Below are 67868 nucleotides of genomic sequence, written 5' to 3' on the forward strand. Positions count from 1 at the left end.
AAGGGAACCCTAGTACAACGAAAAAGACCAAAACGGGAGAAATCATAAAACAAAAGCCAATAGGCACCAAAGTAAAGACAAAAAGAGAGGTCACCGGTGTAGACAAGAGTGTTGAACTCAACCCTGGTGGTCCTGATTAGGCCATTGCCTCCAAAGACGTGATGTGAGCTAGCCACGCTGGACCTTTTGCAGCGACAAATTGTGCTCCATATCTATTGAGCAAAGAATATATAATAAGTCAATATTCTGAACTTGGATTCTAGAACGAAAACTAATTGAATCTCGTGATCTTAAAATCTTGAATACATCGTTTGCTCCAATTCAGAAAAGTCATGAATAGTTGACCTTAGAGAAATGCAATGAATACACAATCTTTTTGTTTTGTGGATAAACTAGTAACCCTTAATAAAGAAACACATGATATATAATTGAGCTGATTTTTCTTGGTTTTTAGCTGAGAAAATTATCAACAGTTTTAAACAAAGACTTTCCTCCAATCAAATCTCATGAGTCATTTAGAAAAATATTTCACCAGTTGACCAAAAAAAGAATCAAACAAATTAACAAAACAAAAAGAATATAAAAAGCGCGTTCGTGTGATGGGAAAGGAACATGAACACGACGGAATGGGTAAATTACAGTTAAAACTTGTTCGAGAAGCAAAACAGGACTTGTTCAATGGTCTGACATGTGTACTGACGTGGAAGGTGGCTTGAGGTTCACGTGTTGACCTTGCAGATAAAGGATTTCCTCGAGAAGCTCACTTGGCTTCCTTGTGTTGAGAAGTTGAACCACCGATCTGGTTCACATCTGACTAACGTATTAACAATTTAGCATTCCCGTAAGGCATGGTCTGATCATGGACACATGCGAACTAAAGTTTTATAATATGTTTTTGTTTGATAACAAAGCTTTATAACTCCAAACTTTAGCCAAACTTTAGCCAAAAAAGCTTTATAACTTTCTCTATGGTTCTACTTTCTCAAGTTGGTTTAGATATATATTTAATTTCTGTCGATATTTTTGTGATATATTCATATCCTTTGGAATTTCGGTCGATCTACGGTTTTGTCGGTTCAAACAAAGAGTGGTGAGTGTATGTGGTAGATTTAATGATTGCAGTCAGAAAACTATAAATTAACTACTTTTTTTTTTTTTTTGCCATCTGAAATATTAATAAAGAAACCATAATACAAAAGACCCAAAAGTCGGCCCATACAAAACACCCAAACTGGGTATACTAAGCCCACTAAAACAACAAACTCCAAACCCAAAAGTAAAACCCGAGGCCCAACTACGCCATCGATCGCTGCACCAACGCATCTTCCACGTGTTGGAACTGCAACAACCAAGAGACGTGTGTCAGAGAAAGAGGCTTCGTCATCTCGAAGGTTGGAGATCGTCGCCGGGACCGTTAACCGGACACATCGCCGGAATCGTGATTCACCAACTCCTTTCCCAGATGAAAGTCGACGCTGCTAGAACCCAAGCACAGAACCACCGGAAACTCCCGGTACAAATCACGACGACCACCGAAATCCACCCCCAACAACAGTATTAGGGGTATAGGATTCGGAGTCAAAACATCATCGGCCCGAGCCTAAGATAGTTTCAATCGAAGAGATCGAGACCTACTCTTATCCCAGCCGCCACCACAGAAAGGGGAACCCCTTTTCACACAGCTCGATACACTTTCCCGAGACGCAGAAGCCGGCGACCACCACCGACGAAGATACGGCGCGGCCCCAGAGTCAAAACGCCGACGAGGATAGGCCGATAGACGCCTCGTCCTCCCGGAGCCGAAATAAAACGAAAGAGAAAGGGATCCTAGAGATCTTCCCTCGCCGATAACGACATGCATAGAAAAAAACATAAACAAAGAGCCGGACCGACGGTGGCTAAGAGAGCCAACCCGCCGGCCGGAAGCACACGCAGACGGTGGTGTTTTCTAGAGATGGAACAGAGCAATTTCTTTATCTCTCTAGCTTTTTTATATGTCTTAACTACTTTTATCTTAAAAAGATGATTACTCTTTTTTTGCCAAAAAATAACTACTTTTTCTTTTTAGAAAATCATTACTTTTGTCTTATAACTTTTACAAAACATAAAACTAATTATTTTCTTTGTCGTATACACTATGTAAGTACAGTAAAACTTTTTTTTTCCGTCTATTAGTATATTTTATTAAAAAAACAAGGCCCAAAAGTGGACCAAGCCCAAAAACACCCAACAAAGGACCATCAAGACCCGATTACAACTTAACCATTAGCCCAACAAAATGGGACTAAAAAACGGTGTAAAGCCCACAACCGCTACCACGCGTCACTCACAACACCACGCGTCCACTAGGCTCTCCAAACCGACCACGCGCTCCAATCCACCGATCGCATGAGACACGCGTCATCTATCCATCCCTTCACGAACCAACGGCCGGGATTTTCGCCGGAGAAGACGAAACGAAACTTGTTTCGCCGAGACTCGCCATCGACAAACCACCGCGCCCATCGTCGTCACCAATACTTGCCCCTCCGGACAGCTTCATCAAACCTGCCTTGAGATCTCATCCGGAGCCGAAACGTACCACCACCTCAAATCCAACCATCGGAACCATTTGCAATCGGGAACCCTGAGCTCCAAACAAACCAGACAGCTCGTCTTCAAAGAGAAGAAGACGACAGCGCTAAAGATAAAGCCGGCAGTACAGAGTTGAACGAACCTCCATCTCCGGAAAACATAAGCCGGCGCCGACGGATTGAAAGAAGACCCGTCACCCGGAACCAAAAACTGAGAAAATTACCGTCGGGGAACCACCACAACACTCACTTTCTCTCTCAAGAAAAAGAGAGAAGACGGAGCGTCTACCATTCCCCAATTTTTTTTAAGATCAAGTTTCTATATTCTTGTCTTGTAAGTACAGTAAAACTTAAATATGGTTTAGATATATTTTTACTAAACTTTATCAAAATATTAGATGTTAAGAAAATATAAAAATAGTTTCATTGTGAATATACAATAAACAATATAGTGATTGATTCATATTTATATAAAATGTATATACATGTAATTATTAATTTATAGTTTTAATGAGACTATATATTTATATTTGATTTTTTTTTAAAATATTATTTTATTATTTTTAACGATTTGTATCATATTTTAAACCGGTCCAATTTGAGATTGGAAAAATTTATTAATTTATTAGTATTAATTTACAGAGTTTCTACTATATATATATATAAAACTGATCATGATGTGACTTTTAAAAGTTGTGATTTAATTGTGTTTAATTTTTTATAGGCTGAAACATATTTATTTCGTTCATGATGAAAATTTCAAAATAAAATATAGTTAAAATAAATTTAAAGCTGAGAAATTTATTTAATCAAAAGCAACTGATTCAACTGAGTCTTATTGATCATATGGTTAAGACGGGTTCTTGGCAGATTTTTGTTCTGTATAATAGCTTTTAACCCTTATATTATAACCCTACTTTGCCACCATCCGATTTATGGTTGAATTCAGTTTGGCTGCCTGGTCGGTTCGAGTTTTAAAACACTTTTCAAACATTATCCTCTGAGCAAGTGCGTCACGTGTTGGATCACGAATAATCCACATGTGAACAAACCAAGAGTTACGAGAACGTAGTGGCAGGTGTTAGGCTGTGAATTGTTCAATTTATTGTGTGGTATAAATGAAATTTGGTCGCTGTTGGTTCGTAGGTGGCTTGGCTCACCAAAACACACTCAATCATGCACTATAACCGGCACTGAAATTAAATTAAAACAGTAACAAAGTATTACAATAATGTATAAATGTTAACTAATACTTCCTCTTTAGTATCATTTTTGGTGTTTAGAAAAAAAATTGTATATCAAAATAATTGATATTTTCATTATTCTAAATAAAATTTAATATTATCCAAATTTTATATCAATTAAAAAATACTCTATTCCTATTAGTTGAATTAATTTTATTTAATGATATTTCAATGTAACGAAAATAAGTTATATAGAAATCTGTATTTTTAATTTCTGTACAAAAACTTTAAGAACCAATTATATTAATACATTGAGTATATTACTATTCATAGAAAATGGCACGCATTATTGCCTGAGAAACGTTTCGAAATCCAGAAAGAAGAACATTTTGAGGGAAATAAAATCTGGCCCATTCATTAGCCATTTCAACAAAAAGTATACTACTTCGGTTTTAGTTTTGACAAAAAATTGTTTAAAATATAAATAATTTTAAATTTTTTCGATACAATTTTTTTATTTATTGAATATAGTGCGACCAATTATATGTAAGTTTTTATACAATTGGTTAAAATTATATATTAATTCAAATATATAATTTGGTTTAAAATATTTAAACTAAAGTGAAGAGTAAAACTTTAGTATATAGAACATTTACCGAAAACTCATTATTTTAGAAGGGATTAACCCACAGATTTTGGAAATTTTTTAAAAATATGGATGGTTTTTTGTAATAGTTTCATCGAACACCAACATAAAATGATGGTCAAAGATTTTAGAACCTCTGTCGTATCCGTTTTTCTAGATACTGAAAATTTTATAATGCTAATTCCACTAATATATGCAGTATATAAAATTTTAGTAAATTAAATATTAAAAAATTAGAATGATTCCTATATACCATGAAATATAGTTTAGAATACATTAATGCAAATGAATAATGTGGTTTGAAATTTTTAAACTAAAGTAAAGAGCATAAACTTCAGTATATAAAACATTTACCGAAAACTCATTATTTTAGAAAGGGTTGTTAACCCACATATTTTAGAAATTTTACAAAAATATGAAAATCTTAGTTTTATTGTATTGTTTCATCGAACACCAACATAATATGATGGTCAAAGAGTTTAGAAACTCTGTTGTCTCCGTTTCTCTAGATAATGAAGATTTTATAATGATAATTCCACTAATCTAGGTAGTATATGAAATTTTAATAAACTAAATATTAAAAATTATAATGATTCCTATATACCATGAAAGATAGTTTAGAATATATTAATCCAAATGTATAATGTGGTATTGAAAATTTTAAACTAAAGTGAAGAGTATAAACTCCAGAATATAGAGCATTTACCGAAAATTCATTATTTTAGAAGAGGTTAACGCACGGATTTTGGAAAATTTTCAAAAATATGAAAATTTGGTTTTGTTGTATTGTTTCATCGAGCCCTAACATAAGATGATTGTCAAAAATTTTAGAACTTCTATTTTCTCCATTTCTCTAGATAATGAAGATTTTATAATGCTAGTTTCATTGATCTAGGCAGTATACGAAATTTTACTAAAACTAAATATTAAAAAAATTAGAATGATTTCTATATACTATGAAAGATATTTAGAATACATCAATGCAAATGTCGAATGTGGTTTGAAACTTTTAAACAAAAGTGAAGATTATAAACTTCAGTATATAGAGCATTTACCGAAAACACATTATTTTAGAAGGGGTTACCTCCACAGATTTTGGAAAAACTTCAAAATATGAAAATCTGGTTTTACTGTATTGTTTAATCGAGAACTAACATAAGTTGATGATCAAAGATTTTAGAACTTTCTGTTGTCTCCGTTTCTCTAGATATGTAGATTTTATAATGCTAATTTCATTGATCTAGGTAGTACTTGAAATTTTACTAAACTAAATATTAAAAAAATTATAATAATTCATATATAGGATGTGGTTTGAAATTTTTAAAACAAAAGTAGAATGTGGTAAAAGAGTTTAGAACTTCTGTCGTATCCGTTTCTCTAGATACAAAAAATTTTATAATGCTAATTCCACTAATATATGCAATATATAAAATTTTAGTAAAAAACTAATATTAAAAAATTAGAATGATTCCTATATACCATAAATATAGTTTAGAATACATTAATGCAAATGAATAATGTAGTTTGAAATTTTTAAACTAAAGTAAAGAGTATAAACTTCAGTATATAAAACATTTACCGAAAACTCATTATTTTAGAAGGGGTTACCCCAGATTTTAGAAAATTTTCAAAAATATGAAAATCTTGTTTTATTGTATTGTTTCATCAAGCACCAACATAATATGATGGTCAAAGAGTTTAGAACCTCTGTTGTCTCCGTTTTTCTAGATAATGAAGATTTTATAATGCTAATTTCATTGATCTGGGCAGTATATGAAATTTTACTAAACTAAATATTAAAAGATTAGATGATTCCTATATACCATGAAAGATAATTTAGAATAGATTAATTCAAATGTATAATGTGGTATTGAAGTTTTTAAACTAAAGTGAAGAGTATAAACTTCAGAATATAGAGCATTTACCGAAAGTTCATTATTTTAGAAGAGGTTAACGCACAGATTTTGGAAATTTTTTAAAAATATGAAAATCTGGTTTTGTTGTATTGTTTCATCGAACACCAACATAAGTTGATTGTCAAAGATTTTTGAAACTCTGTTCTCTCCGTTTCTCTAGATAATTAAGATTTTATAATGATAATTCCACTAATCTAGGCAGTATATGAAATTTTAATAAACTAAATATTAAAAAATTATAATGATTCCTATATACCATGAAAGATAGTTTAAAATAGATTAATTCAAATGTATAATGTGGTATTAAAAATTTTAAACTAAAGTGAAGAGTATAAACTTCAGAATATAGAGCATTTACCGAAAATTCATTATTTTAGAAGAGGTTAACGCACGGATTTTGGAAAATTTTCAAAAAATGAAAATCTGGTTTTGTTGTATTGTTTCATCGAGCCCCAATATAAAATGATTGTCAAAGATTTAGAACCTCTATTTTCTCCATTTCTCTAGATAATGAAGATTTTATAATGCTAATTTCATTGATCTAGGCAGTATATGAAATTTTACTAAACTAAATATTAAAAATTAGAATGATTCCTATATACTATGAAAGATATATTAGAATACATCAATGCAAATGTCGAATGTGGTTTGAAAACTTTAAACAAAAGTGAAGAGTATAAACTTAAGTATATAGAGCATTTACGGAAAACACATTATTTTAGAAAGGGTTACCTCCATAGATTTTGGAAAAACTTCAAAAATATGAAAATCTGGTTTTACTGTATTGTTTCATCGAGCACTAACATAAGTTGATGGTCAAAGATTTTAGAACTTTTGTTGTCTCTGTTTCTCTAGATATGAAGATTTTATAATGCTAATTTCATTGATCTAGGGAGTACTTGAAATTTTACTAAACTAAATATTAAAAAATTATAATAATTCATATATACCATAAAAGATAGTTTAGAATACATTAATTCAAATGTAGGATGTAGTTTGAAAATTTTAAAACAAAAGTGAAGAGTATAGACTTTAGTATAAAAAAAAAATTTACCAAAAACTCATTATTTTAGAAGGGGTTGTTAATCCACGGATTTTGGAAAAAATTTCAAAAATATGAAAATCTGGTTCTAGTGTATAGTTTCATCGAACACCAACATAAGATGATGGTCAAAGAGTTTAGAACCTGTGTTGTCTTTGTTTCTCTAGATAATGAAGATTTTATAATGCTAATTCCACTAATCTAGGCAGTATAAGAAATTTTAGTAAACTAAATATTAAAAAATTAGAATGATTCCTATATACCATGAGAGATAGTTTAAAATACATTAATGCAAATGAATAATGTGGTTTGAAATTTTTAAACTAAAGTGAAGAGTATAAACTTCAGTATTTAACGCATTTACCGAAAACTCATTATTTTAGAAGGGTTAACCCACGGATTTTGAAATTTTTTCTAAAATATGAAAATCTAGTTTTATTGTATTGTTTCATCGAGCACCAACATAATATGATGGTCAAAGAGTTTAGAACCTCTGTTGTCTCTGTTTCTCTAGATAATGACGATTTTATAATGCTAATTCCACTAATATAGGCAGTATATGAAATTTTAGTAAACTAAATATTAAAAATTAGAATGATTCCTATATACCATGAAAAATAGTTTAGAATACATTAATTCAAATGTCGAATGTGTTTTGAAAATTTTAAACAAAAAAGAAGAGTATAAATTCAGTATATAAATCATTTACCGAAAACACATTTTTTAGAAGAGGTTAACCCACGGATTTTGGAAAAACTTCAAAAATATGAAAATATGGTTTTAATGTATTGTTTCTTCGAGCACTAACATAAGATGGTAAAATAGTTTAGAACATCTGTTGTCTCCGTTTCTTTAGATAATGAAGATTTTATAATGCTAATTTCATTAATCTAAGCAGTATATGAAATTTTACTACACTAAATAAAAAAAAATAGAATGATTCCTATATACCATGAAAGATAGTTTAGAATACATTAATTAAAATGTCGGATGTGGTTTAAAAATTTTAAAACAAAAGTGAAGAGTATAGACTTCAGTATATAGAGGATTTGCCGAAACTCATTATTTTAGAAAGGGTTAACCCACAGATTTTGGAAAAATTTCAAAAATATGTAAATCTGGTTTTAGTGTATAGTTTCATCGAACACCAACATAAGATAATGGTCAAAGAGTTTAAAACCTCTGTTGTCTCCGTTTCTCTAGATAATGAAGATTTTATAATGCTAATTTAATTGATATGTGCAGTATATGAAATTTTACTAAACTAAATATTAAAAGATTAGATGATTCCTATATACCATGAAAGATAGTTTAGAATACATTAATTCAAATGTAGGATGTGGTTTAAAATTTTTAAAACAAAAGTGAAGATTATAGATTTCAGTATATAGAGGATTTACCGAAAACTCATTATTTTAGAAGGGGTTAACCCACGAATTTTGGAAAATTTTCAAAATATGTAAATCTGTTTTTAGTGTATAGTTTCATCGAGCACCAACATAAGATAATGGTCAAAGAGTTTAGAACCTCTGTTGTCTCCTTTGTTTAGAAAATGAAGATTTTATAATGCTAATTTCATTGATCTCGGCAGTATATGAAATTTTACTAAACTAAATATTAAAAAATTAGAATGATTCCTATATACCATGAAAGATAGTTTAGAATACATTAATACAAATGTATAAACGTGGTTTGAAATTTTTAAACTAAAGTGAAGAATATAAACTTCAGTATATTACGCATTTACCGAAAACTCATTATTTTAGAAGGGGTTAACGCATGTATTTTGGAAAAAATTTAAAAATATGAAAATCTAGAATCTAGTTTTACTGTATTGTTTCATCGAGCACCAACATAATATGATGGTCAAAGAGTTTAGAACCTCTGTTGTCTCCGTTTTTCTAGATAATGAAGATTTTATAATGTTAATTCCACTAATATACGCAGTATATGAAATTTTGGTAAACTAAATATTAAAAATTAGAATGATTCATATATACCATGAAAAATAGTTTAGAATGCATTAATTCAAATGTCGAATGTGGTTGAAATTTGTAAACAAAAGTGAAGAGTATAAACTTCAATATATAGAGCATTTACAAAAACTCATTATTTTAGAAGGAGTTAGCCACACGGATTTTGTAAAAATTTCAAAAATATGAAAATCTAGTTTTATTGTATTATTTCATCGAGCACTAACATAAGATAATGGTCAAATAGTTTAGAACCTCTGTTGTCTCCGTTTCTCTAGATAATGAAGATTTTATAATGCTAATTCCATTAATTTAGACAGTATACGAAATTTTAGAAAACTAAATATTAAAAAATTAAATGATTCGTATATAATGAAAGATAAGTTAGAGTTTATTAATTCAAATGTAGGATGTGGTTTTAAAATTTTAAAACAAAAGTGAAGAGTTAAAACTTCAGTATATAGAGGATTTACCCGAAAACTCATTATTTTTAAATGGCTTAACCCACAAATTTTGGAAAATTTTCAAAAATATGAAAATCTGTTTTATTGTATTGTTTCATCGAGCACCAACATAATATGATGGTCAAAGAGTTTAGAACCTCTGTTGTCTCTGTTTCTCTAATAATGAAGATTTTATAATGCTAATTCCATTAATCTAGGCAGTATACGAAATTTTAGTAAACTAAATATTAAAAAATTATAATGATTCCTATATACCATGAAAGATAGTTTAGAATAGATTAATCCAAATGTATAATGTGGTTTGAAATTTTTAAACTAAAGTGAAGAGTATAAACTTCAGTATATAGAGCATTTACCGAAAACTCGTTATTTTAGAAGGAGTTACCCACAGATTTTGGAAAATTTTCAAAAATATCAAAATCTGGTTTTATTGTATTGTTTCATCGAGCACCAACATAAGATGATGGTCAGAGAGTTTGGAACCTCTGTTGTTTCCGTTTCTCTAGATAATGAAGATTTTATAATGCTAATTCCATTGATTTAGACTGTATATGAAATTTTAGGAAACTAAATATTAAAAAATTAGAATGATTCCTATATAATGAAAGACTAGGTGATCACCCGCACCCTGTGCGGGGCGAACGGACCAAAAGAAATTATAAATTTTAATTATAGATATTGAGAACATAAAAATGACATATTATATTTGGTATAATTAGCATAAGTAATGTTGATATACAGATTAATGTAAGAAAAACCAATTTGGAATTAGAAGTTTATTGAATTTTTCAATCAACAAAAAATTTATTGAAGTATCCGGATAATGATAATTTTATTATGGTTGACAAACGTAATTGTCTTATTATCGAAGTTAAATCATTATATTTCATTAAAATCATATTGATTTTGAAGTACATAAAAGTTGTAAGAAGAATATAAATAAATTGAAGTAAATTTAGTGGGTTTATTAGAACTCAAAATTGTAAAAGAGACCCTTTATCGAACCTTAATATCCATTATGACTCAAAATACGTATGAGTTTCTTTTGATTTATCTTTTATTTATAAAGAGTGTTTTTACTAAAAATCTTGATGAGACATGAGATCATGGGCTACGGTTCGGATGTTGGATTCGATCTCTTTTCTCATCAGCTGATATATTTAGATATTGCCACAAAGTAATGTTGTAAATCCCTAATTGTTCGTCGATTTCTAGACAGTTATATAAAGTATGAACAAAACTTAGCTTCACCCCCTAAGGTGAACCTCTACATTCACCCACCAATAGGAATGAGTTAATTGAGATTTGATATCTCTTAAAAAAGGAAACCAAGTAATAATAATTTAATGAAATAAAATTATGTTTTTAGATAAATAAAATTAGTAGCAATTATCAAAAAAAAATATTTTTAATATTGATAAATCCGTCAGAAAATACTAAACCCTAAACCCTAAATTTTAAACCTTAAACCTTAAATTCTAAATACTAAACCCTAAACCCTAGGGAAAAGCCTGAACCCTTGGGCAAATCCTATACCCTAACCTTTAAATTTAAACCAAACCTTAAATCATAAACTAAATCCTAATCCCTAAACCCTAAATTATAACCCCTAATACTAAACCCTAAATCCTAAATTCCAAAATGGTTTATGATTTAGGATTAAGGGTTTATGATTTAATATTTGTCAAAGAGTTTAGGGTTTAGGGGTTCGTATTTAGAATTTAGGGTTTATATTATTGTTTATGATTAAGGGTTTAGGGTTTAGGTTTTAAGATTAACGATTTAGGATATAGGATTTGTCCAAGGGTTCAGGCTTTCTCCAAGGGTTTAGGGTTTAGTATTTAGAATTTAGGATTTAGGGTTTAGTATTTTCTGACGGATTTATCAATATTAAAAAATATATTTTTTTTATTATTGCTACAATTTTTTATTTATCTAAAAACATAATTTTATTTCATTAAATTCTTATTATTTGGTTTCCCTTTTTAAGAGATATCAAATCTTAATTAACTAATTCCTATTGGTGGGTGAATGTAGAGATTCACCTTAGGGGGTGAAGCTAAGTTTTGTTCATAAGTATTATATGTATAGAGCGAAAATTAAGGAAGTCCACATTAAAAATGATGTTTTTCTTAAATTTAATCGGAAATAATTATATGAATTTCCAAATTTAATGTCTGTCACCATTTATGATAATTTAGTAAAACAATTTATTGCACAAAACTAAGAGATTGGAAAAAATTTAATACGAAATTCTTTTTTGAAATGTATTTTATAATATTTCAAGACTGCTCAAAAATTTTTATATACAACATTTTGATTTTACAATATAAAACAGTTTATATTATCTCAAAATAAATGTCATGTATCCCATAAAATACAAAAATATTAATAAAAATAAAAGTCACATACCAAAGTTTTATAATCATAGTTTCCAGTCCCTAAAGAATGTTATGAATCATAAAGAAATTAAATATTATAAAAATATGAATCGTATATATATAGTCAAAACTCTATCAGTTGTGACTAATATATAAGACTATCCTATTAATTTCGTTTAGGATTATAATTTTAGATTTCAAGATAATAATAGAAAGTATTATAAACATATGGCGAAAATTAAGGAATTACACATTAAAAATGGTTTGTTCTTTAAATTTAGTCGAAAAGAATTATATAAATTTCCAAATTAAATGTCTATCACCATTTATGATAATTTTGTAATCAACAGTATTATTGCAAAATTTAAGGGAATGCAAAAAAATTAATATGGAATTCCTTTTTGAATGTAAGCTCATAATGTTTTATATACGACTTTGATTTTACAATATAAAGCAGTTTGTATTGTCCAATCCCAAAATAAATATCATGTATCTCATAAACTAAAAAATATTATTCAAAATAAATGTCATGTACTAAATATTTATAGAAGAACATAATTATGATTCTTGTATATTTTCTAATCTCTTAAAAAATGTCATGTATCATTTATTAATCGTAAAGAAGTTAAATATTATAATAATATGAATTGTATATATAGTCAAAACTCTATCAGTTGTGACTATATATATTAGACTATCCTATTAATTTTGTATATGATTATAATCAGAGATTTTCAGATAATCATAGAAAGTATTATATGCATATAGCATAAATTAAGGAAGTCCACATTAAAGATTGATATTTGCCTTAAATTTAATCGAAAAGAATTATATAAATTTCCATTTTCAATATATATGTCATCATTTATGATAATTTTGTAATCAAAAAGTATTTTTGCAAAAAATTAGGGATTGCAATAAATTTAATATGGAATTCCTTTTTGAATGTATTTTATAATTTTCAAGATTGCTCATAAATTTTTATATACGACATTTTGATATTATAATATATAACAATTTATATTGTCTATCTCAAAATAAATGTCATGTATCCCATAAAATACAAAAAAATATTCATCAAAATAAATGTCATGTACTAAAGTTTTATAGAAAAACAAAATTATGAATTATTTATATTTTCCAGTCCCTAAAAAATATCATTTATAATTTAGAGTCGTAAAGATATAATATTATAAAATATAAATCATATATATAGTCAAAACCCTATTAATTGTGACTATAGATATCATTTACTATCATATTAGTTTCGTATAACATTATAAAAACCCTACCGGATTTGATATTATCGTCCATATCAATGCACATAACCAATTAATATCAATTAATATGACTAAAACATTATGTTAAGCTACTATTAATTCACAATGGCAAAAAATTTAATAAGTCTAGTAAGAAGAGGATTTTTACACAAAGAGGTTGAGAATGAATATGGTGTTGCCACATAGGAAATGACATTCTTGTTAATAACACATGAACATAAGGCTAGTCTCTAAAAGTGCTTCTATTTTAATATATAAGGGATTAAAATAGAGAATCCAATTATTGCTGCCATAAAAAAACAAAACGTAGACATTATAATAATAAATTAAGAAAGGTAGAACTTAAAAAAAAAAGTTTCGCAGAAAATCAATCAATAACAACAACTGATGTGGAAAGTATCTTCAAAACTCTCCGTTTACAATCCTATAAAGAACATAACAAAGAATATAAACTTATCAAATTACAAAGAATTATAAATGGGAAGTAATTAAGTGAAATATATTACCTCTTTCTGAAAGCATCAATTTCTAGAACATCATTAGGCTCAAATGTTAGTCAAATTCTTGAATCGACTTTATCATGATAAAAAAAATTAAAAAAATATACAGATAATATTATCTCAACCGGTTTAAAAATATATATAATAAATTAACTTTTCCCCAATTAATTTGCCAAAACTGTAAAACAAAAAGTACGTTAACATTTGTCGAATTCCATAAATTTTAGAAAACATGAGTAAGTGTTCCATAAGCAACACACTTAATGACGACATTACTGTAAGTTTTGAAAAAAATGAATTAAATCAGTAATCAATCGCATATTTTTTTTTTAATTTTGAAAATTTATTAGGTTACCATCATGTATCACAATCAATCCTTATATTTTCATCTAAAATTGGTAAGAATATAATAGACTACCATAATTGAAATACCGAATATAATTGATTGATAAAAATTACTTTACTGTGAAAGCTTGTCATAATGTTGCTGTTGTTATTGTGATCATTTTCAGCATGTGATTTACGTTTCTACATCAGTCTAGCTCTAAAATAGGAAATAATACAATATAGACTAAACATAATTGAAATCTCATATATGATTGATTGACTCAAATTTTATGACTAATATTTGACTTGACACCAAGATTTACTTCATTAAGTTTATTTTTGATTCACGTAAATATAATTCATTGACTCAAACATAATTGAAATCCCGAAAATGGCTGACGATTATAAATGTTAATAATTTACGAATATTATTTTAGTTTTGAAGTTATCTTTGTAATCATGGTTCTGAAAACATTATACGTTGACTTAACATTTTATAAAAGAGTGTAAACTCAAACTCTCAACGATTAGAGTACTCAAAATATTGTATATAATATAAACAATAAATTTCACGTTTCGGAAATCGATCCAAAGTTTCCATTGTTTTAAAACATTTTTTGAAAGAAACAGAAAAGACACCCACAACTAATTCATTTTGTTTTATTGATCTCGAGTATCCAATTTTTTTAAAAAATGGTTAAATAATAACCGAAGAATATAATTAGTGACAATATTGATATTTTCCTTATTTAGCAACTCATTAAATTTCATTGTTTTTCTTTAGTGAATATGCATAAAATGAAACATATACTATATATTAATTGTAATGGCATGATATGTAATTAGCCTAGATTGAAGAGGGTTTTTTCAAAAAAGTTGTGAGGTGAATTGTGGTTGTGACACCTAAGAAATGACACACTTGTAAATCCCACATGAGATAAAGGTTTATTGTCAAATGGTTTCCTCAAATAATAAGAACGGGATTTGATACTTCATGAACAGAAAAAATTGAATTACCAATCAGAATATGAGGATTACGCGATCCATCTAGAATATTTTTGAAAGGCACAAAACAAAAGACAGCCATTTTTGTTGGGTATGAACGAAATGTGAGAAAGAATATTTATAAGAAAACATAAGACATAATTTACTCACCTGGCTTTCCTTTTATAACAAATTTGACAAAGAATTTTTTTAATTATGGTAACATCAAATAATTTTTAATGACGAAATGATGGATGTTAAATTTTTTTTATAAATGTGGTAACCTCAAAAATGAAACATTAAAAGAAATATCGCTAATCATATCAATCATGCTTTGCGAGATTTCATATTCAGGAAAATCAAGAAACATAAATCAATAATAATGTACGATCTGATTATGGACTTAACATAAACCAATCATAACCGAGATTTCATATCCAAAAATGACATTTATTGTATCATTTAATCCCTCTAAATTATGCCTTCATTGTATTATAACAAAATACAAAAGTAAAAAAAATTAATTTTCACGAAATGATGGATGAGTATGAAAATATGAGCATTATATTAACAATATATATATTCTAGGATCAAAAATATATATATATATATGTATGTAATATAAATATATATGTTCTAGGATCAAATATATATATATATATATATATATATATATATATATATATATGTTCTTGGATCGAATATTTTATAAACATACAAAAGTTTAATATATATATGTTCTTGGATGGAAGTTATAATGCTGATACTAACATAAAAAAAATATATATATACATAAAAAATGATGGATGTTACATTATTTTTATAAATATGGTAACCTCAAATATGAAACATTAAAATTAAAATCGCTAATCATATCAATCATGTTTTATCATATCAATCAAGAAACATAAATCAATAATAATGTACGATCTGATTACGGACTTAACATAAATCAATCATAACCAAAACGTTCATATTCAATAATGACATTTATTGTATCATTTAATCCCTCTACATTATGCCTTCATTGTATTATAACAATACAAAAGTATAAAAATTAGTTTTTTTCACGAAATGATGGATGTGTATGAAAATATGAGCATTATATTTTATATATATATATGTTCTTGGATCAAAAATATAAATATATATATGTTCTAGGATCATATATATATATATATATATATATATATATATATATTATATATATATATATGTTCTTGGATCGAATATTTTATAAACATACAAAAGTTTAATATATATATGTTCTTGGATAGAAGTTATAATGCTGATACTAACATAAAATTTATATATATATATAAAAAGCATTGGGTATAATATATATATACATAAAAAAGCATTGGGTATAATATAAAAGTTATAATACGTAGAACATTTCATGCGAGCAAGAATTTATAAACATAAAAAAGTTTAATATAAGAGAAAATCTGTTCGACATTAACTATATAGCATTGGACATTAACTATATGCACATCACGTATAGCACATCAAAAGCATTGATTATAACATATGTGCACTACAATGGCATGAGATGTAAATGTTCTAGGCAAGAATGGGCTTTTGAAAAATTGGTGTGAGATGAAATGTGGAGATGCCACATAGGAAATGACACACATGTAATAAACACATGGGCAAAAGGTTATTTTCATAAGTGGTCTCCTCAAATAATAGTAAGGGGATAAGTTAGAATTCATTAATTCAAATGTAGGATGTGGTGAATGGAGAATTCAAAGGCGGATCGTTTAGCACGCAGTGCCAGACAGCAATCGTCTTTCGTCGTTCACATGGATGCAGAGCTCCCAGTTTGGTTCGCAGAGTCTATATGAGTCTGTTTTTTTGATGACAAAAAAAATGTAGGATGTGGTTTTAACATTTTAAAACAAAAGTGAAGAGTAAAAACTTCAGTATATAGAAGATTTACCGAAAACTCATTATTTTAAAAGGGGTTTAGAACCCACAAATTTTGGAAAAATTTCAAAAATATGATAATCTGTTTTTATTGTATTGTTTCATCGAGCACCAACATAATATGATGGTCAAAGAGTTTAGAACCTCTGTTTTCTCCGTTTCTCTAGATAATGAAGATTTTATAATGCTAATTCCACTAATATATGCAGTATATGAAATTTTGGTAAACTAAATATTAAAAATTAGAATGATTCATATATACCATGAAAAATAGTTTAGAATGCATTAATTCAAATGTCGAATGTGGTTTGAAATTTTTAAACAAAAGTGAAGAGTATAAACTTCAATATATAGAGCATTTACCAAAAGCTCATTATTTTAGAAGGGGTTAGCCCACGGATTTTGTAAAAATTTCAAAAATATAAAAATCTAGTTTTATTGTATTATTTCATCGAGCACTAACATAAGATGATGGTCAAAGAGTTTAGAACCTCTGTTGTCTCTGTTTCTCTAGATAATGAAGATTTTATAATGCTAATATCATTGATTTAGACAGTATATGAAATTTTAGGAAACTAAATATTAAAAAAATAGAATGATTCCTATATAATGAAAGATAAGTTAGAATTCATTAATTCAAATGTAGGATGTGGTTTTAAAATTTTAAAACAAAAGTGAATAGTAAAAACTTCAGTATATAGAGGATTTACCGAAAACTCATTATTTTAAAAGGGATTAACCCACAAATTTTGGAAAATTTTCAAAAATATGAAAATCTGTTTTTATTGTATTGTTTCATCGAGCACCAACATAATATGCTGGTCAAAGAGTTTAGAACCTTTGTTGTCTCTGTTTCTCTAATAATGAAGATTTTATAATGCTAATTCCATTAATCTAGGCAATATATAAAATTTTAGTAAACTAAATATTAAAAAATTATAATGATTACTATATACCATGAAAGATAGTTTAGAATAGATTAATTCAAATGTATAATGTGGTTTGAAAATTTTTAACTAAAGTGAAAAGTATAAACTTCAGTATATAGAGCATTTACCGAAAACTCGTTATTTTAGAAGGGTTAACCCACAGATTTTGGAAAATTTTTAAAAATATAGAAATCTGGTTTTATTGTATTGTTTCATCGAGCACCAACATAAGATGATGGTCAAAGAGTTTGGAACCTCTGTTGTTTCCGTTTCTCTAGATAATGAAGATTTTATAATGTTAATTCCATTGAAATTTTAGGAAACTAAATATTAAAAAATTAGAATGATTCCTATATAATGAAAGATAAGTTAGAATTCATTAATTCAAATGTAGGATGTGGTTTTAAAATTTTAAAACAAAAGTGAAGAGTAAAAACTTTAGTATATAGAGGATTTACCGAAAACTCATTATTTTTAAAAGGTTAACCCACAAATTTTGGAAAATTTTCAAAAATATGAAAATCTGTTTTTATTGTATTGTTTCATCGAGCACCAACATAATATGATGGTCAAAGAGTTTAAAACCTCTGTTGTCTCCGTTTTTCTATATATTGAAGATTTTATAATGCTAATTCCACTAATATAGGCAGTATATGAAATTTCGGTAAACTAAATATTAAAAATTAGAATGATTCCTATATACCATGAAAAATAATTTAGAATGCATTAATTCAAATGTCGAATGTGGTTTGAAATTTTTAAACAAAAGTGAAGAGTATAAACTTCAATTTATAGAGCATTTACCAAAAACTCGTTATTTTAGAAGGGGTTAACCCACAGATTTTGGAAAATTTTCAAAAATATCAAAATCTGGTTTTATTGTATTGTTTCATCGAGCACCAACATAAGATGATGATCAAAGAGTTTGGAACATCTGTTGTCTCCGTTTCTCTGGATAATGAAGATTTTATAATGCTAATTCCATTGATTTAGACAGTATATGAAATTTTAGGAAACTAAATATTAAAAAATTAGAATGATTCCTATATAATGAAAGATAAGTTAGAATTCATTAATTCAAATGTAGGATGTGGTTTTAAAATTTTAAAACAAAAGTGAAGAGTAAAAACTTCAGTATATAGAGGATTTACCGAAAACTCATTATTTTAAAAGGGGTTAACCCACAAATTTTAGAAAATTTTCAAAAATATGAAAATCTGTTTTTATTGTATTGTTTCATTGAGCACCAACATAATATGATGGTCAAAGAGTTTAGAACCTCTGTTGTCTCTATTTCTCTAATAATGAAGATTTTATAATGCTAATTCCATTAATCTACGCAGTATATAAAATTTTAGTAAATTAAATATTAAAAAATTATAATGATTCATATATACTTTATCATTGTGCTAAAGCAAACCTACGTTCCTAAACAATTTGAAATACGTATCTGAAGGACAATGTTAATGGCTAATTCATGTTTTAATCTAAAGGGTATTTAAATCTCGGTTAACAGATCTGAATCAGCTGGTGAGTCATCACCATTCTGTCCAAAAATGAAACAGGGTTAAAGAATCCAACGTCGTTCGCTTCTTTTTCTCTGAATAGGTCTCATATCTTAATTAAATGGTAGTTTAATACTTTTTTTTTAATGGTAGTTTAATACATCAAATTACGAATTTGAAAGCTAATGTTATCCGATATTAGAATGTCTAATCGAGGAAGGCTGTCCCGCACATGTGCCTTTGATGGATACTAGAACCCGACAGATGGTGCACAACAAGTTGTTTTGTTTTGATTTGGTTGGAATGAAACTAGTGACACTTTGGTACCCAAAGCCCCCGCAAATGCTAACATGTTTTGGGGCAGTTTTTAATGATCTTTGGATTTTTTTTTTCTACCGTTCACGCTTTTGTTATGTCCATTCTCTTCCAGAGAGAGATCACGACATCTTTTTTCTTTTATCTAACTGGAGATTACTACATCTTCTACCCAGTAATCTTCTTATTATCTTGTTTTTTTTAATGTACCGCTGATTCGAACTTTTCCTCTTTTCTTTTTAGACTTTGACCGTTAATAATTTACTCGTAGTAGCTCAAAAGAGATCTAAGAGATCATTGACCTTGTTTCTGTCAACGGAATTGATTGACTTTATATGTACACCATCATTGGGATGCTAATGCACTAGCCTAATGAGTAATATACGAGTTATAATCTTTTTTTTTTTTACTTTTACTTTCACTTCGAGGCAGTTGGACATTTTACCTATGTCTGAGATGAAAAGCTTGTTGACCTTAACTTCACGCTGCATAACCATAACCGGTTTTGAGCATTGAAGTGAAACATCCCTCAAATAAATAAATAATGTACATAAACATAAACCTTCAAATTTGTAAAAAGAAAATATTTTAAAACTTTTACTAAATTGCATATAGCCCTAAAATCTCCCCCAACCCAGTTTCTTAAGAATTTCCTTATTGATTTAATCTTGAATTAACAATGATCATTCTTAGATTTACAATCCCCAAATTATACCACAGTCAAACTTCTCTAAATTAATAATGCTAAGACTACATCAAAACTATAACTTTTTATTAATTTATAGAAATTATTATTTTATTGATATATTAATTGAATCAAAAAACTCAATTTAGAATTATAAAATTATATTAATTTATTTAGATTTTTAGTGTATATTAATTTATCGAGTATTAATTTAAAGAGGTTATACTGTATTTGTAAAGTACAAGAGAGTATGCTCTCTTATACAAGCTTCGACCTAGTTATCTATAAGCCAACAAAATTCTTCCATGTGAAAGCTGGTGAAAAGAAAAACATATACATGTGTAGGTTTCTGCATTTATATACAGCAAACATTGTTTTAAACAGAAGTTGTAAGAAAAATACTATTCCTTTTTTTTGTAACTGAAGAATATTATTCCTTTTATTTTGACAACAGAAATAAAGTTATATAAAACAAATGGGTATTTTTATATAATAATTTCCTGAAAAGGAATAAAATAAACACGAGAGAGGACGAAAGAGAGGATCCAATTGAAAATCGGATTGGATTACTAACTAAATCAAGGCTGGTGTTGTTTGTTTGTCTCTGGTCCAAAAAAAAAAAGAAAAAGAAAAAACTTTTGGATCCTTCAAGAACTTCATTTACATTTTGCACTCCCCCCTTACCTTCTTTTTTCTTCTCTCATTTTAGATTCAAATCTTTACTTTCACATGATCATCATCATCACGGGATCCCCTCCTCTCCATCTTCTACCTGTTTCCCCTCCGATATGGGTTTAACACCAAACCAAACCCTTCATCTGTAAACTCAACTTCTTGTCCGAACAAGAACAACCAACAGGTTCTTTAAAAGTTTTGTCCCCTTTCCCGCTACATTTCGTTGTTTCTGTTAATTCTTGTTAGACAATGGCTGGTACATCAACCAAGAGGTTCCCTCTCTACGCCAAAGACTACGAGCTATTCGAAGAGGTAGGGGAAGGTGTCAGCGCCACGGTGTACAGAGCCAGGTGCATCGCTCTTAACGAGAACGTGGCCATCAAGGTCATGGATCTCGAGAGATGCAGAAACGACCTGGACACCATACGAAAGGAAGTCCACATTATGAGTTTGATCGACCACCCGAACCTGCTGAAAGCGCATTGCTCCTTCATCGACCGCAACAGCCTGTGGATCGTGATGCCTTACATGTCTGGAGGGTCTTGCTTCCACCTCATGAAGTCTGTTTACCCGGAAGGTCTTGAGCAGCCCGTCATCGCTACTCTGCTGAGGGAAGTGCTCAAGGCTCTTGTTTATCTCCATAGACAAGGACACATCCACAGAGATGTTAAGGTAATAAAAGTCAGTCCAGTCACCGTGCTTGTTGTCTTGTTTTGATTTTTTTTGAGATTATTAAATCAAATATGATTCTCTTTCTAAGGCTGGGAACATATTGGTTCACTCGAGAGGTGTGGTTAAGCTTGGAGACTTTGGTGTTTCGGCGTGCATGTTTGATAGCGGTGAAAGGATGCGTACAAGAAACACATTCGTTGGAACTCCTTGCTGGTGTGTGCTCTTAAACTCTCTTACAATAAGTTTTTTTTTTTGGTTAAAGCTAATGGAATCTTTTTGGGTTCTCAAAGGATGGCACCTGAGGTTATGCAGCAAGTAGACGGATATGATTTCAAGTATGTTTTTTCTTGCAACTTTTTTATTTATTTATAATCTATCTTAACTAATCATCACAAGCGTGAAGTAGCATTAACTTAAATTCATTTTCTGTTAACTAGAGCGGACATATGGTCTTTTGGTATAACTGCACTAGAGCTTGCTCATGGTCATGCCCCATTTTCTAAATATCCACCTATGAAAGTGAGTCCCTTGCTCTGTCTTTATTCTTGTGTCCGTTGTGTTGTTTGGTTTTCTCTCAACTCTCAGTTATATCTCAGGTGCTGCTAATGACCTTGCAAAACGCTCCTCCTCGTCTTGACTATGAGAGAGACAAGAAGTTCTCAAAGGTAATAAGTGAGATTTTAAATGAGTTTTGATTCCATTTTTTTTTATATACTGAGAAAAGGAAAGGAAACTCATGCTCTCCACAACAGTCGTTTAGAGAGCTAATCGCAGCATGTTTAGTAAAAGACCCCAAAAAGCGTCCAACCTCAGCAAAGCTTCTGAAACACCCCTTCTTCAAACATGCTCGGTCTACAGATTATCTATCCCGTAAGATTCTCCATGGTCTTTCTCCACTTGGTGATCGTTTCAAAAAGCTCAAGGTGACTTGAAGCACTTCCTTTAATAAATATATATTAGCAGCTGTTTTTTAATATCTTATATCTCTTTTTTGTTGTCTCTATAGGAAGCAGAGGCTGAGTTATTTAAAGGCATAAATGGTGACAAAGAACAGTTATCTCAGGTACAAAGATAAAATCCATTAATACAATTTATCTTTTACGGCCTACCTGATTTAGAATCCCTATGTTTTACTTTCTTGCAGCACGAGTATATGCGAGGCATTAGTGCTTGGAACTTTGATCTTGAAGACTTGAGGAAGCAGGCATCACTTGTAAGTAAAGGTCGTGAGTCTTAATAAGAGTTACTAGTTTTCCTCGCGCACACAGACTCTCAATGCTTTCTTTCAATGTTTCTTGCTACCTACCAGAATCCAGATAGTGAAATGTGCAGTTCAGAGGTTGGGGATGATGATGTACCAAAAAGAAAGCCAATGGTACAAAGGTCAAAGACTATGTCTTTGGACATGTTCAAGATCTCTGATAAGGCAAGTGTTCTTTTGTTCCTCCCTACCAAGGCTTTGTCTATATATCTCTTGACGTAATCAAAACTTTTCAGGATCTGCTGATGAGTTCGAGTAATAGTCTAACGTACGGTGCAGTCCTTCCTTCATTTCGTCGCAAGTTCCTCCCTGCTATAGGGTACTCTCTCTATACAACATTCATTATACTGCAAGAGTTACATACTTTTAAAATGAATACATTGGACGCAGATATCAAGTTGGTTCATTTTCTGAGGAAAGAAATGCACGTCGTGAGAGAACTGCAGAGTCCCTCGCTCTTGAAGAGCCACATCAACCAAAAGAACCATTAGAGGTGGATACCAAGACGATACTCTCTATTGACGAGCCGCATCAATTAGAATCATTAGGGGATATGAAGCAGACAAATGGCTTCACAGTTAGTGCTGTGAACCGCGCGTCAGCTACTGAAATTCTCCCACTGTTACAGAGTCTCTTGGTTCAGAATGATATTCAGAGGGTGTGTGTGTGTGCCCTATATATATCCAAATACTTTATTTATTTATAGAAGTACTCTCCTAAGTTCTGAGCGTTCACACTATATTTTTTGTTTATATTTTTGCAGGAGAAAGTCATTAGATTAATTAGATTTTTTGATCCAAATGCCGGTAATGTCTCTCATTTGTAGCATGGTCTGCTCTGTTTCAGTCTTTCTTACAATAAGTTTTGATGACCTTTTGTGTCTTTACTTGTACAGAAACTGAAAATCCAATCTCAAAAACAATCCAAGGAGTGCAGGTATGTTCTGTTTCTCATTGTGTCTTTGTGTATATATCTTATGTATATACTTAGAAACAACAAAACTAAGAGCATTGATACTTACAGATATATACATCATCAAGGGAGAGAGAATTACAATCTCAGGTTGATTTCTTGGAGAAAAGGTAATGAATGAACTTAACTTCTTTCCTTATTTTTTTTAATTAAGGAGATGATTAGTAAAGTTGAGATAAGGTGTTTTTTTGAGTTTTCAGTGTTGAGATTCTTGTAGAGGAAGTGAAGAGAAGAAAAGAAATAAATGATCAGGTACAAAAAAAATTTTAAAAAGGAACTGATATTAGAGACCATATAATATATAAAGTAAAAACTGTTTTGTCCTTCTGCAGCTAGAAGGACAGATCAGATCTCTAACCAGTAGCACCAGCAACAGCCTTCCTTGAGCTTTTTTGTCTCTTCCAACTTGAGGATAATAATTATTATTTTTGTCTGTATTCATTATTTATTGTTATTGTATATCATAATTGCGTAGAATCACAGTTGCTGTGAATCCCATATTCATTCTTCTAAAAGTAAATCAGAGATCCACAAAGCAAGAGGAGGTAATCGGATTGGACTACTTAACAAAAGTCTATTTAATGCGTTTTTGTACGTAAAATCTGATTTGATTAAACCACCCATACACACTCTAACTACTATATATCATATGTTCTATATACTATAGTGTAAAACCTGCTTTATTTTCAACCTACTCCAATTATGCATCATCGTCAAGTCCTGCCTTGCTTTAACTTTGGCCTAATCGGGTAAATCTTCGACGTCAGTTTCTCTGCCAAGAAAAAAAGGGTCATTGTTTTTCTATGGAATTAATGAAAATAATAGAATCCTTTAGCAATCTTGTAGACTTTTAATCTTACACGTATTCCCCAAGAAAAGTAAAAGACCTTGGTCCATAAGCAAACATTTTCATATTTAACAAGAAAATAAAATGTGTAATATTATCATTGGTCGTCTGATTATGAGACTTACATTGCTCAAAATACTAGTCTGAATTTCTATGATTCTTGATTATATCCAAAAGAAGTTCGTCCCCAATCACTTCCCTGATCTTCCTAACGAGCTGCTCTCTCCTCACCTTCCCTTTCTGACAAAACAAAAAAAAACAAGAAAGATCAAAACCACAGTCCATATATAGTCCAAAAGTGATATATCACTCATCATCATCATACCCGAAAATCATCATAACTTGTCATGAGCACATTCATTCTTGGATGGTCGAGCGACTTTGAAAGTACGGACATGAGTACAGGGAAGCTAACACATGGTGACCTCGCCCTTCCCAAACCACCAACACCTCTACTAAGACCTGAAAGATTACAAAACATTTCACTCTTAAGAAAATATCATCTATAAGTTCATCACAAAATAAATTAAGTTTTGTAATGTATTATATACCTCTAAGCCGAGGAGACTTGAAACTCACGACGTGACTCGGGAGGATGTAAGAGTTCATGTTACAGCTCCATACCACATACTTCCTCGGATTCTCGAGACTATCCACACCACAATCATACTGAACCGAGCTTGGGTGCGATTGCTTAGATCCAGAGATGATTCTCTCAGGTTTGCCAAGTATCAAACGGCACAAGAGAAGATGTTGTATCCCTTCCTCGTCAGCTTCACCAAGTACAGCCCTGCAGAAAAGAGGGATAATTATAAAAAAAAAAACTGTTACAAGCTTGCTTCCTCAACAAGTAACTGAAACATCTAGCAAAAAAAAATAAAAACCCTAAACTTACGCAGCGAGAGAGCACGTGTGATGAAGAAAATGGATCCCGACGCCGTGAGAACGATCGTCCTTCTCGAACTTCTCGATCTCGCGGCTGCTGAACCCGTACGAGACGATGCGTTCGATCTCTTCCTTGGAACCACCTGAGTACCATCCGTACCTCACGTTGGCGTCTCCGCCGTTCTTCCTCTTCATAGCCTCCGCGAAGACGATGGAGGCTGCGAGCTTCGCCTTGGTCGTGATTCTCTGCGTGGAGGTTTTACGCACGGAGACGATGGTGGTGTCTGCCGCGTGGAGAGTGCCCATTCCGGAGAGGAAACAGTTCTTGACGACGTCGTGTTCTGCGTTGTCTTCGCGGAGAAGAATCGTTGAGGAGGAGTACTCTCCGGAGGTGTGGTGGGAGAGTGAATCGATGATCTCTCCGTTGTCCACGATCTCCACTTGCTCCGCCGCCATCATCATCGTCGCAGAGAGAGAGATGGTTTGTTTTTTTTCTTGGGAAAGAGGAAAAAGTGTGGGTTAAGAGAAGGTTCAATGACAGTTATAGTGTGACGTTGAAAAGCAATGAAAGCTTGGAGAACAAGGAATCTCCTTTTCCCCACTTTCATATTATTCTTCAGTTACCGTTTTACCCTTTTCTCCCCAAAATGGACAACCAAACAACGTTTCATGATATTTGCGTGACGGATTTTGAAATTGATGTTTATATTGAATTAGTGGATGAGCTATGTCATAAAGTTGATTGGCGTCACAAGTAAGTTCATTCATTTGTTACAGTTGTACAAATTTTAAAATTGATTGAAATACATATCCGAATACAAATTAAATGCATAAGAGTTGAATCTAAACCAAAATACATGTATTGCGTGTACATATTTCAAATGTCGGTTACCGTATATAGCGACCAAAGTGTGTACGGAATTTCTTATTTTCTTAATTTACAAAGGTGACTAGAAAAAATATTTTAATATATGAAATGAAATATTTTACAATTGCTTCTATATACGGAGGTCTGTGATTCAAACCCCGAAAAATACAAAATTATGCAGATTATGGAAAAACAGGTTACAGGAGATCTTCAGCTTAGTGCAGGGCGTACCATCGAACATGAATCTCATAGGACGGTTCAGAATGGTGACGGTTCAGAATGGTGCAGTCAAACGTGTATTCTCACAGAGTGGTAGAATTGTCAGCTATAAAATTTTTTTGTAATATTCTCATCGTTATAATAGCATAATTAATCGATAATAATCGATTCAGACGTTAAAAAAAATATATGAAATGAAACTAAATGAGTAAATGTAGATAAATTATGTATTCCAGAATCTTCCATTCCACATTACATATTTCTGAAGTTCTAATAACTGATAGCATAAGCAGAAAAATATAATACTAATGAAGAAATATTCACTAGTTCAAATTTTCTTAAATTAATTATAACATCAAGCTTTTTTTTATCGGAACAAACATCAAGCTGTTTTTCTATCGGTTTCGAAACATGGGCTCAACAAAGATATGGGCTTTGAAAAACTGATCCATGATTTTTTATTTTTTGAGCAACTAATCCATAGAAACTAGAAAGAGCGAAACACGTCATCTCTTCTCTCCTATCAATCGGACGTGGAAGATTTCAAACGGGTTACCGGGTCGGGTTGTATAGAAGAGTTAAAAATGAATCCGTTAACTTTGCGCGGGTAATGAGAATTAATCGAGAAAAACAAATAGTAATATAACAGAGAGAGAGTCGTGGTCGCAGATCAAACGGTTTAACACGACGTGACTCCAACTCTCTCCAGTCACCGAAAAAATTCAAACGAACATGGCGACCTCTTACCTCAGTTTTTCCTTTTTTATTATTTTCCCGGTGGGAAAACGAAACGAGGACAGAGAGAGAGAGGACCTCCATTATCATGTTTTTATTTTCTTACATTTTTTTTCGAACTATACTTTGGTAATGGAACACATATCTCATCTCTCTCCAGCTTAATTCCAGGTCCTCGCTTTATAAACCTTAATTAGAAAAAAATGATTGTTAATTAGAGTCTTCTGTATCAGACCGTAAATATATAATTTAGTTGTAATCTGTTGAGTTCTTTTTTTTTTATCAAGTTGATCGGTTTCACTAGTGACTTTCTTGATTTGAGAGTGTTGTTTCTGTGGGGAGGAAGAAGAAAATGTCTGACTCTCCGAGTTCTTCCCCACCATCACCTTCCGCCGATTCCGGTCCGCCGCCGGATAACTCCACCGGTGACTCTGCTCCTCCACCTACGGATTCAGCACCGCCTCCTAGTCCCCCGACTGATTCTGCTCCTCCGCCGGATAACTCCACCGGTGGTTCTTCTCCTCCGCCAACTGATTCAGCACCGCCTCCTAGTCCACCGGCTGATTCTACTCCGCCGCCTGATTCGTCATCTCCACCACCGGCTACTCCTCCTCCGGTATCGAAGCCCCCGCCGGCTACCCCTCCTCCGGCATCCGATATAGAGTAATGTAGGCTGAATGATTTCATTAGTTAACGACATTACAATATATATATGATTAGAGTTACTAAGCTAGGTATTACAGAGTTACTAATCTACCCTTCTATACATACTCTCTACACACCCCCTCAAGATGGAGGGAGCTTGATCACTCCAATCTTGTGCATCAGCTCATGAAACCGTGATCTTGATAAGGGTTTGGTGAGTGCATCAGCTAGCTGGTCCTTTGTGGAGACGTGAGAGACGCGAAGTGCTCCGGCTTGGACATTATCTCGTACAAAGTGAAAGTCAAGTGCTAGATGCTTCATGCGAGAATGAAAAACTGGGTTGGCACTGAGATACGTGGCGCCGACATTGTCACAGTAGATCGTTGGAGTTGTGGGTATGTCGATGCGCAGCTCAGAGAGTAAGGAACAGACCCAACGAAGTTCAGCAGCAGTGTTCGCAACAGATCGATACTCAGCCTCCGTAGAGGAGCGAGAGACACCATTTTGTTTGCGGGAAGACCAAGCTATGGGTGTAGAGCCCATATAAACAACATAAGCATTTGTGGAGACAAAATCATCAGTATCACCCGCCCAATCCGCATCGGAGAAAGCATGAAGAGTATGAGGCGAGTGGCGACTGATGTGAATGCCATGCGTAAGTGAGCCCGACAAGTATCGCAAAATCCTTTTTGCAGCTTTCCAATGTTCATCAGTTGGGCGATGCATGAACTGGGAGAGTCGATTGACGCTGTATGCAATATCTGGCCGAGTGAAAGCCAAGTACTGCAGGCTACCAAGAACCATCCTGTACTCACGAGGATTTTCCAAAGCCGTACCAGAGTGTAGAGACAGTTTCGGAGAGGTAGCCATGGGGGTAGAAACCGGGTTGGCTTCCAACATATTCATCTTGGAAAGCAAGTCAAGAATATACTTTCGCTGCATCAGATGTAGTCCTCCAGTAGTACGCGTCACCTCAATACCCAAGAAATAATGCAAGTCTTTAGGATCTTTTAGAGAGAATCGAGACGCAAGAACCTGAATGCAAGCAGAGACGAGTGTCGTGCTACTGCCCGTGACGATGATATCGTCAACGTAGACGAGGATATAGAGCACGTTGGAGCCGTCAATGTAAGTGAAGACGGAGGTATCAGCAGTAGAGTTTTGACATCCCATTTGGCATAAGAAATTTTTGAGTTCTTGATACCAGGCGCGAGGCGCTTGTTTGAGGCCGTAGAGAGCTTTGAGGAGGCGGCAAACATGGTGTGGTCTGTCCGGATCTTCAAAACCTGGCGGTTGAGAAACATAGACCTCATCCGTAAGCCGACCTTGTAGAAAAGCGTTGTTGACGTCCAACTGCTTAATCGGCCAGGAGTGAGTTACAGCGTGATGAAGAACTAGACGAATGGTGAGAGACTTGACAACAGGACTGAAAGTCTCTCCATAATCAATCCCATACGCCTGAGTGAAGCCACGAGCAACCCACCGAGCTTTAGGCCTGTCATAATCACCATTGGCTAAAAATTTATTAGTATAAATCCACCTCGTATCAATGATATGTTGATGAGGTTCCCGCGGAACCAGCTCAAAAGTGTTGTTCGCAACTTGAGCATCATACTCAGCGCTCATAGCTTTGCGCCATCTCTCATCTCGCATGGCCTGGGCCACCGTTTTTGGGACGGTAGGGTGGGGTGGTTTGATGGTGGCGTTAAGGGAAAATTTCTTGGTAGGTTTAATAATCTGGTTTTTACTTCGGGTTCTCATGGGATGGGCATTTTCAACGGGTGGTGGTTGTGGTGAGGGTTGTGGTGAAGGTTGTGGTGAAGGTTGTGGTGATGGTGGTGGTGAGGATTGTGGTTGTGGTGAAAGATTCGCTGGAGGGGAAGAAGAGGTCGAGTTCGTAGGTGCAGGTGACGGAGTAGGAATAGGAGAGTGGGAGCTAGAGATATCAGTACCTGCAGTGTTTGAATGTGCAGCACTATTATGAACCGGTGAATTCATACCTGCGCCATTGTTACTACCTTGTTCCGCGGAAGCAGAACTTGTCGTTGCCGACATGGAGTTCAGGTGAGGATCCTGGCACGGGGAGGCAACTGGCTGAGCATGTACGAGTGGCGTTTGATGAACAGGTATGGTTGTGTGAGGACAGAAAATAGGTGGTGTAAGATCTGGCTCAGGTATGGGATTGGCTTTCTCAGTGGTGAATGGGAAACTTGATTCATCAAACTGGACATGTCGCGATACATAGATTCTTCCAGTGGGTTGATGTAAACACAAGTAAGCACTTTGTGTAAGGGAATACCCGAGGAAGATGCAAGTCAAGGATCGGCTATCCAGTTTATGCGCTGCGTACGGTCGAAGCCAAGGATAACACGCACACCCGAATACTCGCAGCTTTAAGTAGTTGGGCTGCTTCTCAAATAGTTTCGCGTAAGGAGACTGGTGAGCGAGTACTGGAGTCGGGAGCCGGTTAATAAGGTAGACAGCAGCTGCGAAAGCGTAAGTCCAATATTGAACCGGTAGAGAAGCCTGATGAAGGAGCGTAAGACCTGTCTCGACCACATGCCGATGTTTGCGTTCAGCGATTCCATTATGTTCTGGAGTATGTGGAGGAGAGGTAAAGTGTGAGATCCCATGAGTAGCCAGGTAGGATCGCAGAGCAACAAATTCACCACCATTGTCCGAGTATAGATTGCGTAACTTGGTGGCAAAGTGAGTCTCGACGACTGCCTTGAACTTGATAAAAACATCTTTGACCTGAGACTTTAGTTTGAGAGGGTAGAGCCAAGTGTATCGGGTGTAATGGTCAACAAAGACGAGATAATATTTGTAATGGTCAATAGAAAGAACCGGTGATGTCCAGACATCAGAATAGACATACTCAAGAGGTTGAGAAGAGGTAATAGTGTTTTTGTGAAAAGGAAGTTTGTGACTTTTATTAATGAGACAATGAGAACAAGGATGGTTTTGAGAAGAAGCAACAGGTAAAGCAAATTGCGAAACAATGGTTTGAAAAATAGCAGTAGACGGGTGGCCTAAACGAGAATGCCAAAAAGAGGAGGACGTTTTTGTTGATGGGGAAGCAAAGAGAGAGACGGCCTGAGAAGATGAAAGAGGCCACTCGTACAACTCATCCTTAGTTTTGCCTTGGAGCAATCGGACCCCCGTGCTGAGATCCTTCACCTGAAAATGGGCAGGAAAGAATTCAACAGAAACATTGTTAGAGTTGCACAATCGAAACACAGAGATAAGATTCTTTTGCAAATTGGGAACATATAAGACATCTTTTAAAGTGAAAGGACGAGAGGGTGTGGGTAAAACTTTGGAACCAGTATGCGAGATGGAGAGACCTGAGCCGTCTGCGATCGTAACCTCCTCTCCACCAGTGTATGGTTGATGTAGAGAGAGGTTGTTTAGATCAGTGGTGAGATGGTGAGTTGCGCCGCTGTCGAGGATCCAGTTATTTGGATTGTACTGCTGCGTGAGGGCCATGTTTGCTCGCGGTTGCCACGGGTTCGAGCTGGACGAGGGCGCACGTGCGGCAGAGGCTGCATTTTGAAGCTGTGAACATCGTCGAGCGCTATGTCCGTGTACACCACATAGCTGACAGCGACCTTGGTAGCCACGCGGTTGCTGATCCCCACGGGGAGAGAACTGTTGTTGCTGCCAAGTCTGCTGTTGGGGGCGGTGATTGTTGTTGCGGTTCTGCGCATGGTAGTTATTGTTGCGAGCATGATTGTGGCCACTCGAGTTTCCACGGTAGGTAGCTGCATTTGCAGTGACTGGAGTTGCTGGTGTGGGGACGACCTTGCTCTGCAGTTTAACTTCATGGTTCAAGAGCTTCTCGTGAACCTCAGTAATGGAAGGAGGTGCATCTCTTCCTTCGATTTGATCAACAACTTGTTTGTACTCTTCGGGTAGACCACCAAGAACAGACTCCAGCTGGTCTTCAATGTCAACTGGTTTGCCTAGCAACGCCAACTGATCGAAGCGTGTGATAAAACCTTGGACATACGCATCAATGGACATCGTTCCCTTTGTCCATGTTTTGAGTTGCTGGCGAATCTGTAGGATGTGAGCTCGGCTGGGCTTCGCGTACGTCTCCGAGAGAGTCTCCCAGATGTGGTTTGCAGTCGTCGCCGTCGAGAGAATGGGCTGTAGCGTCACTGTGATAGCACCAAGCAAGGAGCTATAGATCAGTTTATCTTGGCGTTTCCACAAGGTATACTCCGGATTTGAAGTAGTCACGCCGTCGACGGTGTGCGTAGGTGGTGGGATAACAACAGAACCATCAAGATGGCCAGCAAGATCGTATCCATCAAGAAGAGCGTGGACTTGACGACTCCACATAAGAAAATTAGAGGCTGTGAGCTTAGTGACATTGGTCATATTGATGTTGAGGAGTTTGACAGTGTCAGACACTGTTATTGTTTCAGAGTTTGACGCCGGAGAAGCCATGGTGGCTTGGAGAAGATGATGAAACAGAGAAGAGAAAAGAAAAGAGATTGGCGGCGTAGAAAATTTTTCAGATCCCTAGATATCTAGGCTCTGATACCATATAGAGTAATGTAGGCTGAATGATTTCATTAGTTAACGACATTACAATATATATATGATTAGAGTTACTAAGCTAGGTATTACAGAGTTACTAATCTACCCTTCTATACATACTCTCTACATCCGAACCCCCGCCTCCTCCTCCGGCATCTGAACCCCCGCCTCCACCGCCTGATGCTCCACCTCCAGCTGATCCCACACCGGTAGACTCCGGTTCACCTCCACCGGCGCCCACTAAGTCTCCTCCTCCGCCGAAGGCGTCTGAATCACCACCGCCTCCACCTAATGAAGGCAACAGCTCTCCTCCTCCGCCACCTCCCGAGAAATCGTCTCCTCCGCCTTCAGAAAACTCACCTCCACCGCCTTCTGGAAATTCATCTCCTCCTCCTCCTCCTGCGTCTTCACCGAAGGGAGCACCCAAGAAGAAGAAAAATTCACCACCACAAGCACCCACCAAGTCTCCTTCAGCACCAACCAAATCTCCTCCAAACGCGCCGCCACCTCTTAACGCATCTCACGCACTCCCACCCAAGTCCACCGCCGCAGGCGGGCCTCTCAAATCTCCCTCTACCGTAGTCTCCAGCTTCCCGCCGCCGCCTCCTCCAAACGGTAACAACAATGGCTATCAAGGGAAGACTATGGCCGGAATGGCAGTAGCCGGATTTGCAATCATAGCCGTAGTTGCCGTCTTGTTCTTTGTCAGAAGAAAGAAAAAGAGAAACGTTGATGCTTACAGTGATTCACAATACTTGCCTCCTTCAAACTTCTCCATCAATACAGGTTTACAAAATTTAAATTAAGAAAAGACAAATTATCTTCTCATGTTCTGTCTTAAACAAGAAAAATACATAGAAAACAAAATATAATGCGGAAAAAAAGGCAAAGCCCTAGTTCTCTCTCTCTCTCGTTCTCAAACCTCCACCGCTCAAACTTAACGCCAGCTCCGGCCCGGCTTTTGCCGGTGTCGGGAGCTCTCCTTCTTTTCCCTTTCCTCTTTTCTTTTTGCTCTCTTCACAACTATCTCATTCCTGTGTCAATATGCTCGGTGTTCTGTGTTTTACGGGAGCTCGGCTCAAGATTCGACGATGACAGTCACTTCCTTTCCATGGAGCAGCGGCGAGACACAAGGCGTGACAGTGGTGGAAAGGGTCGGTTTTTAGGACTGAAGGCTCTCGTCAGATCTGATTTTCTCCTTTCAGATCTGTTGAGTCTCTTCCATGGCGACGGTGCGGGACTCAGGGAGACGCCTCCTCCTCCACGATGCTGCCTTCCTGATGCGGCGGTGGACCTTCAGAGGAGTGTTTTAATAGCGAGGAAAAGCGATATGGTTCTCCACTTCTCGGAGCCAACACGAGGCAAGGCTTCGCGCCGACGGAGTGTCAACCGGAGGAGTGGATTTGGTGGTGGTCGTGGCGGAGCTCGACATCCCAGCATCGGCGATGAGTCTCTGATTCTAACCGGTGATTCATGCTTCGCATCCCTGGAAACTGTTGGACCGGTCCCGTATATGTCGTCAAAGTCCGCCTTTTCATTCAGGCCGTTCTGGTCTGTTTTTCGATCTAGACAAGTTTTGTTGGCGCCTTTGGTCTAGTCTGGAATGCGCCTGAGGCGTGGTCACTGTTGGTACATGGACTGCATTCTTATCACTTGGCGACCAATGGTTGGGGTTGGAAATTGATGCCCGGGAAAGACTATTGATTGCTAGCAAATTCTTTGTCTTTGGATTATTAGGTTTAAAGTAGAGGTGTAAGACAAGGTGAAGAAGCCTTAGTTTCGAGCTTTCTGGGATCTTTTGTGTGAGATCATGCACCTTTAGGTGATGCTGTGGTGGTTATGTGCTGCAATCTGATTTTTTGGTACCAGCTGCGTCGGACTACAAGTGAAGTATCTCATTTTAGGATAGTTCAGAAAGTTTAGGGATAGCTTTGTAACCTTGTTGTCTAGAGGTAGAATTAGTTGGTTTAAGGGACATGTCACTTTGTATCCTAGAGTGATCTTGTTCTCGTTTGTGGTTGAAAGAGTACAAGGAGGTTTAGATCGGGTAGCGTATGATCTAATTAAGTGTTCATGGATGATACTAGATCAATCCTTGTCTTTGTGGTTGAACTTTTGTGAGGTCAAATTCCATGTATTCCACTCTTGGTTAATGAAAAGTTTGATGTTGAGCCAAAAAAAAAAAAAAAAAAAAAATACAAATATATCTTAACCCTTTTTAAAAATATCATGTATAGATGGTGGTTTATTACACGGACAGAACACAACAAAGGGATACTCTGTTCCTGGTGGTTATTACAATACACAACAACAACACTCCGACAACACAAGAACCAGCTTCGGTAGCCAAAGAGGTAGCCAAAGAGGGAGCCAGAGAGGTTACGCACCTGATTCAGCCGTGATGGGAAGTGGTCAGACGCATTTCACTTACGAAGAGCTGATGGACATAACCGAAGGATTCGCTCAGCGGAACATACTCGGTGAAGGTGGGTTTGGTTGCGTCTACAAAGGTAAACTGCACGACGGGAAACTAGTTGCCGTGAAGCAGCTTAAGGTTGGAAGTGGACAGGGTGACCGTGAGTTCAAAGCAGAGGTTGAGATCATCAGCCGTGTTCACCATCGTCATTTGGTTTCTCTGGTTGGTTACTGCATTTCGGATGTTGAGAGGTTGCTTATCTATGAGTATGTTCCTAACCAGACCTTGGAGCATCATTTGCATGGTGAGGTTTCATCTTATCACTTTCCTCATCAGGTTTGTTAGTTGACATGTTGTTGTGTGTGTGTGTGTTTTTTTTTTGATGAACAGGGAAGGGAAGGCCAGTTCTAGAATGGGCTAAGAGAGTCCGAATTGCTATAGGTTCTGCCAAAGGATTGGCCTATTTGCATGAAGACTGTAAGTTCTTTTTATGCGCGTATTAAGACAATACAATCACAAAGAGAAGCTGAATCTCTATGTTTTGTTTTGAAGGTCACCCAAAAATCATTCACAGGGACATTAAGTCTGCAAACATCCTGCTGGATGATGACTTTGAAGCTCAGGCAATAAAGACAATCATCCTTTTTTTTTAACATTTCTGATATACTTTTATTTGTTCTTACTATCCTTCTTCTTGGTGTTTAGGTTGCTGACTTTGGACTTGCCAAACTCAATGATTCAACACAAACCCATGTATCAACTCGCGTCATGGGAACATTTGGGTAAGCATTTGATAAGAAAAGTCCATTTATAGTACTAGGTGCTTGAACTTCTAGAACTAACAATGATGAACTAGTTTTGTTAAGGCTGAAATGTTTTATTGCCAAAATATTTAAGTTGTTTGGAAAGTACATAAGCTTTTAAGTTATTGGGTTTTGTTTTTTTCAGGTACTTGGCACCAGAATACGCACAAAGTGGGAAACTGACAGATAGATCAGATGTTTTCTCATTTGGGGTTGTTCTCTTAGAGCTTGTAACTGGACGCAAACCAGTCGACCAGTACCAGCCTCTAGGAGAAGAGAGTTTGGTCGAATGGGTTAGTAAATTAAATACCAGTTTGAAAACATTCCTGTTATATATTGGTTGGTTATAGTTACTTAAAAAAGACATAATCCATAAACTCACAGGCTCGTCCACTGCTTCACCAAGCCATTGAGACTGGCGATTTCAGCGATTTGGTTGATAGACGGCTCCAAAACCATTACGTTGAGAATGAAGTTTTTAGAATGATTGAAACGGCTGCTGCATGTATAAGGCATTCCGGTCCTAAACGTCCACGCATGGCTCAGGTAACTTTCTTATGAGACAATATTGACTAATCAAAATGTCACATACATAGCGCAACAATGTAAATCTTAGTTGGTCAAGCTCTTATATTCTGATACAAAAATTGGTTTGAATAAGGTTGTGAGAGCACTGGACAGTGAAGGAGACATGGGAGACATCAGCAACGGAAGCAAAGTGGGACAAACCAGTTCTAATGACTCTGGTCAGTATAACTCAGACACCATGAAGTTCAGGAAAATGGCGTTTGGTTTTGATGACAGCTCAGATTCAGGAGACTACTCTGTCCAAAGCTCCGGGAGAGGATCCTGTGGAGCTTCTACTGAGTTCACAAGGAACGAATCAGCGAACCAAAACTTCAATAACAGGCGGTTCTGATTCAAACATAGGTGAAGTTATTATAACTCTTCACTCATGCTTGAGCTCTATGTACACATCACTAATGCTCTTTGTATTTTTGTGTGTGAGGTACATTTTCTTGCTTAGCTTCCTTTTGGGCTTGCTACATAATGGCCATTTGCCTAAAAAAACTTATTATAGATTAGAACAAGAAAAAGCAAAAAATAAAAAATAAAGAAAGAAAAAGAACTCATAGAAGTTCTGAGAGAGTGATTTAAATCCTGTTTTGCTTTTTGTTTGTGTTTGGTTTCAGATTTTTGTTTGAATGTGATGAGGGATAATGAAGAATTATATCTTCTGATATGTAACATCTTTTACAGATTGACCCTGTTCTATGTTACTTATCATCTTGATTTCATATATAACTTAATGTCCAAAGTTCCATACTTATATGAAACAAAACCAATAGACCCAAAACAAGAAACACTACAAACAGAAAATAAACAAGAAAAATAGATAAAGCTAAAAACAAGCTTGAGTAAGTCTCTTGTCTTATTTAAAGCATTCTCCTGACCGGTGCTTGAGGCATGAACCACCGTGTCTGAAGCCAACCTCCATTTTTCCAGTCACTGGAACCTTACTCCATGTTTAATAAACGGAAGTGGTCCTTTCTTTCCTCCTCCTCCTCCTCTCTTGTTATCAAACCCAAACTCAATGTCTCCACCGTTTCGACCAGATGGTTTGCTCATAGGGCCAGAAGGTTTGCTCGTTGGACCAGGACGCTTTATATCAAACCCAAACTCCAAATCATCACCTCTCTCTCTTGGCTCACGCTCCACAGGTCTGATCTCACGGCTCTTCTTTGACGACGGCTTCTCATGCTTTGATGCTTTGTTCTTGTTTTTGTGTTCTTTGGGACCGCGGTTGCATAGCCTTCCAAAAACACAAGCCAGTGCTGCTAAGATAAGGATCGCAGCTATAACTATGAAAGCTGTACCGAATGAGCCACTTGAACCAGATGACGAAGGTGGCGCATAAGAGGAAGGTGTTGAAGAAGAAGTAGATGGATACACAACCAGAGGTTGCTGGAACTGTTGTTGTTGTTGTTGCTGTTGTTGTCCTTGTTGATCTTCCATTTATTTTTAATTGTGAGATTTTGGGAGCTCTGTGATGTTGAAGACCACTTCAATTTATGTCATCTCAATCTGAAATGTGGCCAATGTATAAATAGAACTAGCACTCTTCTCTATCATCATTCTCCATAAATAAAGTTTATTCAAGGCATGGTGTTTTTTCTTGAAATAAAGTTACATATTGCTTTAATAAAAAAGTAATGTGGGTTTGTTTTTTATTGTTTGTCATCAACAATGTGAATTTATTTAAAGAGATGCACTTTGGAACAATTTCTGATTGCTTTGTAAGAAGAGAAAGTGAGAATTTGGTTAAGTATTTTTGAGATGAGACACACAACTCATTGTTTCCAATAAAGATATGAACTAAAGATTTGATGAGTGGGCATGCTGCTTTACCAATCATCACCTCTTTCACTATTCTTCAGTCTGAAATTTTCAATCCTAGTGCTTGTATGTATCTTGTGTATTCTTTACTAATAAAGATCACGATTGTTATAAAGTTAGGCTCAATATCAGGAGAGAAATCATAAGATTTTTCGTTTTCAAATAAAAGTGGGAATATGGATCCACTAATTTTCATAAAATACTTATACACCATCAAGTCTTCTTTAGTGTTAAGAGGTCAGCTTTCTTGTGGATTTCTAGCATATATTTATTCACTTTAATTTTGTAGGTTTAGAGTGGGGTTCCACAAGAGAGAATGCAATTGAAATGTATTCAACATAGGGATTAGTGTTAAACACATTTTGAGTTCTTTCACGCAAATATATGTTTTCATCTTTTTCCTTTTCGTATTATTTTTCATACTTTTTGTCTCCTTGAATGTCCTTTTCTTCATCAGATAATGTTGAAAGTTGAAGCGTTCACAATGTCATATTCTTATCAATGACAATGGCCTAATGTGATCACCTTTAGATTTTGAATTTTGATTCTTTGCTTGCTTTTCTTTTTTACAAAGAAAGAAAAATATTCCATGCATGATAACTGCTGATAAGTTCAAAATTTCTTGATGGACCAAATCCATGTAAGGACTCATTATAATGGGTCACTTACGCAGCTGGACTTATTATCTCATTCTAGCTTTTTCGCTAGCAGGAACATATTTAGTTCGTTATTGAATTTGTATTAGAAATTGTCTGCTTTTACTTTTGTTTCCATTCTATGCTTAATATTTGTTTTGTACATTAAAGCATATACAAAAAGAAGCCAATATAATGTTCTTGAATCACTAATACATTTTTTTTAGAAAATTAATCTGGTCCAAGTTAATGAAATAAGATAAGTTATGTCAAAAAGTAAAGAAAAGAGAGAAACTAAAGTAATTTCATTCCCCATAGAGCAAAGGAGCCATCACTACTCAGTGATGATGTTTTCGCCAAAACGGCATACATCTTCAATAGTCTGTTATTGAATTTCTTTATTCTTTTACCAATAACTAATTGTTATTGAAAATCTGTTAGAGATTTTGTGTGTGTTGCAATTTTATTTCCCTTCTATACGATTTAACTAGCCAATCTCTACATTAAACATATACAAAAAAAAATGCTTTAGATTTATGAATACCTTCTTGAGAAAATCAAAAAGAACTTGGTTCAAGTTAATAAAATAAGAAAAGTTATGTTAAAAGAAAAAATTAAAGAACGAGCAAAAGGAGTCTCTCTCATCATCGATGACGTATTCGCCAAAAAAACGGCACGCAGTACTTGGACAGCGTGGCGAGAAATTCAACGTTAACCATCTCTTTTTCCGCGATAAGACCAGCTAGAAAACGACACGTGGCAACCGTGTTCCTCAATGGTCTCTTTTGTCTGCAAGGTTGGCCACTCTAGGACCGTCGCATCGCAATCTTCTTCGTTCGTCCATGGCATAACATGTGTATCACATGACCAAACACCAAACATAAAGCTTCCACACGACTGGACCACTATAGAAGAAGCGCTTCTTCCTTTTTACCGCTTTGTCGATCGCTGTTGGGAAGATCACGCGGCCTGTATCCTCTCTCGATCTCGGTGAGGATTGTCGGAGAAAACAAAAAGCTCTCAGTCTCTTGCTTTTAATTATCTGCTTCAGATCTGATAGTGATTTTACAGATTGTCAAGTGCTTTCGTCGTCGTGGGTAAAATAAAGTTTGCTTTTACTGTAATTAAGGAAAATATTAATTTGTCAGCTTTACTTTGATTGTGTGATTAACTTATTCATCCTAAAGACGATGTTCAGTAGTTCTTTGTTCATGTTTTTCTTAAATGTCTGAATTGGCTTGAGCTCATGTTTTGTTCAGTCTGGGCTATTATTGGTTCTGATGATCAAGTTGAGTTTTTCTTAGCCATGTCCCATGATGATTAACTTTTTATTGTTCCAGTGCCTTGTACACTATTCAAGACATAAATGGGAAAGGCTAGTGTTAACAATAGTGGTTCAGACACCAAGAGAAATGTGGTCTCAAGTGTGTTTGATCCTGCATTCTCTAAATTCGTTGGGCTCTCTCAGAAGCTCCATGCCCGTGTTAAGGTTATAATTTGGTTTCGAACATGCTTTCAATGTCCTGTGATGTTGTTATCCTTTCAAGGTACTGACAAAGAAGAAGCGTGTTCCGCTCTTTGTCACAGTCCCAGCTGAAGAATTTGACGGCTGATAAGCATGGGATTGGTTCTTCTTGGAGGCAAGATAATGAAATTTCATATAACTCCATACAAATTGACCTGGAGAAACAGTTAGATAGTTGGAGAGGAAACACTTCGTGGACTGATCAACCCCCAGTCATTAAGGTGATTCACTAGCAGGTCTTTTCAGCGCTAGTGAGAGAATCTTGTTTTATGACAGTTTGATAAATAAATCTTGGCAGGTGAGTATTCCAAAAGGGTCGCTTTGCAATCTCAAAGCCGAGGTGGACGTTGGTTTACCCCCTGACGCAGTCTATAACATTGTGATTGACCCTGACAATAGAAGGGTCTTCAAGAATATCAAGGTACTTCTATATTACCTTCTTCATCCATTAGAGGTTAAGCTCCAGATTCACCAGCTTCATCCACTGTGATCTTCATTTTGCAGGAGGTTCTGTCCCGGAAAGTAGTGGTAGATGAAGGATTAAGGCAAGTGGTGGAAGTGGAACAAGCAGCATTGTGGAGATTTCTCTGGTGGTCTGGAACAATCTCAGTTCATGTCCTGGTGGATCAGAACCGAGCAGACCACTCTGTAAGACTACAGACAAGAGTCTTTTAACTCTTTTTTCTTAAATGGTTTGTGAAAAAGAAATGGTTTTTTTTTCTGCAGATGAGATTCAAGCAAGTGAAGAGCGGGTTCATGAAGAGATTCGAAGGAAACTGGAAAGTAAAGCCTTTGTTTGTGGACGAGCATATGTGCGATCGTCTGAAACCGAAAACACTGGAGGAGTATGACCAGTGCACTGGAGGTAAAGGGAGGGTCGGTTCAAAGGTGACGCTTGACCAGCTTATACAGCCGGCGATCGTTCCACCACCTCCCATTTCTTGGTACCTGAGAGGCATCACAGCCAAGACAACAGAGATGCTCATCCATGACTTGTTGGCTGAGACCGCTAAGATCCGCAAGCGTTTGGCAGCCGGAGAGACGGATGATAGTCAGTCGCTGGATGAGCAACTCACTGTGAATCCCGGAGATATAAAAGAAAGATGGGCTGCACACAGAAGAACATCAAGGAGACGGCGAAACAATATTTGCTGATTCAATTCTTCCAGGAAACTGTAACCAGTCCGTGATTTTATGTGACACAACATATATGCCTGTTGTCCTAAGATACGATATATCAATTCTTTACTGAAAAGGTTTTACAGCCACTGCTCTATCTAGAAAAAGGACTAATAGATATGAACAAAATATCCAACAAGACCAAAGACTTTATGTTATTATGTTGCAAATGAAAATACGTGATAGCAAGAAAGCAATAACATTCAATCATCAATCCAGGTGTGAACAACACGAAAACTATTTAAAAGGGGCTCATGCTCGTAAGTTTTTAGGTACATATCTACTACTTGCACAACCAGAACATTCATAAAGCCAGTAGCAAAAAGGTTCATATAATATTTATAATCTCTCTCTTGCATCCAGAAACTTTACCAACATACAGCAGGAAGAATCATCTCTCGATGCAATGCTGCTTTCACTTCATTAAGCCTGCGTAAGGAGGAGGAACGCGAGGGAGATAAGATAAGCGTCGCAGAAAAGGAGAAACAAAATATCGATAGGTTTGGTTTTATTTGTAAACTTATGTTACCTTGCCAGCGATGTTGTTGGACAGCCAGTCAAGACCTTCGTAGAGTCCTTCACCTGAAGTGGCGCATGTGCTCTGAATGTACCTGTCGGTTGCAAAAGAAAGACATAAAACTTAAGAACAAAAAAGCAATGGTTTTTAAGTTTCAGAGGACTTGTTAGGAGGGTATATATGTTTATTTTACCAGTGACGCTGACGCAGGGAGTGAAGGCCAAGCTTATCTGTGATTTCAGCTGCATTCATGGCATTTGGAAGATCTTGCTTGTTGGCAAACACAAGCAACACAGCATCACGCAGCTCATCCTTCAAAAAAAAGAGGAAAGTATAAGACTTTCTGAATTGGGTATATGATGAAACATCTAGTCTATAAACCATTCTGTGCAAGGAGTTTAATTAGGGACCTCATTGAGCATCCTGTGAAGTTCATCTCTAGCTTCAACAACTCTGTCTCTGTCGTTGCTGTCGACGACAAAGATCAGACCCTGAGTGTTCTGGAAGTAGTGCCTCCACAAAGGACGGATCTGAAAACCAAACCAAAAAAAAAAAAGTTAAGTTTACAGATAAGATAAGAATCATGAGAAGTGGATATATCTGATATATACCTTGTCCTGACCCCCGACATCCCACACAGTGAAACTGATGTTCTTGTACTCCACAGTTTCCACATTGAAACCTGCAAGAGTTTTAAATTAATACTTTTACAATTTAAAAAAAAAATAAAGCATTGAATGTTAAGGTGAGTGAGAGAGGGATTACCAATAGTGGGGATGGTGGTGACAATCTCACCGAGCTTGAGCTTGTAGAGAATGGTGGTCTTACCAGCAGCATCGAGACCAACCATCAGAATCCTCATCTCTTTCTTGGCAAAGAGCCTGCTGAACAGCTTCGCGAAACTCAACCCCATCCCTTTTTTTTGCTTTTTAAACTGCAAACCACAACGACGTAGAAAGAGTTAATTAAAAGCCTCTCTAAGAACCTGCTCAATTCTTTCTATTTAACGAGATTATATGCAGATCCAAACACCATCATGATCTCTCTTAAACCATCAGATCTACACTTAGTCTTAGATGCTATCGTATATTAGGTTTCGCCAAGATCTAATCGCATTATGAGATCGTAAGCCTAAAACGGAATCAATCCTCTCAAATTCGCAAACCATGAAAATGAATCCGCAGCAAAAAAAATCACAAACACAGATCTACGAAGCAGAGATCCAGATCAGAAAAGCATATACCTCTGGAGAAACTGAGCTCTGCTTAAGAGACGCTAAATGCGCGACGACGATGAATAGAGGGGGTGTGATTAGCGGAATGGTTGTTTTTTTTTTATAACGGTTTGTACGACGTCGGTTTAATGCTTAATAATAACGAAAAGAAAATAATGAAACTACGAAACTACCCTTTGAATCTTCCATGACCGAGAGTGCAGGTAGTTCGTCTCGTGCTATCTAGCTAATCATTAGGTGACACGTGAGCGGTGAGCGATTGCTCCTTCCTTCCTTTAGGTGCTACTTCATCGTCTCCAACGAACTAAACGTTTCTTCTTTGATGCTGACTGGCCAAATACCATGTCAATTATCAATGTAATGTGATTTCCAGATTTGGTGAAAAATGCGATTTTTCTGTTTAGTTTTTAGTTTTTAAAAACACGATTTTATAATAAAAATATTATATAACAATTATCATAACTAATTTATTTAATTTGATTTTGAGATGTAAATGTAACATCTAAGCTCTACATTTTTTTTTATATTTCAAATAAATGCTATAAATATCATATGGATATTTGATGCTGCTAATAGTAGTGTGCAAAGGAACAACATCTGAATGCTAACATCTAAGATGCAATGTCTAAGTACAAAAACAAACATGGCATAAATTTCATTTTTAACTCAATGGTTTTGGGTAGATCAGAACTCAGAAGAAACCTTGCTTTGGGAAGTTGATGGCGAATCACAAAAGAATTGATTGGTTCATGATAATTCAGTGTGTTATTTACTACGAGAAAGCACTCATTAAGAAATATTTTCAATTAACTCTAATGAACTCGTCATAGCCCAACATGAATCCATATATCTGTTTCTGATAGTTCTTTTTCTTGGAGGACTAATAACACCCCAAATTTATAAAGTACACATGTGCACTTGCAATTACATTTGGACGCTTATAAGTTCTTATTACTTGCAAGACTCAATCAGCCTACCACATCCTCTAAGTACAAACACTTCACAATCATTGCATTTTCAGAAGACATGTTTGTTCAGTTTCAAAATGAGACGCATCATCTAAAACCTTATGTTCTGAATAATTTGTCATGCATAAACCATCAACCGAGCTATTCCTCTGGGCTTGCTCTTCTGTACATGCTACTTGTCAAACCTCAGTTTGCAAATTGGGGTTTGAACGTTCCAATGCCTTTGTACCTTTCAAGATGAAGCAATAGGCTATTTACTCATCTATTGCAAGTTGCAACTACAAAGGAGAATAGTTCTGTCCCACCACCTAAGCTCACCAAGTTTTGCCTTTGTCAGTTGAACTCTTTATTTTGTTGTCTTACTATAACGCTTTCCACTATTGTTTTCACTCACAATAGACTCTCAGAGCAAGGTATTGCTTTTATCTCTAGAAGAATCGAAGGAGTTTGCTACATCCACAAAAGCTTTCATCGAGAGGAATTTGCACACACACACACACAAAAAGCCTATGCTAATTTCACTTTAACATAAAGAATATATGGAAGCAATGTCAAAATGCTGTATGATATAATTTCTGGTGTTCTAACAAAATCTTTAAACCAAGTGGCAAGGATCGTCTTTAATTTTCCATTTACTATTTAAAGTGGTTAGCCTCTAGAAAAAAATTATTTGCACGTTAGAAAATATATTTTTTTTATTATTTTCGTCAAAATTTGAATCCAAGTTTTAATTAGTTTCGTTTAGAAACTCCAGTTTTTAAGGCGAACCTGTTAATAACCTGGCTAGTTTTCACATTTCAACCTTCTGTACTCTAGTTTTCTCATTGTGTTTTTGATGCGACGTGTTTTTATAAAAAAGAAATGCGAAAGAGACGAGACAATGAGCACGAAAGAGAAAGAAACAGACAGCGAGACAACTAGCTTTCATTTCATAATCTAACAAAAAAAAATATATACATAACGCGACTTAGTATACACACTCAAAAGCTCATCGTGACTTCCATTTTTATACTTCTTTAATCATTTCTTCATAAAGTCTCCCGCTTCGTGTCTTCCTCTAATTTCAGTTTCAAGGGTTTCAATAACCATCAGCCGCTCCGGTTTTTTTTCTTTTTTTTTTTTGGTGACAATTTTGTAAAATGAATAACTATCACAACTCTTTAATACAATAGAATTACACCTTGTAAAATATATATATTTTTAGATTGCTACAATAAAAATAATATTATTATAGGTCTAATTTACAAGGAGTTCCGTTACAGAAGTCTGCCACTTTTTTTGGCATTTTCTTTGAATGTGAAAAATGTACAAAAGGAAAGAAGTTCAAATGATAAAAGTTGTTTTTTTTTCTGAAAAGAATCTTATTAAAAAAAGAATGTAAATTAATAAAATGTGGAAAATAAAGATTGATTTTGTTTTTAAGTATTTTTTTTTAACTTTTCAACCTTGACTGTGTCCGTAGATATCCTCGGCAAAGACTAGTTTCGTTGCCGGTTTGAGGAAGAAAGTTGATTCTCTCATTCGCGCGCGCGCTCTTTCTCTCTCTCTCTCTATCTCACGGCGGGCGATTCTTCCCTGCTCCGGCGAAGATAGAAACTTGAAATTGATGGTTGTAAAGGCGGAGACTTCACCTAGTAGTGTTGTTTGCTTAGGATGAACGGTGCTCCCTTTTGCGATCGTAGAGGGTTTCTGCTTTTAGGTTTTACTACCTCTCTCTCATGGAATGGCTGATCTCGTGAGCTACGGTAGTTTCGAGCGCGACATCGAACAGGTACTACTCCTCTCTTTGCCCCCCTGTCTCTTATGTCTTGATGAAACAGATGACCTTTGTCTTTTGTTGATGCTTGTCTGAAATGTCAGTCCAATTTCGCTTTTTTGAAAATAGAGTTTTATTTAATTAAAAGATTATTTTTTTTTTCTGAAACAAAATTGTATATTTTCTCACACAAGATCTTCAAAAAAGACTCTGCCTTTATTTTGCAGGCTCTGATTGCGTTGAAGAAAGGTGCTCAGCTCTTGAAGTATGGTCGGAAAGGAAAGCCTAAGTTCTGTCCCTTTAGACTCTCCAATGTGAGTCTGCTTTTCAATATGTATACATTTGGTTTAAGCGGTGAAGAGTGAAGACTAGACCTCCTCCTCCTTCCTGCTACTTGCTTGTACAGTTTTTGTTTTCTATATTGCATCATGTTTGATAGCTGACCCACCTTGGACATGTTATTTTGCAGGATGAGACCTCTTTGATATGGATCTCAAACGGTGGAGAAAAACGTTTGAAGTTATCTACTGTATCTAAGATTGTTCCTGGCCAAAGAACTGTAACCTCTCTCTTTAAATTCTACTTTCTTTTTTTCCAAAAACAGCAAAATTGACATTTTACTTTGTTTTAGTAACATATTATGAACTTTTGATGATATGTTTTTTAATATATGATCAGGCTGTTTTCCAACGTTACCTTCGCCCTGACAAGGACTATTTATCTTTCTCTCTCATTTACTCCAATAGGAAGCGGACTCTTGACGTGGTTAGTTTAATGAGAAACTTAAGTCACTCACTCTCTCATCATCTACCTCTGTAGGTGAAAAGTGGTTTGCCTTTGGTTTATCAGATTTGCAAGGACAAAGTTGAGGCTGAGGTGTGGATAGCTGGCCTTAAAGCTCTGATATCTGGTCAGGGCGGCCGCGCCAAAATCGACGGCTGGAGCGACGGCCTCTCCATTGCTGTAAGTAATAAAGCATTTTTGTCTCTTCTCGAAGTAAGTCTCATTTGTTTTTTATTTTTTTCTTTTCAGGATAGCAGAGACTTGACATTAGGCAGTCCTACAAACAGCTCGGTTTGTGCCTCACGAGATTTCAACAGCGTTGACACTACTCCTTACACTTCAACCACTTTCTCAAAGTCCATCCGAACCGAGAACTCCGTCAGTTCCGAGAGGTCACATGTGGCACCATCAGGTAGTCCCAACATGTCAGTACGAGGACCTTCAACAGACGTGTTCCGCGTTAGTGTCTCTAGTGCTCAGAGCACCTCAAGCCACGGTTCTGGTCCGGAGGATCGTGATGCTCTAGGTGATGTCTATCTCTGGGGTGAAGTTCCATCTGGTAATAGTAATAATAATGTCAGGGCTGATAAGAATAATGCTGGTTGCGTTGTTGGTTCGAAGTCTAACGTTCTGGTTCCAAAGCCGTTAGAGTCCAACGTGGTTCTCGATGTCCATCAGATATCGTGCGGTGTCAAGCACGCTGCTCTAGTGTCTAGGCAAGGCGAGGTGTTCACGTGGGGAGAAGAGTCAGGAGGACGTCTCGGCCACGGGATGGGGAAAGACGTTACCGGGGGACCACCGCAGCTCATCGAGTCTCTAGCAGTTTCTAGCGTTGACTTCGTCGCGTGCGGTGAGTTCCACACGTGCGCTGTCACGATGTCCGGAGAGATTTACACGTGGGGAGATGGAACACACAACGCGGGGCTTCTAGGGCACGGGACGGACGTGAGTCACTGGATACCTAAGAGAGTATCAGGTCCTCTCGAAGGTCTTAGAATAGCTTCTGTGTCGTGCGGACCGTGGCACACTGCTTTGATAACGTCCACGGGACATCTCTTCACTTTTGGAGATGGTACGTTTGGTGTTTTAGGACACGGTGATAGAGAGACTGTGTTTTACCCGAGGGAAGTCAAGTCTCTGTCTGGTTTGAAGACTGTTGCTGTGGCATGTGGTGTGTGGCATTCTGCTGCGGTGGTGGAAGTCATTGTGACGACGGCGACTCAGTCGAGTTCGTCGTCATCAGGGAAGCTGTTCACGTGGGGTGATGGTGACAAGGGCCGTCTCGGTCACGGAGATAAAGAGTCTAGGCTCAAACCTACATGCGTGTCAGCTCTCATCGACTATGATTTTCACAAAGCTGCGTGTGGACATAGCTTAACGGTTGGGTTAACCACATCAGGGAGAGTGTTCACCATGGGGAGTACTGTCTACGGTCAGCTAGGGAACCCTAACCCCACTGGTGACGGGAAGCTTCCTTGCTTAGTAGAGGGAAGACTGAGCAACGACTGCGTCGAAGAAGTAGCTTGCGGAGCTTATCATGTAGCGGTGCTAACATCTCGGAACGAGGTGTTCACGTGGGGGAGAGGTGCTAACGGGAGACTAGGACACGGTGACGTGGAGGACCGTAACGCGCCGACTCTCGTAGAGGCGCTGAGAGACAGACATGTCAAGTACATTGCGTGCGGTGATAACTTCACGGCGGCGATATGTCTTCATAAGTGGGCTTCTGGTGCCGAGCAGACTCAGTGTTCGGCTTGTAAGCAGGCGTTCGGGTTCACCAAGAAGAGCCACAACTGTTACAACTGTGGCCTCGTCCACTGCCACTCGTGCAGCTCCAAGAAGTCGCTGAAGGCTTCCCTGGCTCCTAATCCAGGGAAGCCTTACCGCGTCTGCGATTCTTGTTACTCCAAGCTGAGCAAAGCCTCGGAGGGTAGCGTGATGCCGCGTCTCTCCGGTGAGAATAAGGACAGGTTGGATAAAGCTGAGCTGAGGCTGGCTAGATCTGGAATACCGTCTTCGAAGATAGATTTGATCAAGCAGCTAGATAGCAGAGCAGCTAGACAAGGAGGAGGAAGGAAAGGAGGGGAGACTTTCTCTCTTGTCAGAACTTCTCAGACGCCTTTGTCACAGCTCAGGGATGCTTTGAGTAATGTGGCGGACTTGCGGCGTGTGCCGCCGAAACCTGCGGTGACTCCATCTGGTGGGAACTCTAGATCTGTGTCACCTTTCTCGAGGAGAACTAGTCCTACTCGTTCAGTCACTCCCATTCCTTCGATGGGTGGTCTTGGTTTCTCAGCTAGTAGTGTAACCGAGAGTTTGAAGAAGACTAATGAGCTTCTGAACCAGGAAGTGGTAAAATTACGTGCTCAGGTAAACTTGTCCATTACATCCCGTGAACTAAGCAGTTTCGGTTTATTTTGTTCTTTCGATTCGGATATTTTCGGTTCCGGTTTATTCAGTTTGGCCACAATACCGAAACGAACCGAAAAATTGGTAATTTGGTCTAATTTTATTTCAAAAATTAACTGATTTTTTGGTTAATTTTCTTTAAATTATTTTTTTAAAAATAGGATATTTTCGGATAATTCGTGTTTTTGGTTATCTGCGGTTAGTTCGGTTCTTTTGGCTAATTTCGGTTATTTTTTATTTAAAAAGTGAAAACCGAACCAAAAATCGACTCATTTTCAAAACCCTACCGAACCAAACTTAAAACCGAAACCGTATCTAAAACCGAATCCGCAGGCCTAATAATAAAAATTGTTTGTTTTTAAATAAAAGAATCTTGGATGTTGTCTAGGCTGAGAGCTTGAGGCAGAGATGTGAGGTCCAAGAACTTGAAGTCCAGAAGTCTGTGAAGAAAGCACAAGAAGCAATGAAACTTGCATCAGAAGAAACCGCCAAATCAGAAGCTGCAAAAGAAGTTATAAAATCTCTCACAACACAGGTTAGTCTCTTATCTGTGTTTCTCTTTCTTGTGACTCTCATTAACATGATTTAAGGTTTTTTGATCTTTCCACAGCTGAAGGATATAGTGAAGCTGCTACCACCCGGTGCTCACGAAGCAGAGATCACAAGAACAACTAATTTACTGAACGGGTTTCACTTTGCTAACGCAAAGGGACAGCAGCGTTCATCACGATCTGATTCAACGAGCGACACCTCCTCTCTTGCATCGCCTTTGACCCCTCCTCCCTCGCGTTCGATGAATGGACTCTGGAGAAGCTCTCAGTCGCCAAGAAACACAGATGCAAGCACGGGAAGAGATGAGCTTCAAAGCGACGGTGTTAGACACAGTAATGGTTTCTCAGAGGATGGTGACACTCGCAGGAACTCGAGAAGCTCGGTAGCAACTTCAAATGCTTCTCAAGTGGAGGCTGAGTGGATTGAACAGTATGAGCCTGGTGTTTATATCACACTACTGGCACTAGGAGATGGAACTAGAGATCTCAAACGTGTGCGCTTTAGGTAACATTCTAACAGAATCTTATCTCCAATGCATTTTAGAGATTAGATAAAAACACCAATGTGTTTTTGTTTGTTTGTTTGTTTGCAGCCGGAGAAGATTCAAGGAGCAACAAGCGGAGGCATGGTGGACAGAGAACCGAGAAAGAGTATATGAAAAGTATACCATTCGTGGTACGGATAGACCAAGTGTGCAATCACAGTTCCAGACATGATCCAAACAAGCATAGGAAGCAGTTTTTGCACTGTATATTTTATAGAGAATCTCTATCGTGTTATTTTACAAAAGAGTTTGTCGTGAGTTTGATGATTTTATTTTGTACTAACCAACTCCCAAGTCTTGATGTATGTGGAAACCGTCAACTAACTTCATGATGTTTTAGGTTTCTTTTTACTGCACTGCACTATCAGTTTCTCTTTTGTCTTTTTCGTTTTGGCTATTTGTTTCGATGTATTTCTTTCGAATAATCTATCTATTTTTTTCGATGTGTAGCCGAAAAGATAAATGCATTTTCGGCTACAATGCTACAAACCGGGATGTTACAAAAATAGATAGATTATTTATTTTATTATACCAAATACTACAATGCTTGTCAATCTCATTGTATGTGCTTCATTTAGAAGCTATATATAAATATATGTCAGTTGCTAAGATGAATTGGTACAGCTATATTACGTGTACAGCAACCCTCTCACTACTACAGCCGTCAAAATCCGGTCACCTTAAAGCTCGTCGTGAGCATTTAGAGCATCTTCACCGACCAAAACAGTTTCCGACAAATACTGAGTTTGGTCCAAGCTCTTATCGTCATGTGAATCCAGACAATCAGCAGAGGGATGAACCACTCCATAACCGAACCCTTCAGCTGAGTTACAATACGCTTCAACTTTTCCATCATTACCTTCCAAGTTGACGTTGTTGAGTACAATGTGGCTGCAAGGGACTGCGTCACTGCACGCAAACTTGATGGCGTTTTTGCTTTTTGTGGTTCCGGTTATGTTTCTGTACATTATCTCCGTTATGTGAACTGCCGATGTCTGCAAAATTAAAAATGATTAAAGATTCTTGTGGTTTCTTGAGTCAATGGTTTAGTGAAGAAGAAAGAAACCTGGTTTTGACAAGTTGATGGTGAATCACAGTAGAACTGATCGATTATAATTGGATTTGCAACGTCATGCATCTCTACGTTCTCAAAACGTACACCCTTTACGTAACCATTACCACCCTGTTTTGAAGATTTACCATAGCTCTCAGGAACCAAAAGTATAAAGAACGAAGCAAGGGTCAAGAGCTTGAGATTGTTACCTGCCATGTCTTGATTCTTAGACCATTAGTTGTGTTCTTTAAAACCGCAGTGTCCAACACAATAGCTGATACGGTTGCTGTAGAGTTTCCTCTTCCAAGGCTTCCAATGCTGCAGATCAAGAATGCATGTAAGAAATCTTGAAAAGTGTTTTGACAAGGTTAGAGATGGTTTTTACCTGATTCCATGACCTGGTCCACAGTAGATTTTCTTCATCTTTATCCTAGAGCTTGCATTCACAATTGAGACGCAATCATCTCCTGTTTATTAAGTTTGGTATAGTTTTATGAGTTTAATATTATCTATCATAACAGTGTAGCATATGATTTGGGGAAGAACCTGTGCTGATTTTGCAGTCTTGGACTATAACATTAGTTGATGCGGTAATGTGGATTCCATCAGTGTTTGGACTGTCTCCTGGAGATGTGACCATAACTCTAGAGACTCTAACTGTATTCGACCGAGCTATGATCAAATGCATCTGTTGGCTGTTACGGATTGTTAGGCCTCTCACATACACATTTGAACTTGATTCTATAGTTAGTGCCTGTATGTATATATCAAGAGCTTAGTTGAACAGAAAAATTAGCGGTAGATGAACACAAAAGCAGAAACAAAATCATACCGTTGGTGCACCTATGCAAGGCTATAAGAGAAAACAAGAAAGATACGTGTCAGACTTTTTTTTTTGAAGTTTAGAACTAGAAGAAATGTTCAACTTATGTTATAGAAGAAGATGTTACGTTTGATTTGTTCTTCTTGCAAGAAGCAGCCCACCATTTGGTACCTGAGCCATCAAGAACTCCGTTTCCTTGGAATACAACTCCTTGGAGTTTGGAAAACTCGAGCCAAACCCTTTGGAATCTCGGGTTCCATTGGCTGGGATCATCTGGTGCCACTATTGTTCCATCAATCTATAAAAAGCAAGGTTCAAAATATGCATAAAGATACAATGGAGTAATATGTTGTGTATATCTAACATGTATCAGCTCAATAAAGAATTAAGAACTTAAAATGTAAATGAAAAAACTTGACCTGAATAATCAAACTTTCTTGACATGGACCATTGAATTTCGTTGCATTTACTAGATAGCTTCGTCCTTGTGGAACCAATAACACGGATCTTGGTGCAGAGCAGGCTATCTTCCATGCACTTACAAATGCCTGATTGTAATAAGAACATTGCATCAGATAAGTAGTGGTTTTGGAGGCTTTGTGTATCTATTTCGAGCATATAATAAAGATGACAAACGCACCTGAGTATCATCAGAAACTCCATCTCCAGCTGCACCGAAGCTATCTACATTCACCAGATTCTTACCAGAAAATTGGCTTGTAAACAAAGAGAAATCAAAGAAGTTCACATCATCGTCAATATCATCCTGAGGCACGTCGAGGTTCTCAAGCTCTCCGAGAATGTCAAGCTCTCTATAAGCTGTTTCTCCTGCAGCTCGATAAGAGGTTACCATTAACAGAGCCAAGAGAGAAACAATGAAGAGCTTATTCATCTTATTATGCTTTTAAAGAAACGCCAAGAGAGAGTTTTTTTTTTCCTGTTTGTTTAGTTAAGTAATAAGATTCTATGCAAACATGTTTGGTTTGTAGTAGATGATACATGGTTTGGATTTATAAGCGGACTATTTAAGGACAATTGTGGGGTTTCGTATTGGCTTGGCTTAAAAGTAAATGAAGAAAAACTCATATTTTTCAACACATCTAAACTTAAAGCACAAGGCATGTGGCTTTCCACTTCTTTTGCTTTACTCCAAAACCTCTACACAGATTTTCCTGGTCAACATAGTTGTGAATATTGGTCCCCTGGAATCTAGAAGACAAAACTAGAAAGAAGGACCAGAAAGCTTTGCTTTTTTCACACCTAAACCTCAAGATGTTGTTTTCCATAGCAAAAGATATAGAAGGTGGTCAACGTGTTTGTTGTACTTGTGTACTTATTGTACTCATTGCAGATATATAGAATAGGTGGCGAGCTTTTCAAATGGATTATATCTTCTTTCTAAGCAGAATCATAAACAACTTGTCTCAAACAAGTACTTGGCAGTTGGCATAACACACAAACTAAGTGTCATGCCTTCCATATCACTTGTATGTATTAAATCATGTTTTGATTTGAGCTTCTACAATGAATATGTATGGTCCGGTCCAATTTTTCTTCTTCTTTTTTTTTCTGCTGTGGGGTTTGAAGATTTTGTGGTGGTTAGAATGGTAAGGTTTATAACTTTGTTATGTACTTTGTTTTGTAGATAACTACATCCTCATGTCAAGACAACTTTGACATGCTTAAAACTAATGATAAATTGATAATCTTCCTCAAATGCTAGCTTTGTTGTAATAACCATATCATCAATAACACTTATTATGTGGTTGGAGTAATAATCAAAAAGCATCACAAGAGACCTTATTTGAAATTTTTGTTAGGAAACAAAACAGAGTTTATTAGTTTTGCAAACCACTGTTGAACAAAGCAAGGACGACGTCCAGTTCAGCCTTCTTCATGCACAGTCCGAGTTCAATGCCACCTGATTCGTCACGTCTCTCCGCCATCGAAATCGTGTTTCTTTCGATCGAAACAACATCAACCTTAACCGGTCTTCCCCACCCAAAATCCGCCTCGTACACGCCCAACCGGTTCGACCCGGATAACGAACCCAACTGTGACGTCACGCCCACGCAATCAAAACCAATCTTGAACTCCTCCGCGATCGTCTCTATCTTTCTCGACCTCAGCCCTTTCACCAAACCGCTGAGTATCTCCACCGCCGCCACGAACCCTCCCTCTCCCGCGAAATCCCCCGCCGTCTTCCCGTCGAAGCAACCCGCCGGAAACATGCAGTTCCCGAAGTAAGTCGCCGGGAGCGGCGGGTCGAGCCGCTCCCTGAAGTCGGCGACGAAGAGTAAACTCACGTGCCTCTCCGCGTCGCCTCCTTGCGCCCTCACGAGGCACGTCCACACGTAAGCGTAGGCGACGACGAGAGTCGACAGGTGGAGGAGCTGACTCTGACTCTGACCCGACTCGTTCTTGACTCGCTCCCGGAGTCTCTCAACGTCGCCGCGCGACAGCACGAGCGTGGAGAAGACGCCGTCGTCTCCGCGTTCCCAAGCGGGGGAAGAACTCAGGTTTCTGCTCGCGATGATTTTGCCGTCGTCGGTGAGAGATCTCACGAGCTTGATCATCTGCTCGTGGAGGAGTCCGGTGGGATCTTTGACCAAGGACCGGTCAAGAGAAGGAATTAGAGTCTCCGGTAGAACGACAACGTTTTCGTGTTTGCAAAAGTGAGCCCAAGCTTTGACGAACATGGTTGACGTTTTCCCGTCTAAAACGGCATGGTGTGCGGTGACGCCGATGGAGAATCCTTGGCCCGGGAACAAGGTGATCTGAAGGGATAAGACCGTGGCCGAGGAGTCGTCATCGGAAAGAGGTAACTCGGGGATGAGAGTGTGTAACTCCCAAGCTGGACGTTGTCCGAAGCCGGAGAGAAGAGAGAAATCAGAGTCGGTTTCTGCGACGGTCAGTGAAACGGCGTCGTTTGGGGAGACGATGATGGTCGGTTTTGGGTCGGAGATGATGCGGCCTGAGAGAGGGAGGTAGCTGCGGAGGGCAAGGGAGAGGGAGAGCTTGAGCTTAGGGAGGATGGAGGAGTGGAAATGCTCACGAGTCGACTCGGACTCGGTGAGACTGTAGAAGAAGACTCGCTTGACTGGGCTGATCACTAGCCATGGTATATCGAAGAAAGTCAACGGTAGTGCTAACGAGTTGGCCGAGTCCGAGTCATGAGCTGGGGTGACTCGGGAAACCTCAACGACTTGTATTGTCATTCAGACACTGATCCTTATAATTGTTGGATATGTTTCAACATGAAGAGATCTGGAACTTGGTTTGAAAGAATACACGTTAGAGATAAGGTTTAAGTGGAGTCAAATGAAGAAGAGGTTTAAGCTTGCAAACACTTTTAGTTATATAAAAAGTGGGTTATTGTGAGCACGTGAGTATCATGTGCTAAAGACTAACTAGGTGATGCTTCTGTCGAGGGAAAAGTCTTCGGGTTTCAAAAGAGGTGATCTCTATCATCACTATTGCGCGTCAATGCTTATTACTAATAATCTCTTAGAAGACTAAGGATATAAGATTTGGATGTGTTCTTGAATTTTGTAAGAGCAAGCATATTAGCGGCAGCACTGTCACCAGTGATAATAAGATTCTTACAATAGTTTTATGTTCATCCAAACACTCAGAGAGTACAAATATCCAATACTTGCCTTTTTATGATCAAATCTATACTATTAAAGCAGGATCATATTGTGCTTTTTACTAAAAATACCCTTTTCTTAACAAACATTGCATATTTCATTAAGGACAATTAAGTAATATTAATAATATATCTATATTGGGTCATTTTTTTCTTATCCTGCCCACTGTCCACATCATATCTTTCTTGGGCCGATTAAGAAATCAGCCCAAACTAGGGCTGGGCGTTCGGATACCCATTCGGGTTTCGGTTCAGTCCATTCGGGTTTTGGATTTTCGGGGTCAAAAATTTCCGCCCCATTCGGATATTTCTAAATTTCGGTTCGGGTTCGGTTCGGGTTCGGATAATCCATTTTGCCACTTTTTTAAATTTTCAAAATTCATTATATACTTTAAATTTCAAAATCTATAAGAAAAATAATATATTACATATAAATTTTCATAACATATATATCAAAATACCTTAATTTAACATATAAATTGGTTTTCTTTTAATATTTGGATAAAGAATCAATAGATATTTAACTATTTTGGTGTTTTCAGTATACTTTAGCTATTTTAAACATTTACTTTTGACTATTTGCATATATTTTCCGAGTATTTTGGAAAACTTAAAGGTATCTTATATATTTTTAATATTTTTAATATACATTATATATAAAAATAATGTATATATTTAAGTATATAAATTTATTTCGGATACATTCGGGTACCCAAAATATTTCGGTTTGGATCGGGTTCGGTTTCGGTTCTTTAAATACCGAAATTTTGAACCCGTTCGGATATTTAATCAATTTCGGTTCGGGTTCGATGCTACTTTTTCGGATCGGATTCGGTTCGGTTTTTCGGATTTGGATTTTTTGCCCAGACCTAATCCAAACTATCATATTTTACCCAAAAAATACTCAAAAGTACCGAAAATAACTACTATGGTTAACTTATAATATTAATTTAAAAATATTAAAATAATTATAAATATAATTAAAACATATATTTTAAGATATATATTCACATTTCGGATATCTTCGGATATTCATTCGGTTCTCGGTTCGAGGCGGATTTGGGACCGGTTCTTTGGATACAGCAATTTAGAACTCATTCGAATATCTACCCCGGGTCTAATCGGGTTCGGGATCCTGATTTTCGGGTCGGTTTCGGATTGTTTCTTCGGATCCGAATATTTTACTCAGACCTATACTCATTTAAAATGAAACACGATAAAAAAAAGATAAAAAGTTTAAGTCTTTTATAAAAAAACAAATATATGAAAATATGACATTTACTAAATATTTGTCAATTTAGAAAAAATAAAGGAAAATAAACCCGCGCTTTGAAAGCGCGGATCAAAATCTAGTATATACTTAAATGCTAGTCTGCATAAACAAAGTGAGCTGTAACCACCATTAAACTAGTAGGGAGAAGTCCGTATATTTGCTTTAAAATAATTATTTACTTACTAACACTAACATTCACTAGAAGCCTCCATAAAAACATCTGGAGTCATTGGTGTCACCGAGATGGCTATTTTTATAATCTCGCAATGCTTCTTCGTCCTCCTGTGCATGAACTTTCTTGTCGGTGACTTCTATTCTTCTTTTAATTCCTTCCTCTCTCGATCATGACATATAATCCAGAGAGTTTTGCTTGTGCAAACTGATTTCAGTGACTGATTATCCAATTCGTACCTCCAATTTGGGCAATGTTTGAAAGTAGTAATCACACGAGGCTAGCCTCTAGTTTTGATTGTTTCCGAATTTCATCACTCTGGCACGACATTTTGCAATTACAAGATTTCAAGCTCTACAGTTTGCAATTACAAGATTTCATACAGAGATAATTACTGACAAGGTCTATGTGCAACTAAAATAAAGCGTGCTTATATTAGGCCATCCTCATTAGAGCATCCACAATGGTGACACCCATTGTGGAATCCTTAATGATTAGTTTACTTTTTTTTTTTTTGAATAGTTAAGGATCTTAGTCTAAAAAGTGTATCCAATGGTGATTCCGAATTAGGAATTCTTAGAAATAAAAAAATATTTTTTTTAAAAGTGAAATATTTTATTTTTTATTCAAGAAATAAAAGAAAATACAATAATTAAACATAAAAAATACAATAATTAAACATAAAAATACAATATACATAAAGATACAATAATTATTCATCACCAAATTTATTCCAAATATGCTCAACTAAATCTTTTTTCAGTGATTCATGTATACGGATATCCCGAAGTTCTCTCTCGTTCTGATTGACAAATATGTTATTCAGATTTGTAGGCATTTCGGTTTGGGTTTCCACGTGTGAACTTCTGGTGACACTTCCTTCTTCAAATTCCGAAATGTCGATGCGAGCGTATCCATTGCGTTCATTTTCGACTATCATATTGTGTATTATGATACATGCTCGCATAATCTTCCTTATCTTTTTTTTGTCCCATGTAAGAGCCGGGTTTTTGACAATCGCAAATCGAGCTTGCAAAACTCCAAAGGCCCGTTCCACATCTTTTCGGGCTGCTTCTTGTTTTTTAGCAAATAACCGTGCTTTAGGACCTTGAGGACATGAGATTGATTGGATAAATGTTGACCATTTTGGATATATACCGTCTGTGAGATAGTAAGCCAACTTATACTTGTGTCCGTTGACCACGTACTCTAACCTTGGAGCTCGACCTTCTATAATGTCATCAAAAACAGGAGATCGATCGAGGACATTAATATCGTTTAAGGTACCTGGAGGACCAAAAAAAGCGTGCCATATCCAAAGATCTTGTGAAGCTACAGCCTCTAAGACAATTGTCGGTTTGTTTGATCCACGGGCGTACTGTCCTTTCCAAGTCGTTGGGCAATTTTTCCACTCCCAATGCATACAGTCAATGCTCCCAATCATCCCAGGAAACCCGCGTTTCTCTCCAATATCGAGGAGTCATTGAAGATCCTCTGGTGTGGGTCTTCGTAGATATTGCTCTCCAAATAACTGTACTATTCCATCAGTGAAATAATGTAAACACGAAAGTGCCGTGCTCTCACCAAGTCGGAGATATTCGTCAACCGCGTCGGCTGCAGAACCATAAAAAAGCATACGAATTGCTGCTGTACATTTTTGTAGTGGCGAAAGACCAAGCCTCCCGGTAGCATCTGGTCTATGTTGAAAGAATGGAACATTCTGTGAGAGGGCATAGACAATACTCATGAATAATTCTTTGTTCATACGGAAACGGCGTCTGAAGATATGTTTCTCATATGTGGGAGTTTCGGAGAAGTAGTCATTCCATAACCGGATGTGTCCTGCTTCACGGTTACGTTCAATAAATGCTCGTTTCTTTTGCTTTTTGGTTTGGACCTCGATAATGTTGTTGATTGTATCTTTACAGATATCTTCGAAAACTTCATCCAATCTTTCTTCCAATTCTTCCATTTCATTGGATGAAGATGATGACATCCTGATTGAGAAATTATATTTATAAGTTATTCATTTATTATCTCAATTTTGTATAAGTTTATATTTGTTTCTCAATTTTGTATAAGTCTCAAATTTGTATAACTTTTTCTTTTTTTTTTTATCTATAAGTCTCAAATATGTAAAACTTTTTTTTTTATCTATAACTATCAAATATGTATAACTTTTTTTTTTCTATAAGTCTCAAATATGTATAACTTTATAATTTTTTATTATCTACAAGTCTCAAATATGTATAACTTTTTATATATTTTTTTTATCTATAAGTCTCAAATATGTATAACTTTATTTTTTTTTATCTATAAGTGTCAAATATGCTAAACTTTTTATTTATTTTTGATCTATAATTCTCAAATATGTGTGTATCAATTTTATTACTCTGTAATATTAAACCTTAGCAAATTTTTAAGACACAAGAATGTTGGTGAATGCTCCTGCTGGTTTCTCCACAGCCTCTGTTACCATTATAGACAAGTGAATCAAGACAAGAGTTAAAATATGATTAATTATCAAGACAAGAGTTAATATTGATAATTATCAAGACAAGAATTAAAAACAGAGAAGTGATACAAGAGAACTCCAAAACGAGAATAACATTTTACATTAGCCGAAATCAAGTGTTAATATTGATACAAGAGAAGGACTTCTTACACCCAGATATTACAAGTGAAAAATCGGGTTGAGAAGATGTCCAACAAAAGATTACAACATATCCGAGCAAACAGAAGAACATAAAAGTTTTGATGCAGAGGAAAGAAAGATAAGCTGATACAAAGCTAAAGGCCAAACGAGAACTACTTATACTACATAAACTGCAAGAGATGAACCCGTGAACTACTTCAAAGCACCCGTGACTTCCACTACTCCTAACGCACCCGTGACTTGCCCAACCTTCAGTGCACCCGTGACCAACTTCAGCATTAACCTGAAACAAGGAGAATAAAGACAAGAGTTATAGATAACACATCAAATCAATTCAGACAAAACAATTCAGACAGACAAGACATCAAAGCAAGAAAGAAATAACCTGAAACCAAACAGAGAAGACATCAAAGCAATTCAGACATTAGTTTGAGTTTTACAGTTGTTTCCATCTCAGTTAGAGGCTCCTTTTTCGCGAATAAACGATCAAGGAGCTTTTGCCTTGAGAGTTTTTCTTTGATTTGTAAAACGCCATGTAAGTTTGACAACTCCTCCTCTCTGCCATCCTTCTTCTTCTTCAGAGCTTTCGCAGCCTTCACCCCGGGAGGTCTAGCCTCTTCTTCTCCCACAGCCGCTTCTTCTCCATCGAGGTCCACCACTTTGCGCTTCTCCTTAACAGTGTCCTTACCCTGAACCAGTGAGCACTATTTCTGGTCATACCTCAGCTCCCTCCAGCAGTGATCCATGGTGAACTTTATGTTTATAATATTGAAGAAAGAATCTAAAGCAGCCTTCATCACATCGTCATCATTTTGACCACTTCTTTGCTGGCGAAGAGCACGATCATAGCAACCACAAAACTTTGAAACGTGGTCGTTAATCCGAGACCACCTCTGCTTGCAAGAATGGAGGACTCTCGGTATTTGCCCAACCAAGAGAGGGCTTGCGTTGTAGTACTCCACAATCCGCTTCCAAAATGCTCCACCTTTCTGCTCATTGTTCACGACCGGGTCTTTACAGGTGTTAAGCCATGCCCCAATGAGGATTATATCCTCTTTGGGAGACCATTTCCTTCTCTCAGATTGTTGGGGAGTTGACTTCACACCAGACGCTTCAGGCACTTCGCTACCAGACATCACATACGCCTCGTCAGGACCTTTACTACCGAACCATAAAGGTTCGGCTGCATCAAGATCAACTGGAAGTTGACTCTGTAGTAGGTTAACATAGCTTGACGAGTTATTAGCCATGGTTGATCTGTGCCACTCTACTAGCGACACAGAGGCTTAAGTAAGCCTTCTATGACTTACAACTAATTAATGGCAATCAAATCTATGCAGTTGGAAAGCTGGAAAGTAAATAACTAAGTACTAAGTTTCATTTACAACTAATTAAGGCAATGAACTACTTACAGAAACATAACTAATACTACCTACACACAAGCAATTAAATACGACTTATAGGACTAGCTACAGAACACACATATGGGAACAGAACATATAGTAAAGGCCAATCACATCAGAAGAGAGAGGACGATTTTATCATTTAAGCCTATTCATTATGAGAAAAGAAAGCAAATTGGTTACCTCATTTCAGAAACAAGTGAGGTCCGCCACTGTTCTTTGAAGCCTTCCCTAATATTCCTGACAAATGAGAAGAAACTATCAATAATCTACCAAAAAGAGATTAAACAATTCATTTAGAACCAGATACTCACCAAGTAGAATAAGTAACACCAACCCTATTAAAACTAAGGTAGAGACCATTAGCTTCACTCCTGGTTTCTTCTTTGTAAACTCGGTTACTGTCTTCTCGAGGATAACAACCTTCTGCTCACTCTCGTTAAGTGCACCCTTAAGCTCCCTAAGCTCCCACTGAATGTCCCTCATCTCCTCTATCACTGCCACGTCCCACCATTTCCAAACGTGGCAGTCACCATCTTCAGCATTGTTGCACGTGAAGTAACGTCTGTATGGGTCTTTACGAGTTGTAGAGTAGCCGACAACTGGCTCCGCACCACAGTAGCAGGTTCTAGGGATTCCATCATCACACTCTGGTTGCGGTTGGTACTGAAGCGGCTCTGCATTGAAGTGGCTACTCTCAGCTTCATCCGCGTACAGCTGAGCTTCTGCTTCAATAAGGGAGGTTATGTCTACAGAGTTTGATGATGAAGATGGCTGGCTGTAACTGTAATCTTGCCCCATTATGGTTTACCTGAAAACAACAAGTCGATTCATTAATATACATTCATTAACCAGCGAAACAAACGACATAACGATAACACTAAACTCTATAAGAACAGATTGAAATCGAACACAACTAAATCGATTGAAACAGATTGAAATCGACATAAGGATAACACTAAACTGTATAAGAACAGATTGAAATCGACATAAGGATAACACTAAACTCTATAAGAACAGATTGAAATTGAAATCAAACCGTTAATCGATTGAAACAAAATATGAAATTTGTAAGAAGAAATAAAGACAAGATTTACTTCCGATTGAAACAAAAATTGTTTGTAATCTATATCTACAAAGCCAAATAATACAGAAATCGATTTTTCCCCAAATTTTAAAAAACCCTAGTTTGACAACTTCTCCCAAATCGATCGAAACAACAAAAGATCCATCTTTACGGACAACAAAGAAGATGCAAACTGTTTTAATCGAGAAATAAACGGCTTTGAGGATTGGATTTACCTTCGTCGAGCCGAGAGAGAGAGATCGCTTCGAAATCGCCTTTCGCCGCAGAGCTTCTTTTTTTTTCTCCTTCGGTCGAGAATGATTTTCTTTTTTTTTTTCCTTCAGCCCGACCCACTCAACTCTAAACCGACGACGACCACTCCTGCATTGACACGTACTCACGGACTCGATCCTTAAATCCCTTTCCGACGGACCAATCCTTAGCTACATTACCAAATTTAATATTATTTAATTAAAACTAACCTAAGGTTTAGCGCTAAGGATTTGTTATGATCCCCCATTGTGGGTGGTCTTAGAGTATCAAAGGAAGAGTTCACACGCTTTTCAAAAAAATAAAATATTAAAATAATCTAATTCTTGTGAACCCGCGCCGCGTGAGGTCGTTCTAGTGAACCTGGTTCATCACTATTATGTGGGCCCCACGACACGTAGTGGCCCGCGATTGACGTGATTATTAATTTTTTTTTTTTTTAGTAAAACAGAAAACAAAAAGAATAAAATAATCAAAAATATTATCTGTGAACCTCTTTCCTCCAGTTCGCTAACGAGGATGCCCTAAGAGTAGGGTTATAACTTATGTTGTATACTTTGTTTTGTGGGTAACTACATGTTCCTAATGTCATGACAACTTTGAATTGTTTGGTAATAAGGTCCAAGAATTTAAAGATGATGTCGCCGCTAGAAGCCAAAGAAAATAATTCAATTTGCCGAGAATAATCAATGAACGAATCTTCCCTAACACTATTGACAATGCCACTTTTGATACTCCTTACAATAAAAAAAGATTGAAAACTCACAATTTGAAACTGTTCTTCAATCTTATAAAAGCATCAAAGTATTAGCAGTAAAACCGTGGGCAACGATTGCAAGACACTTTCAACACCTTATTATTCATCCAAATGCTAGTGTTCATAAATAAAGTTTGTTGTAATAACCATATCAATAACACTTATTATGGTTTGGAGTAATAATCAAAAATATCACAGGAGACAAGAAACAACTCAATGAGCTTAAAACCTTATTTGAAAAAGTTTTGTATGAAACAAAACAGAGTTTATTAGTCTAGTAAACCACTGTTGAACAAAGTAAGGACAATGTCCAAGTCAGCCTTCTTCATGCACATTCCGATCTCGATGCCACCTGATTCATCACGTGTCTCTGCCATTGACAGTCTCTCTCCTTCAATGGACACAACATCAACCTTAACCGGTCTTCCCCACCCGAAATCCGACTCGTACACACCCAACCGGTTCGACCCGGCTAACGACCCGAACTGTGACGTCACGCCCAAGCAATCAAAACTAATCTTGAACTCTTCAGCTACCGTCTCTATCTTTTTCGAACTCAACCCTCTCACCAAACCGCTGAGGATCTCCACCGCCGTCACGAACCCTCCCTCTCCCTCAAAATCCGCCGCCGTGTAGCTGTTGTAGCTACCCGCCGGAAACATGCAGTTCCCGAAGTACGTCGAGGGGAGAGGCGGGTCGAGCCGCTCTCTGAAATCTCCAACGAAGAGGAAACTCACGGGTCTCTCCATGTTTCCTCCACGCGCCTTCACGAGGCACGTCCATATGTAAGCGTAGGAGATGACGAACGTCGACAGATGGAGCTGGCTCCCGTTCTTGACTCGCTCCCGGAGTCTCTCCACGTCGCCGCGTGACAGCACGAGCGTGGCGAAGACGACGTCGTCTCCGCTTACCCATGCGGGGATAGGGCTCAGGCTTCTGCTCCCCGAGTTGGTTTCGTCTCGTTTCAGAGACCTCACGATCTTGACCATCTCCTCGTCGAGTCTTCCCGTTGGATCTTTGATCAACGACCGGTCAAGAGACGGAGTTAGAGTCTCCGGTAATGAGACAACGGCTCCTCCGTTTTCTTGTTTGCAAAGGTGAGCCCAAGCTTTGATGAACATGGTTGACGTTTTTCCGTCTAAAACGGCATGGTGTGCGGCGACGCCGATGGAGAATCCTCGGCCCGGGAACAACGTGACTTGAAGAGACAGGGCAGTGGCTGAGTCCTCGGAGACAGGTAGCTCGGGAAGTAAGGTGTGCAACTCGGAAGCTGGACGTAGTCCATAGCTGGAGAGAAGATAGAAGTCAGCGTCAGTTTCAGCGACGGTCAAGGAGACGGCGTCGTTTCGAGAGACGACGATGCTAGGTTTGGGCTCGTTTGGGTCCCATGTGATGCGGCCGGAGAGAGGGAGGTAGTCTCGGAGGACGTGGGAGAGGGAGAGGGAGAGCTTAGGGACGATGAAGGAGTGGAAATGCTCGCGAGACGACGACTCGGAGAGCTCGTAGAAAAAGAGTCGCGTGACTGGGTTGAACACTAGCCACGGTAGATCGAAGAAAGTCAACGGGATTGTGAGCGAGTTAGCAGAGCCAGGAGCCGGGGTGACTCGGGAAACCTCGACGACTTGTATTGTCATTGGTGAGAAAAAGGATCCAAGGGGAAACACAATAGATTGGGAAAAGCATACAATGCGCTGCAAGATCCTTATATAATATTATTTTGTGCACTTAAGGAAAATCACGTTCTTTTCTACTCACCGACTCTAAGTACTGTATGATGTTTAAGTTTAACTAAACTAATTGCTAATATTAAGATAGGAGATCTGCGTTTGTATACATACCTCTTTTACATTCCATTACAGTTACGTATTTGGTTTGATGTTGAGAAATCGACAAAAACATTTGGGAGAAGATAAACTACTTATTTCACAACAACTTTCTATGATTAGAAAATCTGAAAATGATGGTGCTCTTGGAAGCAAAAATAGCTCACTGGATAAGAGTGCAGTTTTGTCTTATTGATGCAAACGCTTGCTACTTGCGTTTGAGAAAGATAACCATTGATTTTATGCATAGAATTAATAATAAAACACCAATGGTTGCATCATTATGTTATTTTCTTAAATACAACCAGTGATAATCTTCCTAAAATGCTAGTTTTTCATAAACAAAGTAAAACTATAGTACCATTAATCAAACTAGTACTTCTTATAGGAAGAGTCCGTATATTTGTTTAAAAATCACTACTTGCTTACTAACTAAGAAACTTTTCATAGTTGCTTATGACACATATATCAAAACAACGTTTCTAGTGGTTGCTCGCGAATTAATGGTGTACAACGAGTGAAAGTCAATAACCTTTGGGAAAATCATACGATTAATTACTTTTTAGAATGATATTAATACCCTCTTTCTCACAGTGTGGTTTAAGATTAATTTAATTAGCATACCCCCTGCCTTGTATAAGAAATTGTCTACCTAGTACCTACCTAGATCCCAGCAATTTTTTACCATATAACAAAATTCCAACACAAAAAGCATTAAAAGCACCCAATAATCACACGCCGTATTGCTTTGAGAAAAAAACATGAATCAAAAGCATATATCGAATACATCAAATCCAATTAAATCCGTAAAAAGCCGCAATTGAAAACCATCACAAATCTAAGTCATAATGCCGTCATGTTCTCAAAACAAATAATTAAGTGAAAATATAATATATGAATCAGCATTTAGTCGTCGTCAGGCTACGTGAAGACATACGTCATCCTCCCCACTCGATATATGCTTTTGAATCAACATATCAACGTGACTTGCCATGAACTTGCATACCTGGTCCTCTTTACTCGATCTCTAGACACTATCGGACACATCAACCTTGTAAACCTTCAGAACCGCGAGCTTCACTTTTCTTATGCATATGTTTGTGTCATCTTCAGCTTGGTGTATGTCTTGTACCTCTTCCTTGCGCCTTCTCTAAGCCTGAGATCCAGATGAAGCTTCGGTCCTTTATTGCTTTCTTCCACATTCAGGGCTTCATGAAAACCATCTTCGAAATTCGAACTCTCTCTCTCCCGGAGAAAAGAGATTTTAACCTAGATGATTACGGCTGTAACAAGTAACAAGTTAATCACGGCTTTATAAAGAAAACAAGTAAATTAGGGTTTTAATTATTAAATACTATTGTAAAATGTAATGGGCCTATGACCCATTAATGGATGGTAAATGCATGCAACGAGGTAACGTCTACGTCAGTCTTAAGCTTTCTCGAACCTTTCCTTATGACCGTTCGATTTGATTACTTCAAGAATCAATGGCTCCAAAGTATAAAACGAATATAAATAAATAAACGAGTGGAGTGGCGGGTGATAATTAATTAAAAAACGCAAAACCAAATCTCCCGGCTGACAGAATCTGATACCTGAGTGGAGCAAAGCTTTACTTCAAGTATCAATCTCCTTTATGATCCTGTGATGAAACTTGCTTAATCTCTTCTTATTTTAGTTTCTTTTGTCTCGCTCTGGTTAAGTAAAGAATCTGTCTCTTGCTTTGAAAGCAACATGGATGTTCAAAGTTTTCTTCTTCTTGTTTAGTGCTAAACCAAAACAATAACCGGATGAGGATGATGATGAAGAATGTGTTTAGCCGAATTGATCTTTCGAGTTTCATTACAGGTACAAATGAACATACGTGGCAACCAACATTGTCTGCAGAGACGAACATCCCAAGTTACTGGCTTAACTGGAGATTCTTTGTCTGCGCAATCTTCGTCTTAACGTCCCTGTTTCTATCTTCTTTCCTCATTTGGAAATACGAAGGATCTATAGAAGGCAAGAAACGTGGTGCTGATGATCAAAGAGAACCAATAGGAGTTGTGTACGATGACGAGACTTGGAATACTTGCGTGGCAAGGATTCATCCTAATTGGCTTTTAGGTTTTCGAGTTTTTGGTTTCATTGTGCTTCTTGGACTCATCTCTGGTAATGCAATTGCTGATGGAGCCAGCATCTTCATCTTCTACACACAGTGAGTTTCATTTTTAACTGGTTACATCAAGATATTACACTCTG

General features: G+C 36.6%; 13 protein-coding genes across 13 annotated transcripts in view; 5 read left to right on the plus strand and 8 right to left on the minus strand.

Moving 5' to 3' along the window:
* Window positions 1–21211: 21211 nt before the first annotated feature.
* On the plus strand, window positions 21212–24720 carry LOC108824062 (serine/threonine-protein kinase BLUS1). Its single transcript, XM_018597398.2, has 16 exons — window positions 21212–21980; window positions 22069–22193; window positions 22271–22315; window positions 22418–22499; window positions 22577–22645; window positions 22733–22903; window positions 22987–23043; window positions 23125–23193; window positions 23290–23406; window positions 23478–23560; window positions 23632–23899; window positions 24005–24047; window positions 24137–24177; window positions 24265–24323; window positions 24414–24465; window positions 24546–24720. Exons 1-16 carry the CDS (start codon window positions 21558–21560, stop codon window positions 24597–24599), a joined length of 1758 nt encoding a protein of 585 aa, XP_018452900.1. The 5' UTR covers window positions 21212–21557; the 3' UTR covers window positions 24600–24720.
* A 126-nt stretch (window positions 24721–24846) lies between these two features.
* On the minus strand, window positions 24847–26465 carry LOC108824063 (probable inactive poly [ADP-ribose] polymerase SRO3). Its single transcript, XM_018597399.2, has 5 exons — window positions 25956–26465; window positions 25612–25850; window positions 25386–25522; window positions 25186–25300; window positions 24847–24985 (listed from the first exon to the last, which is right to left on the minus strand). The coding sequence occupies exons 1-4, from the start codon at window positions 26405–26407 to the stop codon at window positions 25199–25201; spliced, it is 930 nt and encodes a 309-aa protein (XP_018452901.1). The 5' UTR covers window positions 26408–26465; the 3' UTR covers window positions 24847–24985; window positions 25186–25198.
* A 6592-nt stretch (window positions 26466–33057) lies between these two features.
* LOC130499832 (glycine-rich protein DOT1-like) lies at window positions 33058–33479 on the minus strand. The gene is made up of 2 exons (XM_056994265.1): window positions 33476–33479; window positions 33058–33365 (listed from the first exon to the last, which is right to left on the minus strand). Exons 1-2 carry the CDS (start codon window positions 33477–33479, stop codon window positions 33058–33060), a joined length of 312 nt encoding a protein of 103 aa, XP_056850245.1.
* Window positions 33480–33504: 25 nt separating this feature from the next.
* LOC108824521 (proline-rich receptor-like protein kinase PERK13) lies at window positions 33505–37310 on the plus strand. Its single transcript, XM_018597955.2, has 8 exons — window positions 33505–33746; window positions 35198–35680; window positions 35767–35853; window positions 35929–35999; window positions 36082–36158; window positions 36325–36472; window positions 36564–36725; window positions 36841–37310. Exons 1-8 carry the CDS (start codon window positions 33605–33607, stop codon window positions 37096–37098), a joined length of 1428 nt encoding a protein of 475 aa, XP_018453457.2. The 5' UTR covers window positions 33505–33604; the 3' UTR covers window positions 37099–37310.
* An 87-nt stretch (window positions 37311–37397) lies between these two features.
* On the minus strand, window positions 37398–38339 carry LOC130499654 (uncharacterized). Its single transcript, XM_056993947.1, has one exon. It carries the CDS (start codon window positions 38193–38195, stop codon window positions 37686–37688), a length of 510 nt encoding a protein of 169 aa, XP_056849927.1. The 5' UTR covers window positions 38196–38339; the 3' UTR covers window positions 37398–37685.
* A 1633-nt stretch (window positions 38340–39972) lies between these two features.
* Window positions 39973–42004, plus strand: LOC108828418 (uncharacterized). Its single transcript, XM_018602110.2, has 6 exons — window positions 39973–40201; window positions 40552–40700; window positions 40799–40957; window positions 41035–41157; window positions 41241–41384; window positions 41463–42004. Exons 2-6 carry the CDS (start codon window positions 40578–40580, stop codon window positions 41889–41891), a joined length of 978 nt encoding a protein of 325 aa, XP_018457612.1. The 5' UTR covers window positions 39973–40201; window positions 40552–40577; the 3' UTR covers window positions 41892–42004.
* A 94-nt stretch (window positions 42005–42098) lies between these two features.
* Window positions 42099–43812, minus strand: LOC108828419 (ADP-ribosylation factor 2-B). The gene is made up of 7 exons (XM_018602112.2): window positions 43676–43812; window positions 43198–43366; window positions 43044–43114; window positions 42843–42962; window positions 42626–42744; window positions 42445–42526; window positions 42099–42344 (listed from the first exon to the last, which is right to left on the minus strand). Exons 2-7 carry the CDS (start codon window positions 43343–43345, stop codon window positions 42339–42341), a joined length of 546 nt encoding a protein of 181 aa, XP_018457614.1. The 5' UTR covers window positions 43346–43366; window positions 43676–43812; the 3' UTR covers window positions 42099–42338.
* Window positions 43813–46073: 2261 nt separating this feature from the next.
* On the plus strand, window positions 46074–51061 carry LOC108828286 (PH, RCC1 and FYVE domains-containing protein 1). Its single transcript, XM_018601923.2, has 9 exons — window positions 46074–46405; window positions 46618–46704; window positions 46860–46949; window positions 47069–47155; window positions 47240–47353; window positions 47423–49543; window positions 49971–50117; window positions 50193–50638; window positions 50727–51061. The coding sequence occupies exons 1-9, from the start codon at window positions 46358–46360 to the stop codon at window positions 50848–50850; spliced, it is 3264 nt and encodes a 1087-aa protein (XP_018457425.1). The 5' UTR covers window positions 46074–46357; the 3' UTR covers window positions 50851–51061.
* Window positions 51062–51173: 112 nt separating this feature from the next.
* On the minus strand, window positions 51174–53524 carry LOC108828287 (probable polygalacturonase At1g80170). Its single transcript, XM_018601925.2, has 9 exons — window positions 53196–53524; window positions 52975–53103; window positions 52683–52853; window positions 52565–52585; window positions 52279–52486; window positions 52118–52199; window positions 51942–52050; window positions 51745–51861; window positions 51174–51673 (listed from the first exon to the last, which is right to left on the minus strand). Exons 1-9 carry the CDS (start codon window positions 53445–53447, stop codon window positions 51359–51361), a joined length of 1404 nt encoding a protein of 467 aa, XP_018457427.2. The 5' UTR covers window positions 53448–53524; the 3' UTR covers window positions 51174–51358.
* A 734-nt stretch (window positions 53525–54258) lies between these two features.
* LOC108824120 (phenolic glucoside malonyltransferase 2) lies at window positions 54259–55893 on the minus strand. The gene has a single exon (XM_018597484.2). It carries the CDS (start codon window positions 55771–55773, stop codon window positions 54394–54396), a length of 1380 nt encoding a protein of 459 aa, XP_018452986.2. The 5' UTR covers window positions 55774–55893; the 3' UTR covers window positions 54259–54393.
* Window positions 55894–61892: 5999 nt separating this feature from the next.
* On the minus strand, window positions 61893–62509 carry LOC108824523 (uncharacterized). Its single transcript, XM_056994266.1, has 2 exons — window positions 62023–62509; window positions 61893–61948 (listed from the first exon to the last, which is right to left on the minus strand). Exons 1-2 carry the CDS (start codon window positions 62507–62509, stop codon window positions 61893–61895), a joined length of 543 nt encoding a protein of 180 aa, XP_056850246.1.
* Window positions 62510–63934: 1425 nt separating this feature from the next.
* LOC108824350 (phenolic glucoside malonyltransferase 2-like) lies at window positions 63935–65539 on the minus strand. Its single transcript, XM_018597763.2, has one exon. It carries the CDS (start codon window positions 65433–65435, stop codon window positions 64071–64073), a length of 1365 nt encoding a protein of 454 aa, XP_018453265.2. The 5' UTR covers window positions 65436–65539; the 3' UTR covers window positions 63935–64070.
* A 1734-nt stretch (window positions 65540–67273) lies between these two features.
* Window positions 67274–67868, plus strand: part of LOC108826165 (uncharacterized) — a 2207-nt gene continuing 1612 nt past the window's right edge. The window contains exon 1 of the mRNA XM_018599546.2: window positions 67274–67824. Coding sequence (XP_018455048.1) covers window positions 67415–67824 — 410 coding nt within the window. The 5' untranslated portion in view covers window positions 67274–67414. The remainder of the gene's footprint in view (window positions 67825–67868) is intronic.

Source organism: Raphanus sativus, chromosome 9, assembly GCF_000801105.2.
Source record: "Raphanus sativus cultivar WK10039 chromosome 9, ASM80110v3, whole genome shotgun sequence".
In the NCBI taxonomy this organism is placed as follows: domain Eukaryota; kingdom Viridiplantae; phylum Streptophyta; class Magnoliopsida; order Brassicales; family Brassicaceae; genus Raphanus; species Raphanus sativus.

Bases quoted from the DNA above. Each gene is read 5' to 3' on its own strand.
- LOC108824062 (XM_018597398.2), top strand. From the start codon at position 21,558: ATGGCTGGTACATCAACCAAGAGGTTCCCTCTCTACGCCAAAGACTAC. The intron at 22,904-22,986 runs GTGACTTGAAGC...TTGTCTCTATAG, and splicing joins ATCGTTTCAAAAAGCTCAAG to GAAGCAGAGGCTGAGTTATT. The intron at 24,466-24,545 runs GTACAAAAAAAA...GTCCTTCTGCAG, and splicing joins GAAAAGAAATAAATGATCAG to CTAGAAGGACAGATCAGATC.
- LOC108824063 (XM_018597399.2), bottom strand. From the start codon at position 26,407: ATGATGATGGCGGCGGAGCAAGTGGAGATCGTGGACAACGGAGAGATC. The intron at 25,851-25,955 runs GTAAGTTTAGGG...TCTTTTCTGCAG, and splicing joins CACACGTGCTCTCTCGCTGC to GGCTGTACTTGGTGAAGCTG. The intron at 25,523-25,611 runs GTATATAATACA...GTAATCTTTCAG, and splicing joins CAAGTCTCCTCGGCTTAGAG to GTCTTAGTAGAGGTGTTGGT.
- LOC108824521 (XM_018597955.2), top strand. From the start codon at position 33,605: ATGGCCGGAATGGCAGTAGCCGGATTTGCAATCATAGCCGTAGTTGCC. The intron at 35,854-35,928 runs GTAAGTTCTTTT...TTTGTTTTGAAG, and splicing joins GGCCTATTTGCATGAAGACT to GTCACCCAAAAATCATTCAC. The intron at 36,473-36,563 runs GTTAGTAAATTA...ATAAACTCACAG, and splicing joins AAGAGAGTTTGGTCGAATGG to GCTCGTCCACTGCTTCACCA.
- LOC130499654 (XM_056993947.1), bottom strand. From the start codon at position 38,195: ATGGAAGATCAACAAGGACAACAACAGCAACAACAACAACAACAGTTC.
- LOC108828418 (XM_018602110.2), top strand. From the start codon at position 40,578: ATGGGAAAGGCTAGTGTTAACAATAGTGGTTCAGACACCAAGAGAAAT. The intron at 40,701-40,798 runs GTTATAATTTGG...TCTTTGTCACAG, and splicing joins AGCTCCATGCCCGTGTTAAG to TCCCAGCTGAAGAATTTGAC. The intron at 41,385-41,462 runs GTAAGACTACAG...TTTTTTCTGCAG, and splicing joins AGAACCGAGCAGACCACTCT to ATGAGATTCAAGCAAGTGAA.
- LOC108828419 (XM_018602112.2), bottom strand. From the start codon at position 43,345: ATGGGGTTGAGTTTCGCGAAGCTGTTCAGCAGGCTCTTTGCCAAGAAA. The intron at 43,115-43,197 runs GTAATCCCTCTC...AAACTCTTGCAG, and splicing joins CACCACCATCCCCACTATTG to GTTTCAATGTGGAAACTGTG. The intron at 42,963-43,043 runs GTATATATCAGA...TTTGGTTTTCAG, and splicing joins ATGTCGGGGGTCAGGACAAG to ATCCGTCCTTTGTGGAGGCA.
- LOC108828286 (XM_018601923.2), top strand. From the start codon at position 46,358: ATGGCTGATCTCGTGAGCTACGGTAGTTTCGAGCGCGACATCGAACAG. The intron at 46,705-46,859 runs GTGAGTCTGCTT...GTTATTTTGCAG, and splicing joins GTCCCTTTAGACTCTCCAAT to GATGAGACCTCTTTGATATG. The intron at 50,639-50,726 runs GTAACATTCTAA...GTTTGTTTGCAG, and splicing joins CTCAAACGTGTGCGCTTTAG to CCGGAGAAGATTCAAGGAGC.
- LOC108828287 (XM_018601925.2), bottom strand. From the start codon at position 53,447: ATGAATAAGCTCTTCATTGTTTCTCTCTTGGCTCTGTTAATGGTAACC. The intron at 52,586-52,682 runs GTAACATCTTCT...TTTCTCTTATAG, and splicing joins GCAAGAAGAACAAATCAAAC to CCTTGCATAGGTGCACCAAC. The intron at 52,200-52,278 runs GTTCTTCCCCAA...CTTAATAAACAG, and splicing joins AGACTGCAAAATCAGCACAG to GAGATGATTGCGTCTCAATT.
- LOC108824120 (XM_018597484.2), bottom strand. From the start codon at position 55,773: ATGACAATACAAGTCGTTGAGGTTTCCCGAGTCACCCCAGCTCATGAC.
- LOC108824523 (XM_056994266.1), bottom strand. From the start codon at position 62,509: ATGGGGCAAGATTACAGTTACAGCCAGCCATCTTCATCATCAAACTCT. The intron at 61,949-62,022 runs GTGAGTATCTGG...CTCATTTGTCAG, and splicing joins GGTGTTACTTATTCTACTTG to GAATATTAGGGAAGGCTTCA.
- LOC108824350 (XM_018597763.2), bottom strand. From the start codon at position 65,435: ATGACAATACAAGTCGTCGAGGTTTCCCGAGTCACCCCGGCTCCTGGC.